Here is a 71,278-nt window from a genome sequence, read left to right on the forward strand (position 1 = left end):
CCTGACTCTCCTTCTTGGAGTCCAGGGAGAAGACCAGCTGTGGAGGACAAAGACTACCGTGAGACAACCGGATGTACTAAAACTAATGTGACCCCAAAAAAAGTACTTTAGATAAGATGCTAAGTTGTGACGGCGGTACCGAATGTGGCGTCTACCTGAGATGGGTTCCTGGGGAAGTGCTTGATGACGTCCTGGACGACCTCCGTCAGGTTGCAGCACTGCTGCCTCACGGCCAACAGGAAGCTCTGCAGCTCCTCACTCCTACGGACAAACACTGACCGGATTAAAGGGAACCCACCCGGGAGGATTAACAGGCATAAATATGCTTATTGTTTGTCTCATCCTACTAAGTGTTGTTTAGTATGCAGAATTGTTATTTCTTTAAAAATCAAAATTTACAACGCATATTTTAACACTGGGCCCCCCCATTGTTTTACTAGCGCATTGCATGTTAGGTTGATGAAGTATGGATGATGCTCATGCTAACTTTAGCTTTCTGCTATTTTAAACTTTGGCCCGGTATGATATATATAGTAATACCGCAACAATGTTCTGCTTTTGTGTGCAATTTCCAGTCCAAGGGAAACAAATGGTGTGACGCTAGTCTACACAGCCTTCCAAGGGACAAGAAAGGATTGGGGAATTTGTTTGTTGACACACACAACTTGCCAAGGATCTGCGGCGGTGTTCTCGCCGCTTTTCTCCGGTTGCATTTGATGCATTTAGCAGAGCTAAGCTGCTGAAAGACCTCACGGGTGCTGCTAGTTTTAAACAGATGCTTAAGTCAAACACTGTGCGGTTTTCTTTCACAAGCATACAAAGGCCTCTTGGGAAACCCGCTCAAAGAAGCCCCACAAGCAGGAGATGCTAGATGTTCTCTTGTGAGGATGTGAATAATCCGCTACTGCAGAAGTAGCATCTGATACAGAATACCAGGAACCGGCGCGATCACGGAAGAAGCTGACGACAAGTCACCCAGTCCGTCAGCATGGCAGTTCCTCAGTCTACAGTGATCAGCCGATGACAACAGACTCACTCTGTTAAATATATACAGCTGCCGCACACTTTGTCCGACTCTTGCCTCTTCGTATCTGTCTTCATTGTGAAGCTCATTTGAACTTCTGTCTACAGCGTTGTCCTCCTCACTCACGTCTCTCAAATGGGAAGGCTTACATAGATGATGCGTTTTTGCATCGCATGATAAAATGAACGGGACAGAGCCCAGTGCAACCTAATGACGTCACTACCCAGACAGCACTGCTATGTAAACAGTGAAAGGTGAAAAGTTTTTTTTTTTTTTTTTTTTACAATTTTGTACAAAGATATGTTGAGAGAATTTGTTACAGTTTTTGTGGAGCTGGTGAAAATATTGATTAAATGGGACATGGTTTTGGAAACCGGGGATCCCTTTCACAGCCAGGGGTAGAACCCCCCCCCAAAAGGTGTGATCAGTGCCTTAATTTAACTTCCTCTTGCCTTGAACCGTGCAGGACTGGTTTTCCCACCCTTGCATTTAAAAAAAAAAAAAAAAACATTTTGCAGCCCAGGATCGAAGATGTCTGGAGCTTACATGCCCCCCCCCCCCGAGACCATCTTATCATGCTTGACGGAGCAGGTGGCCAAGTTTTCTCCCACCACAACCCCCTCCGTCCGCTGCATCAGTCTTCCTTAAATGATTAGTTATCCATATTCATCAACCCCGCCGCCTCCACCCCACCCACGCCGGGATATTGATAGCTATTATCTTAATGGCGGGTTAGCGTTGGCGAGGGGACCGTGCAGCCAGGCCTCCTCGCACTCTGTCAGAGCGGCGAGTAAACAGTGTCAGCCACCTCCCTTATCCTCGCTGTTAGTTTGTGTAGGCGAGAGTGATGATCCCCTCCATCCGCCCCCTTCCAACCCAAGTGAATCCGAGATGGAAACAGCGGCGTGCGTTAGCGTAGGAATGCCGATGAAGGATGTGTATGTATGTGTGTGTGTGTGTGTGTGTGTGTGTGTGTGTCGCTCCCATGATGGCGGGAAAGTGCGTGTGAGAAAGAACCGCGCACACACACACTTTCCCAGGATTCAGAAACGCCAATATCTAATTGGCCTGTTGTTTCCCCCTGGTGTCCCTTTGGACCAAACTGCTAATCTGCGTTATCTTCTCTCACATATTTCATTAAATCCATGCTGCGATTACTGTTTTCTAACCCCGCAATTTGACAGAACAACATTTTTTTTTTTTTTATCTTGGACAAACAATAATATTTCAAAACAGACACCAGATCCGCCCCCGCCTCTGTAAATATTGGTCTCTTCACTTCTTTTTTTAGTGAGTATGAAACTGAAGGACACGCCACTGCTTGTTTGTGTTTCTTAATAAATCCCAACATGGGTTGAACCGAACCTGAAGTGCGGCGATGCTGAGCCAAAATGCGTGTGTCCCCCCCCCGCCCGACACAATCCACCCGTCTTGCTGGCTGACAGGCCTCTTGAACATCCCTAAGGGGGCGCCGTCCCCCTCGCCCGGCGGGCCCGGTTCTTCCCGGAGGATTCATTAAGTGCCGGGGGGGGTTAGACGGCTCTGTTTGGCCCCTCGTCGCCTCACACCTTACAAATCATTACGGCTCCGGTTAAACCATTACAGCCGGGCTACGGGGGGTGGGCCTCATAGAGCTGATGGACAACTTCCAGTTGGGGAGGTGGGGGCAGACGGGTGGGGAGGGGGGCTGACAAGTGTTTAAATATTTGCTACTACACTCGATTAAGTGTTAGCTTAGCGCGGTGTGGCTTTCAAGCCAGTTACGAGACGTTCCTGGTCTCCCGGGCGACTATGTTAATCCCCTACCCGCCATCGGTCGCTCCCAGCAGGTCCAGCTCCATGGGGTCCTGATGCATCTGCTGCATGGCATGCCGGATCTTCTCCTGATCGGCGGAATCGGTGACGCCGAGCTGAGAACGAAACTTTGTGATGCTTTGACAGCTTAGCGATGATGATGAAATTGAAGAAAATAAAAAGGAGGAAGAGCTCAAGGTGACCTGGATAAGCACCATAGTTGAATTTCTCTACAGTTTCTATTATTGTGATCTATTTTTCCTCGGCGAATCACATGAAGACAACCTCGGGCCTGCAGGAGAAGCCACACAGAGGTTTTACCTTCGCCAGGTCTTCTTCCTCCATGGACAGCAGGTCGCTCCAGGTGATGTCCTGTTCCTGCGCGGAGAAGGGGGGGAATCACTCAGCGATCACCGAATCAAAACCCGCAGGGCGGTCCGTCACCCCGTTTGCCCCGAAACAGATGTACCAGCATGAGGCCCCTGCCGCCACGCTGCCGTCAGCCTACCTGCAGCCGTCACGTATCGGACGGGGTCACACGCCGGCGCTGACCCTCGCTCTCGATTTTAATTCAAACGTCAGACAAGCCTCGGTGAAGTATGTAAACTGCACAGCTCGCTACATGTTCCCACGTATGGGGGGACGAGGGGAGGGGCGTCGACCCCGCCGCTGCCGTCGCAGCTGTGCTCCACGCATCTGGCGCGGGGTTCTATCTCCACTGCGGATCTAATGCGGAACGGGATCGCGGGCATCTGCGCCATCCATCAAAACCCTCACCTTCTGAACCCCTGCGATGTGGACGGCGGCGGCGGCGGCGGCGGCGCACGTCAGTTCCCGTGACCTGCGGCCGCACTCACCCTCAAGGTGTCAGCCAGGTGGGGGAGATCCAGGCCGTGGAGGAGGAGATCCAGACCCTCAAGCCTGGAGCTGATGAGGAAGGAAAGAGAGGGGGTCATCTGATGGGCCTGATCTTGGTGGATGGCTTACAGAGGGAAATTTTCATTTTCTACAATTAAATATGTTCTGCAGGTATTGAAACTGCAAAATAATGGATCTGATTTATTAGGAGATGCCAGATTTCAATAGTCCAATCTGTCGGTAGTGGTGCTGGGGATCTATTTATAGCAAGGGTGTCAGACATACGCCCCGCGGCCCAGAACCAGCCCGCACCTAGGTTCAATCAGGCCCGCAGAATAATTTGAAAGTGAAAAAATGCATAAAAGACAAGGATTTATTTTTTAATTATATGCAATTCAAGAATTTTCCGCTAGGGGTGAATTCTTTTGGTCAGAGTAGACAAGCCGCATCACTGAGACGGACCAATCAGCGGACGTTATCAATGCACCATCTGCCGCTTGTTACGACGTTCTTTCTATCCCGTTCTCTACCACCCCACTACTCCCTCATTAGCCAAAATGTAGTTATCGAAACAGAGAAAATAAGGTAAAGAGTGTAGAATTTTCAACGAAAAATGGACTACGTCCTATTTATTTACGGAGACGCACGGGAAACCTTTGTGCTTGGTGTGCTTGCAACAAGTTTCGGTATTTTAAAGAATATAATATTCGGCGCCACTACAAGACTCATCACACATAAAAATATGACAGCTTGCAAAGACAACTGAGAAGAGATAAGATCAATGAATTGCTGGCAGGTCTGAGGAAACAGCGGTCCACTTTCACCGATAGCCGTGAAATCAGTGAAGCAGTGATTAGCCAGCGAGCTAATTGCTAGCGAAAATGTGCAATTTAATGTTTGTCACCAGCTTCACTACAAAAAAGTATGGTGGAATTCTACTGTTCAACGCCATACATTTTCAGTATGTATTGTATGTGTATGCATGTTTCATGGATGGAGTTTACACATTTACAGGACAGGTGAATATTTTCTTCCTTACACATTTAATAGCACTCTCTTTAATTTGTAAGGTGTAGGCAGGGATTCAATTTAGATTTCAGATGCATATATGTAGATGGTTTAAAAGTTCTTTATAAGTAGAGTGCATTACGATATTTTTTCAATACCAATCACGAATGTTAAAGTTTGGTGACTTTGTACGATCAGTGGGATCAGTTGCAATGCATCCATGTGAATGATGAAAGTAAATAACACTTTTGTCTGAGGAAATATGAGGTGTTTCATGAAATGTTTTATAAAAGGATTGTTCATTAAATTCCAAGATTTTCCTCCTGTCCTTGTACTTCTTTACACCAAAACAGAGGAAAGACATTACATTACATTACATTACAGTCATTTAGCAGATGCTTTTATATAGCGACATGATATTTTGGTTATTTATTGCTGAGTATGCTATCATTTTAGTGGTCCGGCCCACTTGACATCTACCTAGGCTTTATGTGGCCCGCGATGAGAAATGAGTTTGACAACCTTGATTTGTAGCACTGGAGTTCCTTATTCTAACATCTGACCTCCACAGGGGTGGGACAGGTGGGGCGCATGTATCATCCAGTTCAGACACAACTGCAAAGTGCACCCAGCTGACATCAGCCGCTTTATGAATGAAACACACACACACAAACACGCACACACACCCGCCTTTGTAGCTGACATGAGGGACGGCCGGAGTGGTCCCGGCCCCCGGGGATGGATGTTGTGTCCCGGGGGTTGGGGTGGAGAGACAAGCTACATCACGCTGTTTCGGCCTAATTGCCCATCTCCACTCAGGTGGGGCACGCTCGCCCCACGGGAGGTTTATTATTGTTTATGTCTCGTCAAACAACGTCTCAGCCACACCTGATGCACCGTGACACACACACACACACACACACACACACACACACACACACACACACACACACACACACACACACACACACACACACACACACACACACACCTGACAGCTAAATAAAATGTCCTTCTTTGGGCTCTGTTCCTGTTTTGTTGGAACTCATCTATTGGTTGTCGACTGTGTTACGTCACCGAAGAGACTCACAAACTTCGGATAATATCAAAAATGTTTGATACTGTTGTGAGTCCCAGGCTGATCGAAAACTGCTTAGATTACCACCTTATACTGAATGACCAAGATGACGGGAGCCCCACTCCAGTAAGACTCCTAAAATTTCCTTCTGACTTTTTTTGGTGTAAGCCTGACATTACCTGACCTTAAAACCCCTAAAGTCATCAAGTATGTCAAGAAACAGGACTAGGCCATGGCAAAATGAATGGGAGGGCATAATTACAGGACAGAAAAATTATGAAAAACAAGCGCTTGTGAAGAACAAGTTCCCTTGAATGTTTAAATGGCACCGCTTTAACGAGAAATGTATTTTCTGGTAATACTGCAACAAGTCAAGGATACCCATAATATCTAATCCAATTCATCCTTTCCTTCTCACACAAAATGGTAAGTAGCCAGATAGTTCTCAATCAAATCATTGAAAAGTGATCATCTCAGCAGTGAGATGAGATGGGCGTGAGTCGAGATGGCGGGAGGTCCAAATGCCAGAGAGGGGGCTTAAAAAAAAAAAAAAATCACAAAGATTGGGGGACAGAATCTGATGTGGGGTGCAACATTTTCTTGTGATGAGGATAAATGTGGTTCACGGCCACAAAAAAAAGCTCTAAGAGGGAGCACGGTTAGAGACCCCTGATCCAGATCGATATAAGAAGAAGTCCAAACTGAAATCTCTGTTCCTGCTTATCCTTATATTACTGCTCATTATTTCTGTTCTGATTGTTTTCATTTTTGTCATGATCTATTTAGTGCCTTTCCACCGTTTGTTCTGGGGAACAAAACAAGCCAATGTTGTGATGACTGCTACTTAGCATAGAATTGTAACAGACAGAATGTTCCCCATATATTACGTGACAACAATAAAACAACGATTCGATTTTGGCTAACCTTATCTGGGAGCCAGGGGGAGGTTCGGCATCGGCGCTGAAGAACTTTGACAGCATCTCCTCCATGGAGGGGGACGGCGTGGCGGCAGCCATGTTTGCCTGCTTGTGGGACGCCAGGATCCTGGAAATCTACAGTCGGGGAGGGCTAGGATACACTGCAGGTATACTTTTACATTCTGCTATGTACCAGACACACACACACATCATGACAATTTTATCAACTATATCCTGAAGTAGATATACCTTGGGTTATTGTTAATAGATTTAAGGATACTTTTCTACTTGGCTGATATTAAAACAGTACTGTATTGAATAGCGATTACTGTATTGGTTCCAGACAGCCTGGGCTCCGTTCTTTGGGGGTACCTGTGTGAAGCCGTGGGTCCGGGCCAGATCTGCAGGACTGCTGCCCGCCTTGGTCTTTATGGACGTGTCGGCCCCAAGTTGGAGGAGCTTCAGCACGGCGTCCTTCCGGCAGTGCTGCACCGCCAGGGACAAGGCCTGACCGACGAGCGGCGGAGTCCATTAGAGACCGCGAGGGTCCCCGCGACATCACCCGTGTTGGTTGACCCCCATGTACCGTGTAGCCGTTGAGCTCCTGGGCGTCGATCTCGGCCCCGTGGCACGCCAGCAGGTTGATGACCTTGCTGTGACCTTCTCTGGCCGCCAGCATCAGGCAGGTTATGTTGGACCTGAGGGATAAGTAGAGGCAGAGGTGAGGTGAGGAAACAACGGGAGGGGGATGAAATGGTACATTGAACAGGAGGTGCTTTTGCTAAATGTATTTATCAGTCTGCAATAGCTTTAGTGATCTTTTTTTGGAATATGTAGAATTTTACTTTCAAGAACAAGAGTTTGGGATAACAATTGAGTTTTTTCAAGATTCACTGCAGGTCAAGTACTCTTTTATGATAGAGCAGAAAATAATGAAAACTAAAGTAGCCCTCAGCAGACAAATGTATTTAGGAATAACAATCATCTATTTAAAGTAACTTTAAAGTAGCTTATTTAGGTTAATTCTAACAGCACGGTTTTAGCATTCAGTTATCAGTTGTCGCCAGGGGGAGTGAGAGAACAGGTATCGCTGGGGGCGTGACAGTGGACCAGAGTGGGGGAGGAAAAGAAGAAACGAAGAGATGGAGAAGACAGAACATGAAGAGGGAAGAAGGAAGTGTGCAAAAAGGCTAGCGACCACAGGGGGGCAGCAGGCACCATTTAACAGACTAACACATACATGTTGACTACATTAATACCAAATGAAAACATGGTATTCTGGATTTCACTCTGAGGCTGCCAGGTGTTTGTTATTGTTAAAAAAATGCAGGAAATAAGAAACCAGTCTCGCTTCTGTCCCACATCCGTTATGACGGAGGGGGAGATAACGCTGTCGATCCAGAATTCTGGGAAAGTCCGGGGCTATTTATCCCCCTGACGGCTTCCTTGTTGACAGGCTGCTGTTAAAAGGTTTTTTAAGTGAAAAATGAGAGGAACCAACCAATGCATTATAAAACCTGTGAAATTTGTGAACCTGTGAATTCAAAGACCCTCTAATTCACATTTCATATAGAAATACAACCATTCACCCTTTCATCCACACGTCTGGACAACCTGGCGTCTCCAATGAACCTGCCGCATGATTTGGACTGTGAGAGGAAACCCATGCAGAGAACATGAGCACTCCCGAAGAAATTACAACAAAAAAAGCAAAAATTAAGATTCCTACTTATTTAAACGGTTACAAAGAGAGCCATTTTAAAATGAGTCTTTCAGATGAGTAGCGACTACGAGGTTGCTGTTGCAACCGGTTTCTGTGTGTGCGCTTCTGCGTTGTTGGCATGTTTTTCCAACCTGGATGACAAATGGCCCTGATGTTTGTCGAACCGGCGTGAAACTGCACCAGACCTCACACGGCACGACACATACATCTAACTTTTTTTTTAATAACCTCCAGGGAAAGTTAATGTTTCATATGAGCTCAAACAGAGTGATCAGTCACATCCTCTTTCTGATGGTCGCCTTGTTCATTAGCCCCGGCAGCAGCATTGAGTTCCCAGGCACGCCCCTCGTCCAATCAGTCGACGTGAGTCCTGGGACATGGGTGATTTCGAGACTAATCCAGCTTTTTCTTAAAGCCTTCACCCGTACTTCTTTTTCAAGTAATGTGCAGTATCTGACTTGTTTTCATATTCAATTGCCAAGAAGTCGCCTTAAAAAGTCACGGCCAATGAATCATCCTTCTTTTCCTTCGGGCTGCTCCCTTCAGGGGTCTCAACGGCGAATCAACTTCCTCCATCGAACCCTATTCTCTGTATCCTCTTTTCTCACACCAACTAACTTCATGTCCTCTTTCACTCCATCCATAAATCTTCTCTTTGGTCTTCCTGTAGACATCCTACCTCCACTTACCAATATATTTACTGTCCCTCCAGTCTGGCTTCTGTGACCTTCTCTCTGAAACATCTAAGATTTGCTGTCCCTCTGATGGACTCATCCCTGATCCTATCCATCTTGGTCACCAGCAAAGAGAACCTAAACATCTTCATTTCTGCGACCTCCAGGTCTGCCTCCCGTCTTTTCGTCAGTGTTTGGGTTCCTAGACCGTACACCGCTGTCTCGTGCAGCTTTCCTGTCATTCTGGCTGATGTCTTTCTATCTCGTATCACCCCCGACACTTTTCTCCATCCATTCCAACCTGCTTGAACCTATTTCTGTGCCTCATTTCCACACTCTCCAACATTCAGGATTGTGGATCCCAAATGCTTAAAATCCCCCACCTTTTTCATCCCCACTCCCTGTGGCCTCACCTTTCCACTCGGGCCCCTCTCATTAGCGCATATATATTCTGGCTGACCTTCATTCCTCCCCTTTGCAGAGCATACCTCCACCTCTCTGAATTTCCCTCCATCTGTTCCCTGCTCTCACCGCAAATACCATTATGAATCATTCATTAATTCAGTCATTCATTCTCTGTACCCTGCACTCAGTGTGGCGGGGATGCTGGAGGATCAAACTGGGGACCTTCTTGCTGCGAGGCGGACACGCTAACTGCTATGCCGCCGTATGAAATCCTATTAAAGACAGAATAGGAGAGGGAATCGGCGACAGGTCTGCGGATTATCCGTGAAACGTCTGCAGGAAGTAAGCTGCAAAATGATCTGCAGGGAAGAGATCAACCTGAAACCAAGGAAAAGCACCTGCTAGATATGACTGGGTGAATGTGGAGGGGGGCGCGTTGAACGTTGGACGGATGAATGTTTACTTCTACTACAAGAGAGGAAGAGGGTAGTAGGTCTTCATCACCGGTTTGATATTCAGATGTAGGAGATGAGATAGTGGTGGTGGAGGGGTTAGTTTATCCCGGTTGCACCCGCGTGAACTTCATCCCCCTTTACCTCCCCCGTCCTCCATCCTCCTGTGTCTCATTAACGTCTTTCAAATATTTGCCTGGGAAGGAATTGATCAATTTCCCACTCATATCCATGTGTGTCAAAGGGGGGGGGGTCCATCCCAAGAGAGGTGTGGAGAACACGAGAAGGAAGCTGGAGATAAGGAAACCTCCGGCAGATCTCTTAACTTCCCCTGCCTCTGGCTCTGAGCTCCAACTCGTTTTCCAGAGGTGGTTCCCTGCGGCGTCCCCATGGTGACCTGATGTTGCCGCGGCTCCTGCGGCCGAGCCCCAGGGTTCAAGAGGCCCTCCTGGCGAGCGTCACCCCATCAGTGTGACGGCTGACGTGACAAAAATATGGGTGTCATGACTTAGAATGGTTAGAAATCATCTGATTAGAAATGGAACAATTATGATTGGCGTCCCTAAGAAGACGACGCCAAGAAGCCGGGTTCTCGGATCAGAGCGGCAGGAGGGAGGGCTTAAGCTCCGGGCAGAGGGAGATGGTGAATGTTTGATGCTAGGCTGACGACACTGTTTAACTTACGCCTGTTGACTTGCTCAAACTAAAACTCCACCAGAACATCCCTGCTGGGTTCACTCTGAGCTTGTACCGCCAGCCCCCACCAAACACACACACACACACTGATTGTTTGTTTGTCCGTCTGCTTCCCGGCCATAGATGTAGATGCCAAAACAGGATGTTCCGAACAAAACAGACAAATATACACACACACGGTATGGCGTGACATGATGTCGCCACATGGCAGCCAAATGTTTGGCGGGTTCCCGCTGCCTTGTCCGGTGTGTTTTCTGTTACCTGGCCCCAGACCCCCCCTCATACACCCCTCACCTGTCTGTCATATTAGGATCAGCATTTCTGGACAGCAGGAGCTCCACGCAGCGGGCGATTTGGTCCTCGCCGGCGGACGCCATGCACCCGGCCATCAGCACTGTCCAGCCGTCTGCAGACAGAGCGCATCACATAGCTGTCAATCACGGCCGGGCGCTGTCATTAAGGGGAACCCCGCCTGGGAGGCCTAACAGGCATAAATATGTTTTACTGTTGAAAAAGCACAAAGGATATAAAAAATTAAAAAAAATGCGATTTTGCAACACGAATTTTAACCAAGGGCGCTGCAATTGTTTTACTAGGGCAATAAATGCAAGTTTGATGATATATGGAGGTTGCTTGTGTTTACATTGACTTTCCCTTGGTGTTAACTTTGGCTCAGTACAGTGTGATATATATGGTAATAACTGGGTGCTATTTCCAGTCCAAGGGAAATCAAAGGGACTGATGCTAGTCAACACAACTTTCTAAGGAACAAGAGAGGAAGGCGTGGGAAATTGCTTTTGGAAGCACACAACTAGCGAGGGATCCACAACAGTGTTCCACTTCCCTTCAGTTGCATTTGACACATTTAGCTGAGCTAAGCTGCTGAAAGAGCTCACGGGTACTGCTAGTTTGAAACGGATGCTAATGCCAAATGTTGTTCCTAGAATGAAATGTATTTTTACAAATTTATACAAACTAAGATGTATTGGAAGATTTAATAAATATTTTTATGTCGCTAGTGCAAATTCTGATCAAATATGACAATAACATCTTGGTAAACTGGGATTCAATTTTTGCAGTAAACTGGGTAACCAACATCACACCTACGTAAATATGAGAATAACCTTGACCCGACCTTAGGAATCAAGAAGGACTGTGTTTTATCAGCCATTTGGATGTGTGGCCATTGTGTGTGTGTGTGTGTGTGTGTGTGTGTGTGTGTGTGTTTGGCGTGTTTGTGGGGATGCTGGAGGGAGAATTGGCCCGATGACATCAGAGCAGTTGTCCTGTTATCTGATCCTGATAAGAGTCTGAGCCCCGTGGCCAAGCGCTCAATTCCTGTTTTGTTCCATCGATGACTTCAGTCCCAGACCTGCTGCGCGTGTGTGTGTGTGTGTGTGTGTGTGTGTGTGGTTGTCAGTCACAGTGTGAACAGCTTTTGTGTTTGTTTGCTGGATGTGTGCAGAAAAAAAATCTGGTTCCTTCACATCTGTATGTGGGTTACTGTTTCTTTGTGGCTGTGTGTGTTTGCTGGATAACTGTGTGACTGTGTATGTCTGTATATATTGAGTGTGTGTGTGTGTGTGGAAACCAGACAGGATGGTTTGCATCTGCAGAGGCCTGGAGTAAATAAACCTCTGGCCCGAGAACTGCTGAGTGGGAAAGGACGGCGGTGCGGTGGCCGTTATCAATCACTGCTGCGGCCCTTTGCTTGGACGAGCGCCACCGGGACGTGACCGGACGTCACTCCGCTTTCTAATGGTGACCATGTGGAGCCGCGCAGAGCGCGTGCGCGCACACAAACACACACGCACTGACACACTTTTGGACTCAACAACAAGGCCTGACATCAGGTATCAACGGCGTGACCGGCACGGTGGTTCCACACTAGGGCCCCGAGGACATGTGGAAGGACTACATGGGGGAGTCCTGCAGGATCCCCGGGTGAAAAGGGCTCCTTAAAATCTCTTCTCCAAGCAAACACAGTCAGCCCTGGTTTCCACAACCGCTGAAGTTCGCTCCCCAGCAAAAGACCCCTCGGCCATTCCATGGTGTCCCAGAGGTCACCAGGCTGAGTGAGACAAGAAGCCAGACCCAGAGCCCAAGGAACACAGCGGCGATCGAGCTGTGTTTCCAAAAGCAGCGATGGGCGAAACAGCCGCCTTCAAAACGTCAAAAGGGGGGAAGTGGTTCAGGGTGAATCCAGCTTCTGAGATGTGCTCCAAGGGTCATTCAGACACATCTGGTTACGCCAGAGGAGCTAAGAAGCGTCTCAGCGCCATTGCAGTTTCTGACTGGCATCGCCATCAAGCTGCAAGTGGAGCAGGACCAGGATTACAGCGGTTATTATAGAGCTGCTTAACACTCAGGGAGCTAATTGAAATTGTTTTTTACTTTTTAATATGAATGAAAGGTCAAGATCATGAGATGTCTACTGGACCTTGAAATCTTCACTAAACATTCATGAAGAAACTGTCAAGTCTAAGATGATTAGATGATCAATTCTTTGAATCTGTCAATCAAAAGGTTTACCCTCCATCTGGAGGGGGATGTTTGCGCTTTCCCACAGGATCCCAGTGTGGCCTCCAACAACAACAGTCCCTCCTCCACCCAACCTGAACCTCCAAACCAGCAGATGCCTTCAATTGCTCAGGCTTTGGGACGAGGCTGCGGAGCACATGAACCCAACACAGCTCCGGAGGATCAGAGGTGCCTTTGCCGCAATGTTTCCTCTTTGGCGTCATTGTTGTTAAGCACTGTCAGATGAGGCTTTTTGGCGGGAAATGGTAAGAAGGTGGCGGGAAACCAGCAGACTGGGACTGGATGTCCGAGGTTCCAGCCAGGCACGGAGAGATGTGACTGCCTCACTTTAGCCACAGTCTGAGCCCTTCTGATTCGAACAACCGCAACAACAAAACACTGAAATAGCCAAGAATATGTCCTTAAATCCACATTTCACACAAGGAACCCTTAAAGTATTTTTCAGGACACTGATAGACAAGACAAACCTGAAATATGCCACTGGCTGGATTCTTTTGTGAGACAAACATTTTTGAGATAATATTCTTTCACTTGCTTATTTATTTATTTTTTTGTTCGATTTGTTGGAGATATTCATTGGAGCGAGAAATGTAGGCGTCAACAGTGACTGACAGCAGCGGAGGTGGCCTTTTCAGGCTGACACAGAATCTGACCTTTGCTAAAGTTGGCGCTGGCGCCCCGGTCCAGCAGCGCCTTGGCCAGGTCGTGGTTGGCCACGCTGACGGCGCACATGAGAGGGTTCCAGCCGAAACCGAGCCTGATCTCCACATCCATACCTGCGTGCGGCAGAAAACACCAGTTTGTTTTTCACTTTGGTAGATTATCGCTTTCCAAAAATCAGCACGGCAGCTTGTGTGAATTGCCAGTCATCTTTAAATCTGTTTAAAAAAAATTCAGAACTACATGAACACCTGCACAGAATTGGCTGAAAATTAGCAAGAAATGTTCAAAAGTAGACCTTGAACCCTCCCAAGCTGGCTTTGAAAATCAGCAAGTAGTTATAAAGCATTTGGAGAAGCTAGACAGGAAACCGAATATCTAACATTAAATACTGATTGGGCAGCCTGGCCTCGGCAGGTGTTCATTGCTGAGAGTCCTTGCCATTGTCCAGCAGGCGTTCCATCGTTTTGACATCTCCTTCGTTTATGGCTCTTTTTAACTCCAACACGTCATCCTTCACATCGGGCCCAGCGGGATCCAAATCCTGCGGTGAAAAATCAAACTTGTATTTATTTTTTGAAGTGCGCGTTGTCAAGTTCTGGATCCGCAGAGCTATTGGAACTGTGACATCCTAGTGGCTTCTAATGTTAAAAGTCCAACAACTCACTCTTGTATACGATTAAAGTTTTATTATTTATCATGTGGCTCTGGAGGCAGACATTTATCAATATCTACAGAGTAGGATATAATCATGGTGTCATATTGTAGATGTATTTACAAAGTTAGGGTGCCAAGAGAGGACTGTGGTTGTATGAGGACGTGGCAGAGAAGTATGTAAGAGTGATGCCAGACATGTATTGTCGCAGTAAGACAGTGTCAGGGTGTGACATAGGAGCTGATGGTGGAGCTGGGAGTACGTATGGTGATGGAAAGGCTGACCAATGAGGTTGGACAGGAAGCACCATGGACTACAACATTTACAGATGATATTGTGATATGCAGTGAGCAGGTGTAGGAGAATCTAGAGAAACTTGTGTGAGCAGAGTGTCAGGGGTGATAAGAAAGTAAGGTGTAGAAGAAGAGGATGAGTACAGTCTTGCTCCTCAAACATGTGGGAGAAGGCAGGACGCAGCGCTGAAGGCAACAGAGATGAAGATGTGGAGGTTCTCTTTGGGAACAGGGAGGATGGACAGGATCGGGAATGAGTCCATCAAAGAGACAGCACATTTTTGACGTTCTGGAGATGAAGTCAGACCGAGATAGTCTGAACATGGATAGATGGGGGAGGGTGAAGATGCTTCGGTTAGAACTTCCAGGCTGGAGGACTAGAGGAAGACTAGAGGAGGTTTACAGAAAGAGGACAGGAAGTTAGATGGCGTGAAAGAAGAGGATGCAGAGGCTAGATGGAGGCAGGTGTTTGGGCCCTGGAGAGCGCAGCAGAAAGGAAAAGATAGGCAATTCGTGATATAAAACCCCCTGGATTTCCCCCCTGTTCATCGACCACTGAATTGAGAGCAAGTTATCCTTGACTCCAATTGCTACTATACAAAATCCCAGCTCGCCACAAAATCCATGAGTAAACCCGCACAAGTCAACATCATATCCAACAGTAAAAGAAGAAAAAAAAAAAAAAAAAAAAAAACAGCATCAACTAAGAAAATACGCTGAAAATTCTAAACAATTGCAACAGGAAGAAATTAGGAAGAAAGAAAAAGTGGAAATAGGTAGATAACTGGGGAAAATGAAAAAAATAAGGCTATGATACATTGGGTTATAACTACAAAACAAAGAACAACACCTGAGTAAATGTAAACAAGCAGATTATTGTTTTTCACATTAAAACAAAAAGAGTATTCCTCAATTTTGTGCATTATAGCGTAGTATTGCGAGTCACTTTAGTGTGTGTGTGTGTGTGTTTGTGAGCATTGCACGTTTTGGTAACACTCGAAATTCCGGCAGGGTGAAGTGAATATGCACCACTCACAAAAAACAAAAAATGCCAATTAAGGACATTTTACAATAAAGTACATCTTGGCAAATTCCAGTGAAGTATTTCCGCCTTACACCATGACGGTTTGGTTGCATTTTATGCAGAAAATTAATAAAACATAACAAAAGCTTTGCTGGATCACCTGTTTGCTAGCTAAAATAAAATTAACCTGATGCTAGCTACATTACTTCTTTACCTGGCCAACGACGGAGCAAATCAAGCTAGCATTAGCTTTAGCCGACTAACCGGCTAATGAACGCAACAGCTACAAGCTAAAACATCGGTGTTAGCATGGGTTGCGGACGTGACCTTGGTACAAGTTGGCTTCTTGTCGGTGGAAAAGCCGAGGTCCCACTCGTCGTCGCTAGCGTCCTCTTCTTCTCCAGCCGGGTAGGCGTTAAAAATGAGGTTCGCCATGTTTTCCGTCGGGAAAGTGGCGCCGCGGTCCTGCTGCTCGCCTTCGGTGAAATTAGCGCTATCCGTCCCGGAGCGGGTCCTGAAGGCAGGCTGCCGCCGGAGGACTGACGCTAAAAGTTCCGTTTTTCTACAATAAATACACAATGTCTATATTTACTTATCGAACAAACCAGTTAACACGAAAATAAATAACATTGTTTTTATACAACCGAATGCTTTGTAATGTGATGTATACTCTGTTTCTACTTTATGAAAATAAGAAAGAGCGATGAAGAGTCAGGGGTCTGGTTAATAACGACACATCCCAAATCTTTTGGGACTCATTTAAAGTATCAAAAACTATATATATATATTTCTGACAGAAACGCTAAAAATCATTGTGTATTTTATGGACCATAGTGTCCATTCATTTTATTTGGTTTTCTCTAGTTATAACTAATTGCTCATTAAAAAAAAAATCTATATCTATGTCTTGTTATTGTTTTCCGAAGCTAAGCTTTCGATGAAGGACAGTCTAACCTGGACTTCCCCACCATCACCTGTGTCTGGATCAGGACCTTCACCCAACCCCTCAGACACCTTCATGAAGTCCACCGTGATGCACCGACAATAACCCGACTTTGTACATCAACAACATCAATAGTTATTGATCACTGGAGACGCTGAGCGGAACTGACCACCCCAGCATCTCAACTTGTGGAGCGGGTCCCCGACTTTGAATCCCCTGGGGTGCAGATCTCCGTGGACCTCCACTGTTCAGCAAACACCTCGGAGAGAGCGAAGAAGGCTCAACAGCGACTCATCCGAAGATGCGATCTGAACTAGCAACTGCTGATCTTCTACTGGTTGGCATTTCTTCTTCTACTTCTTCATAGGGAGTGTACTAGTCACAGACTGTTCCGTCTCCGGCCCTCTGGCATGAGATACCACATCCCAAAAACACAGATAATGAATATAGTTGCAGATTTACTTTTTCCATATTGCTTTTTAATGTGACTGACGTGATCCGTCATATATCTATTAATTTTCTCAGCAGAGTAAGAAATGCGGCAACGCAAATATCATTGTACGTCTGCGTCATTCATTCATTCTTGGCCTCTTTCCCTCCACTTCCTCTCTCATTTTACAGATTTTTTTGTGTGTTGTAATGAACTCAGGTGTTTTAGCTGCGGCATTTCAACCGTGTCAGTCTTTGACGACACATTTCAGGAGATAATAAACTAATAAATACATTAGGAAGAAAAAAATAAACAAAAAAAGAGAAACCAGATACTCCTGGTTGCTATTGGCTGGAGGATGAAATAAATAAATAAATAGATAGATAAATGAATGAATGAATGAATGAATGAATGAATGAATGAATGAATAAGTTTTGAGGAAACTAAATTAAAAATAAAAAAACAGACGTTTTACGGTCGCTATTGGCTGGACAGGGTGCAGTTGTAGTAACCATCCAGCAGAGGTCACTGTCTCACCTGCTTCATGCTGGTGGGGAAAAAGGTGACAGCCACCCCCATTACCATTTTTAAGAAAATTAGAGTAGTCTTTAGAAAACAATCCACATTATCTACTGTTTATATCTAATTTGTTGTGTAATAATCAGGCCAATCAAAGTGGTGACCTGTGTTGCTTGTTGAGAGAACATTGCGAGAGGGTTGTCATGACGTCCAAACGCAAGAACTTCCTCATAAGCAACAAGCAAGCTAGTTTTTTTCCCTTCATGAGTCACCACAGCCAATCATCTGCCACCGAATAACTCTTCTCTCACACCAACTAACTTCATGTCTCTCACTCCAATCTCCTCTATGGTCTTCTAGACCTTCAACCTCAGCATCTGTCGACGCAGATCTTCTCTCCTCCCTCCTCTGCACACGTCCAAACCATCTCAGTCAGACTTAGGAGGACTTTGGTTCGTTGGTGGCCCTTACTGTTGCATGGCTGGGTCCGTGGCTACGTAGGGCGTATGCTAAGGCGCGGCTTCAAAACAGAATAAGCAGGAGTTAGGAGAGTTCACCAGAGGTGACCACAGGTCGCGGTCTCCTTCGGCCACCTAGGGGAGGGAATTGAACCCGCGACGCTATTTTATTTCTTATTTCTGCCCCCAGCGACCAGAAGCAGCTGACGTGGCAAGATTAGGCTTCACCTCGGGCGCTATCTGTGTTCCCCACAGGAATGTCAGCGGTTTGATCCTCCCCCGTCCTGGAACCCAGCAGACCGATAAATAATCTTCATCTCAATGTTCCAGAACTGTTTCTGCTGGGGTTTGTTTTTTTTGTTTTTTTATTTTTTTGTTTAACAGTCGGCGATAGTAGCCTGCTCTTTCATGGAAATATCATTCAAACGTGACACCCGACAGTCAGATGTCACAAAAAAAAGTGCTCTGATGTTGATAATCGCTAATCATTAGGTCCCGTCTGCGGGAGCTTATTAGAAGGAAATACAACCGATAGAATTTTCGTCAAGAAAAAATAAATACAAATTATCGTCTGAGGAAATCGATGGATGGTGGTGCAGTGGAAGAAGGTCGCTGGTTGATTCCCACTGAAGGGACGTTCTTAGTGGGTTCCATGAGTTCCCCCCACAGCCCTAAAACATGCAGGAAGTCCATTGGAGATGCTGAATTGTACTAGATATGTGAATGAAAGGGTGAATGGCTGCATTTCTATAATGTAACGTGAATGAGAGAGTGAATGTCTATATGATGTGTGAATGACAGGCCGCAAGTCTATGGCTGGTTAATAAGAGGCTTTATCGATATGAAATGTGAATAAATGAGTGAATGTGTCAATATGATGTTTGAATGAGAGGGTGAATGGTCATATTTTGAATACGATGAGTGTGTGAATATTGTTTCTTTATAAAATTTGAATGAGTGAATGTCTGTGGCATGTGAATGAGAGGATGGATGTTGTATGTCTATATAAAATGTGGATGTCTATAAATGATGGATGAATGAGAGGATGAATGTTGTCTCTATATGACGTGTGAGTGAAAGAGTGAGTGGCTATTTGTCCTTATATATGATGTGTGAGTGAAAGGGTGAATGAATTTTATTTCTATATGAAATGTGAATGATTACATGTCTCTGTATGACTAGTGAATAAGAGGGTGAATGGCCATATGTGATGTGTGAACGGGAGTGAATTTTGTGTCTATACATGAAATGTGAATGAGAGGGTGAAAGTGAATGGTTGCATGTCTCTGTTGTATGAACTCTGGAGACTGAATTAATCAATGAAAGAATGAATGAAATTCTTAGGTTTAGCTTTAAATCTGTAATGACTGACTAGTTCTCAAGGCTTGTGGATGAGTCTTCTATTCATAAGCCCAGGTATTTAAAACACATCTGAAGACAAATGACAACAGAGTCCTCCAATTCCGGGGTGACACCGATCGATCAAACAAGTTGATTATCGGTCGGAATCGATCATATTGAAAGTGGTCAAGTGATCAAGTGATCGGAATCGCGCAAGCAAGGAAGTGACGCCAGTGTGTGTGTGTGTGCGCGCGCGGGGAGTGTAAATGTCGAGACTGGTGAGGAGCAGAGAACACACACACACACACACACACACACACACACACACACACACACACACACACACACGGGGAAGGATCGAAGCTACAGGACGGTGTCACCCGCCATTTGGGTGTGTGTGTGTGTGAGAGAGTGAGAAAGAGGGGTGTGTATGTGTGTGTGTGTGATGTGAGCGGTGCGCACGGAGCCCTCAGGTGCGCAGAGAGAGCGCGAGCTGGCCGCGCGCTCAGGATGCAGAAGTCTCCGGTGGAAGATGCGAACTTCCTCTCCAAGTTCTTCTTCTGGTGAGTCTCCTCTTCTTCTACTTTTTCTTCTTGCTCTTCTTCCTCTTCTTCTTTTTCCTCTTCTTTTTCTTCTTCTTCCTCTCTTCTCTTTTTTTATTGCAATGCGTGCTTGTTCGCGCGATCACGTGGTCCGCGGCCGGCGCTGCGGAGTAAACCACATTGAATTAATGTCTTCATATAATCTACTCAACGGGGATTCGACCCTAATCGATAATTTGATCGATACGAGGTTGACTTTATCTCATTGGGTGAATTGGAGGGGGTGTTTAGACGCCATTACCCCGGGTTTAGCTTCGCTTTCGGGGTCTCAGAGGTGATCGACCACCTTCAGGGCGTTTTCTGTTCTTATTTCAACCTCACTAATCCGGGATTACAGCACAGGATTTGGGTATAAACGCTTCTAATAAGCGTTAGAAATCAATTTTTGACCCGATTTTTAAGTTAATAATTGGAAAGAAAATGAAAAATTATAGCAATCAATTAATTTTAATCATTTTTGCATTCGAATCCTCCAGCGAAAAAAATAAATTCAGCAGGAATTAAAATGGATTGTTTAACAACTTGGAGAAAAAGTTACGCACACATCAATGAAAAAGGGGGATTATTTAGTGGCGTTATTAAATAGAATGGTGTGATTTTAGAGTGAATGTGTGTGTGTGTGTGTGTGCACTTCCGACTTCGGTGATGATCGCGGCCATGTGACGTCACAGGAGGTTAAATACGTCATTCAGTGTGTAAGATGTCTAATAATTCATAAATCTGTTAATTGTGATATTCTCTCTTGTTCGTGTTCTCATTAGGGGTTATTATTACTAATTGTTAATATCTATATTATAATTTGTCCTTGTTGCTGACAATGTCTTGGTAATAATTTGTAGATATTTTTATGCTATTTTAAAGACATTTAAAAAAAATTGAAAAAAAAATGTTATTTTTTGTTGTGTGATTATTTTGATTCAATCAATTAATAAATTCAGGTCGTATTTGTTTTTTGTTTTGGGGGAAAATTATTTGGGAATTTCTTCCTATTTGTCATGTGTTCATTGACATTTTAAGAGTAACATTTTTTTTTTTTAAGTAACTGTCTGGTTGTTTTTTGGCTGCTAAACTAAGATTAAGGATGTCATCAGGATAGAGGTGATAGTTTGTCTTTTAGTTGGTCTGAGGAACATTTTCAATTTGGCATGTCCTTTCCTGATCAGTTGTCTGTGAATTGTGATTTCTGCCAATATCTGTGCAACCATGGAAATCACGACAGGGTGAACTGTTGTATGTCTCAACAAAATGCTATGAGTGGGTAAATTGTTGTATGTCTCTAACTGAGAGTGTGAATGTTTGTGTCTCTAAACAAGAGGGTGAATGTTTGTATGTCTCTTTTGAGAGGATGAATGGTCTCATCTCTAAATGAGAGGGTGTATGTTTGTGTGTCCATATTTACAATGTAAATGAGAGCGTGAATTATTGCATGTCTAAATGAGAGGGTGAAAATTTGCATCTGTAAATGAGAGGGTGAATTGTTGTATGTCTAGATATGCCGAGTGAATGAGAGGGTGACAGGTTGTATTGCTCTCTATGAGAGGGTGAAAGTTTGTATTCTCTCTGAATGAGAGGGTGAGTTGTTGTATCCCTTTATATGCCAAGTGAATGAAAGGGTGAATGGTGGCATTTCTAAATGAGAAGGTGAATGTTTGCATGTCTCTATTTACTGTGGGAATTAGAGGGTGAATGGTTGTATCTCTAAATGGCAGTATGTCTCTAATGACAGGGTGAATTATTGTATGCCTATGAATATTGATGATTAATGAATATTTTTATGATTCTAAATGAGAGGGTGAATGGTTGTCTGTCTCTATTTGCCATGTGAATGAATGGGTGAATTGTTGTATGTCTCTAAATGAGAGGGTGAATCGCTGTTGTCTGTATTCTGAGTGAGTGAGCGGCAATGAGGGTAACCTCGGTCTCTGTGTGCAGGTGGATGTCACCGCTTCTGAGGAAGGGCTTCAGGAAGAAGTTGGACCTCTCTGATGTTTATAAGGCTCCGTCCTACGACCTGGCAGGAAACCTGTCCGAGAGGCTGGAGAGGTCAGTGGTAGCAAACACGATCCCTCTCTGACGCTCACTCCCAATTCCAGTTTCATATTTGTTTTAAAAAGAACAAAATACACTTTGTCTCCTCTTCTATCTCTGTGAATTTATGAAATGTTGGTGAGAAATAACCTGGGAATTAGCAAGAAACAACCTTTAAATGAGCTCCAAAATTTTCCTGAAAACCCATAAAAATGGAGGAACAATTCTGCAAATATGCCCCAAAATTCAACCTAAAATGTTAGTGATGTTCGAAAACAACAAAAGGAAAAGCAGCTTTTTCTTTAAAAAAAAAGAAATTCATTATCTGGACTGTTATCCTGCACTATCATTCACCATGTCATTCAGCCATCATATAGACATACAACCATTCAAGCTGTCATTCAATTGTCATACAAACATACAACCATTCACACGTCAAAGTCATACAACATTCATCCTCTCATTCTACATCGTACAGACGCATGTAACCGTTCACCCTGTCATTCAAGTGTATTTCAGCTCTTACAACGGCAGCTCAAACACGTGAATGGCGTGAGTTAGAGGGGCTTAAAAGCGATGTTAGCGCTGTTTGTTGGCACACAGCGCTGGGGCCGGTGCCCGTCCTGGATCAAATGCCAAGCCCATATTTTTAAGCGTCCCACCGAGGGCCCGCTACTGTAAACACACTGGAAAGGGTACAGAGAACATGGAGGAGGAGCCATGGATCGACACCTGCAGGACTCGAAAGCGAAGACAACCCGACCTTTAGCGCAGGCCGTGACTCAGAGTGACTGATCTCTTCCCATTGTTTCCCTCCACCGAACAGAAAAGGTCTTCTGGGAATGTGAACTTTGCGTTCCATCGGAGCCCTGCGGGGTTCCTTTTCTGTCAGCCGCTCCCGGCAGAAAGGACAGAGAAAAAAAGTGTTGAGTCGAGAAGAAGGCGGCTTTCAGATCCGGGCTGATATTTCGACCGAAGGATGTTGGAGTTGTGGCCTTCAATGGTTGAGCGGGGGATTAAACGGTCATGGATTGGCTCGGAAGGGCTGGCAGGGTTTTGCTCAGGACACGGGAGGGGCCGGGAATCAAACCGATCATGAAGCAGACAATAATTCATTCCATGGGCGATGTTTACCATGGGGCCAGTTCGCTGGACGACATATAGAGACATACAACCATTCACACTCATTAATATGCAATATAGAAACATGCAACAATTCATCCTGTCATTCATGTGTCAATTGGAGACATGCAACCATTCACTCCTTCATTCACATGCCATAGAACTATTCACCTTCTCATTCAGTTGACAAATAACGACATTCAATCATTCACTCCTTCATTCATGTCATCTCAAGACACAACTATTGACCCTCTCCTTCGTTTATCTTATAGCCATTCAACTATTCTCTCCTTCATTCACGTCATACAACTATTCACCATCTAATTTACATGTCAAATAGAGACAACCATTCACCCTCTCACTCATTCACCCCTCTCAATCTGACTGATTGGATGTCTTATTGAGTGTCCTTGTGATTGACAGGTGAATGATCTGGGTTCATCCCTGCCCCTCGGGCCCAGAGCCGCAGGGTGACCATTTGACAAAATGCCCCTTTTTTTGAATGGAGTTTGGTTGGTAGGGTCACGGTTTCAAGGTTGAAGGATCACCTTCATCACCAGCGCCCTTCTTCTCCCCCCCCCTCCTCCTCGGAGACCCATCACTCAGCGGCGGGGCCTCCTGCCAGATCTCCCAGGTTCTCAGTGACCCTGGGAGGACAATGCAGCTTCTCACCGCCGCTGCCAGGGCGCTTGTGGGAAGCGGATCAGAGTGTGACGCAACCCGAAGCTCTTCTGCCTGGAAAGGGGGGGGAGAGCAATACTGATATCAAATAAATCTGCAAATGCTCTCAATCTCTTAAATGATTATTGATCACAGACTGATTGATCTTGCCCCTTCTGCAGAGAATGGGACAGGGAGGTGGTCTCCGCCAAGGACCGGCCCCGGCTGATGCGAGCTCTTGCCCGCTGCTTCCTCTGGCCTTTTGCCTTCTTCGGTGTCCTCCTTTACTTCGGGGTGAGAGCTGCCTTGTCCATACTTTGGCCGGTGTTGTTTTTAAACAAACACACAAAAAATAGTAGTTTGACAGAATAATGTAAACAAAGTTTTAATATATCCATTCCTTTTTTTTTTCAACTTTGCTTTATTTTGTAGTATGTATTTTTCACAGTTTTTTTCAATTTTATTTTTTATTTATTGTGGCTTTAATTTGTTTTTTTATTTAGTTCATCATTTGTTAATTAGATTAAATTTAATTAATTTCTCTTAACTTGACTTAATTAAGGTTTTTATTTATTTATTTTTCAAATTAACTTTGTTTTTTATTTTATATGACCAATTTTTGTTATTATTTTACGTGTTTTTTGCAATTTTATATTTTGTATCTTATTTTATTTCATTTAATTTTATTTATGTAATTATTTATTAATTAATTTTTTTAAGCTCACTTAATTGTATTTTATTTTATTGGATTTATTTAATCTTGTCTTATTTTTGTAGTTCTTGGGGTTTTTCCCCAGGAGCTTCTTATCAGTTTATTGTTATGACAAGGTGTTAATCAACAGGAAATGGCCTGCTTTTTAGAAATGAATTACATTGTTAATTGAAATTCTCAATTTCAATGTAAATGTCGCTTTTAAACAGTGTAAACAAGCACAGGGTGCTTGCATTGATAAAATATTAAAATTAATCTGTGACAAACAAAGTAAAAAATGACTGTGGGGTCACACACGCACACAAATAGTGTGGATCCAGAATGATGTAAAGATTTTATTGATTTATTTGAATTAAGTTTAATTTTTTTTTTTAATTTTACATGATGTATTTTGGGGTATTTTTATTTTATGTATTTTATTTATAGATGTAACCGTTTATTTATTAAACTTGACGTAAGTTAGCTTTATTTAAATATGATTAAATTCCATTTTATCTTATTTTATTTTTGTAGTTTTCACCCAGTTGATTCTTACTGATTTATTGTTTTGAGTCAGCATAAATTTACAGGAAGTGGCTTCCTTTTTAGAAATTTATGAGGTATTTTTGTGATTCCGCTTTTAAACAGCGTAACCATGCATAATGTTCCTGATGAAACGGAATATTAAAATGAATCTTTGATAAACAAGGTTAAAAAGCGACCGTTGGGTACATGTAGCCATGAGCCTGCAGACCTGCTAACACACACCTGCCTTTGTGTTCGTCGTCACGGCGATGCCAACCAGCAGGTCCGGCGCCACAACGCACTTCAAGAATTGCAAAGCATGTCGCACTGAGGTGTCTTCTCTGCGGGTTTGATGTGTGGTAACAGGAACTATTAGTTACTCCCCTCATCCCGATCTCATGGCAGGAGGCGTCTAAAGCGGTGCAGCCCCAGCTCCTGGGCCGGATCATCGCCTCCTTCGACCCATTCCACGCCCCGGAGAGAAGCCAGGGCTATTTCCTGGCGCTGGGCCTCTGCCTCCTCTTCACCGCCCGCTTCCTGCTGCTGCAGCCCGCCATCTTCGGCCTTCACCACCTGGGCATGCAGATACGAATCGCCCTCTTCAGCCTCATATACAAGAAGGTGCTGGAAAAATTCATATTTCTTTTGAAATGGCGTTCTTTTGCAATGGAATGAATTCAGGTTAATGCTAAAGCTAGCAGTGGCTAACCCCAACGGAGGCAAAGTAGCGCACCCATGTGCTTTAGCTTCTTGATCTTTTTTTGTTTTTCGCAATGGAATTAATTCCAGTTAATACTGAAGTTAGCGATGGCTAACCCCGACAGAGGCACACACACATACCCATGTGTTTAAGCGTCTTGATCTTCTCGATCTGTATCAATCACCTGAAGCCTCGGCAGTCATCCCCCCCGCCAAAGCGCCCTTGAACTAGTTTTTTGTACCGAAATGAATTCAATTTAATATCCAAAGCTAGTGGTGGCTAACGCCTATGTAGGTACACTACCTTAGCCATGTGTTTTAGCTTCTTCATCTGTATAGATTGGCCCAAAGCCTGACTATGGAACAGGTTGGCGGTTTGACCCCTTATCCCTTTGTGCACATTTGCAGAGGTGCCCTTGAGCAACAAAATGAATCCAGGCTAACACTAAAGGTAGCAGTGGCTAACCCCAAAACGAGGCACACTGGCGTATACATGAGTTAGCTTCTTGATCTGTAGGGATGGATCCTTAGCCTGGCTGTAGAGTGGGTTGGCGGTTCGATCCCCCTTTTGCACATGTGCCGAAGTGTCCTTGAGCGAGACACCAACTCCCCCAAGGCATGGTGACATCACTGCTTCCCGATTGGCCGCCATCCAGGTTTACGCCCGTATGTACCTACTCCTGACTGCCCTCCTCTCACCTTCAACCTCCCCCCCCCTTTTACCTGCTCCCCCCACCTCTGTTCTTCGACCTCCCCCAGACCCTGAAGCTGTCAAGCCGTGTCCTGGACAAGATCAGCACTGGTCAGCTGGTCAGCCTGATGTCAGCGCACCTCAACAAACTGGACGAGGTGAGAAACACCGCCCTCCGGTCATCTCCTCTTCCTCCCAGCCACTGATTCGTTATACAAACTGTGGTTTAAATTCTCTCTCTCAGATTACGGGAGAAAATGTAGATATTTTGCAAATTAAAGCCAAGAAATCCCTAAATTTCTCAGATGAAGGTGAAAAGAAAAATACAGTGAAAACAGTTAAAATCAATAAGAATGTATGTAATAATTGAAGGATGTAATAATAATAATAATAATAATATATATAGTCTTCTCCTGAGTGGCTGAAAAACAGTGGGCTCTGACGAAGGGTCTCACATGGACGTCGAATGTAGAGATGCTCTGCGACAATTATCACCGCCGCTGGGGTGGGGGGATGGAGGGGAGGTTGGCCAATTTCTGGTTGCCATGGGCAACCAGAGAGGGGTCGAGAATGGTTATTAAAAGTCGTAACTCTTGACACGGGGCGGATTAGGTGGTATCTCAGACGCTTCGAGCGAGAGGAGGAATGTCAAACAGACCTGAGCTGGAGACAGCAGCATTATCATCTCCCGTTGGTTTCCCACAGAGTCGCCTGTGTGGGGTCTCAATGTTTTCCAGCCCGAAATTGAGACCCGAAATTGTCCAGACCTATGAATGACAGAGTAAATGTTTGTATGTTTCCATTGGATATGTCACTGAATGAGTGAAGGGATGTATATCTCTTCATGAAAAGTGAATGAGGTGGTGAATTTTTGTTTGCCTCCAAATTTTTGTTTGTCTTCCTGGCCGCTCCAATTCCAGCATCCATCTACCAATATATTAACCTTACACTGACCTTCTCCAAAACATCTAACATGTACTGTTCCTCTGTTGGACTCATTCCTGATCCTATTCATCCTCATCCCTCCCAAAGAGAACCTCAACATCTTCATCTCTGTGACCTCTAGCTCTGCCTCCTATCTTTTTGTCATTGTCACTGTTTCTCGGCCATACAGCATCGCTGGTCTCACCACTGTCTTGTAGACCTTTCCTTTCACTCTGACTATTAGATTATTCTATTGCATATACCCCTGACACCCGTTTTGTTTACCTCTTTTCCACACTCTCCGAGAGATGTATGTTGTATGCTTTTTCTAGGTCTACAAAAACACAATGCAGCTCCCTCTGACCTCCTCCACACTTCTCTATTAGCATTCTCAAAGCAAGTACTGCATCTGTAGTACTCTTTCTAGGCATTAGCTATACTGCTACTCTCAAATGCTGACTTCTGCTCTCAGTTTAGTTTCCACTACTCTTTCCCATAACCTCATTGTATGGCTCATCAACAAAATCCCTCTATAGTTAGTGCAATTCTGCACACCCCCCTTATTATTAATGGGGGGTGTGCCGCATCAAACTTCTCCGTTCCCCAGGCATCTACTCAGGTCTCTCAGATCCTGTTGAATAATCTAGGCAGAAACAGGTATATCATCAGGACCAACTGCCTCTCTTCATCCTCTTCAATGCCTTCCTCACTTCACTTTTACTAATCACTGCTACTTCGTGGTCTACAATAGTCATCTCTTCTACCCTTGCCCCTCTTTCATTTTCCACATTCATCAGCTCTTCAAAATACTATTTCCATCTTCCCACCACTCTTCTAGCATCTGTCAATACATTTCACTCTATCTTTAATCGCTTGGACCTGGACCTACATCCTTTCCATCTCTAACTCTCTGTTTTGCCAACTTGTATTAGTCATTCGCTCCCTCTTTATTGTCCAACCAAGCATACAAGTCATGTGCTGCCTCTATCTTTACCTTATGCTTTATCTCCCTGTTTTCCTGTCTGTTCTCTTCAGTCGCCTCAGTGTCCCACTTCTTCTTTGCTACCTCTTTCTCTGTATATACTCCTGCACTTCCTCATCCCACCACCAAGTCTCCTCATCTACTTTCCTTCCAGACGACATACCAAGTGCTCTCCTACCTGTCTCCCTGATCAATTAGCTGTAGCTTGTCCAGCCATCTGGAAGCTCTCCCTGACTACCCAGCGTCTTTCTCAACTCCTCCCTGAAAACCATGCAACACTCCTCCCGTTTCAGCTTCCACTACTTTGTCCTCTGCCGTGCCTTTGTCCTCTTCCTTGTCACCAGAGTCGTCCTACAAACCACCGTCCTATGCTGTCTGGCTACACTCTAACCTACTACTGAATGACAGAGTGAAGTTTTGCTTGTCTCAAAATGACTTGTTAATAAATGTGTGAATAATTGTATTTCTCTTATTAACATACGAATGACAGTGAATGGTTTTATGTCTCTGTATGACATGAATGACAGAGTGAACTTTTGTTTTTCTATATAACATGTAAATGAGTTAGTGAATGGCTAGATATTTCTTGATAAATGAATGAGAGGGTGAATTTTTCTTAGTCTCAAAATTACGTTTTGATGAAAAAGTGAATAATTGAAAGTCTCTGTATGTAGCACTGTGATTGGTCCAGGAACCCCCGCCTCTCGCCCAATGACAGCTATGATAGATCCCGGCCCCTTCCAGCACCCCCAACCTGAGTGCTTCAGAAAATGAATGAATGAATGAATGAATTAATTAATTAATTAATAAACAAACAATATGACATGAACATCCAAGTATACATCCAAGAAAATGGTGTTATTAGATTTTAGACCGGATGTTATTGATGACTGAACTCTGATCGGATAATCAACAGTTTAAAACTTTCGGTTGATCTGCCTCCACAAGGGTCGTGGTTTCCAAACTCCCGTCTGCCGGGCAGCACATTGTCCTCACAAACGTTTTGTTTTCGCCATAACAGAGCTAACGACACAATCCTTTTCACCCCTTGTTTTTCTGTTTTTGTTTTTTTCACTCATGCAAAACCTGCCATGTGGGGTGAAAACGGGAAAATCGAGAAAAATGTAGAAAGCGCGAGGTTCTGGAGAAAAAGAATGGGCGCACACACACACACACATCAGCATTGTTCACAAATCAATTCTGCCTTTCTAAATCCCCTTTCAGATTGGATCACAGATGATTTTGATGAAAAAAAGTAATTGAAAGTTACTTTTTTCTTTGCCCTAACTATGAGTGTGTGTGTGTGTTTGTTCCTTGCCTGGCCACCATAATAAGGACCAACATCTTGTACTTGTGTGTTTGTGCTTGTGAGTCTGTGTGTATGTGTGTGTGTGTGTTTCTTGACTTGTCCCCTTCATGTGAACCGGCACCCCTTGTCTCTTGTTTAGTCCTGTGTTTTTGTGTGTTTATATGTGTGTTTCAGAGCCTGGGCCTGGCCCACTTTGTGTGGATCACCCCCCTGCAGTGTATCCTGTGTGTGGGTCTGATCTGGGAGCTGATTGAGGTGAATGGTTTCTGCGCTCTGGCAGCTCTGACCCTGCTGGGCATCATACAGGCATGGCTGTCCCAGAAGATGGAGCCCCACCGGTGAGTGTGTGTGTGTGTTTTCACACACTCATTCACACCTCCCATTCCTGCTTCACATGCTTTACACACCTTCCATCTCATTCACACATCGATCATGTAGCTGGAAAAACATTCAGTGTCGCTATGGTGCTAGCCTCGGTGTGTGTGTGTGTGTGTGTGTGTGTGTGTGTGTGTGTGTGTGGCAACAGGGCAAAGCGAGCCGGGATGATCAGCCGCCGCCTAGCGCTCACCTCCGAGATCGTGGAGAACATCCACTCAGTGAAGGCGTACGGCTGGGAGGAAGTGATGGAGACCATCATCAAGAACATCCGACAGTAAGGAGACACACACAAACACACACACACACGCATATATATAACGTTCTCCGGCACCTCATCGCACATCTTCTTCCTCAGGGACGAGATGACACTGACGAGGAAGATCGGATCCCTGCGTTACTTCTACAGCGCCTCTTACTTCTTCTCCGCCATCTTGGTCATCGTGTCGGCCATCGTGCCGCACGCACTCAGTAAGGGAATCATCCTGCGCCGCATCTTCACCACGGCGTCGTACTGCATGGTGCTGAGGATGACTCTGACCCGCCAGCTGCCCGGATCCATCCAGATGTGGTACGACACGTTGGCGTTGGTCAAGAAGATTGAGGTGCGTCAAGATGTTGGGAGAGGCCTGTTAGCTTAGCACTGAGCACAATAAATGGATGGAAATAGGCTATCAATTACCATAGACTATTATTCATTGTTCTATGCTAAATAGCACAGGGCGAGTTATGGGACATTTCCATTGGCAAAGGGTGAATTATGGGAAACATTCATGGTTTTTATGTTTAATGTGTCATTTGGTAACTTTTGGTTGGAAGTAAGCTGTCAGTTATCATAGATAGTTGTTGGTAACTTTTGGTAATTGCTAAGCTAACTGGCTGGGATTGAATTCCCTGTGGCCCTGTGGAGAAAAGAATGTCATTTGGTGACTTTTGGATGGAAGTAGGCAATCAGTTACCATGAAATATCATTCTTTGTGCTACGCTAACAGGCGAAGGGTGAATTATGGGAAATTTCCATGGTTTTTATGTTAAGTGTCAATCGGTGACTTTTGGATGGAAGTAGGCTGTCAGTTACCATCATTTATTGTGCCAAGCTAACGGGCAAAGGGTGAATTTTTGCGGCCTGTGGAGAGAACCATCCACAGAGATTATGGGTAATTTCAATTGAATTTGGCAACTGTCCTCCAGGACTTTCTGCTGAAGGAGGAGTACCGGGTGCTGGAGTACAACCTGACCACCACCGAGCTGGAGCTGGTCAACGTCTCGGCTTCCTGGGATGAGGTGGGTTCTCTCTCCCTGTGGAGAAGCTCTGGCAGGGCCGCAGGGCAACTGGGCTCAGGTCACTGAAGTATAGGGGGTTAACATAATCTCACATAATCTCACATAATCTCACATAGCTGGGTTATTTTCTGAGCCTTTTGAAGTTTCTTTGTAGCTACTTATCTATTGGCAGATTTTTTAATTTACTTTTTTTTCAGATGTTACTTGTAATTTCATTTTCTTTTTGCATTTATAATTTGTGATTTTCCTTGTATTTTTTATTTCGATTTTGAGCACCTATTGATCATCCATTGATCAGTAACTTCCTGTTATTTTTGAGAAAACTGATAGATAATTAGGTAATTTCTTGCCAAATTTTAGCAGTTTTTTTCTGGTTCATTTGGAGTAAGCAGGTCACTGTTTGCAGATTTTTATTGAAAATAAGAATAATAAGAATCAGAATAAATATAAGATAAACTTAATTGATCCACATAGGGGAATTCGCCTGTCACAGCAGGGTAACAGTTAAAATGTCAGTATAGTATAGTATCAAATTTACAAAATACCCATGCAATTTTTATTTACTTCGGGGGATTCATAAACTACAGTTTTTTGATTGATTTATTTTGCTTGATTACGTATTGATCACCAGGTAATCTGTTGGAAGTATTCCTAAATTATTATCCCTTTCATTTTAATGGTGGTAGATTTATAAATTACCCTGAATTTTTAAAAAATTATTTTTCCTCTCTATCCCCTATTGATGACCTATTGTTCCGCCAATGATCACTTATAGGTACTCCGGCGGACTTTTTTGTGCAATTACTTCATATAACTTCCTTTTAATCCCAATTTTCTTGCAGATTCAAGAGATAGGAGATGAGATAGATGAGAATTTAGAAATAAATTATACATAATAGTTATAAATATGTGATATATGATGTATAAAAACAAATTATTAATGATATATTACCCCAAATTTTTAATGTATATATTTTTCAGTTTATGCCCTGTTGTTCACCTAATACTCAGTGTCAGGTACTCTGCACAAATAATAATTTCCATGTTATTTAAATTTAATTCTTGCAGATTTATAAATTCCCGTGATTTTTTTTTTTTTGCTTTAACCCCAATTGATCACCTGTTGATCACAGAGTGACTGAGGTTATCTGAGGTCATTTGAGACAGATTTTTTGTGCAAGATATTTTACAAAATTTTCTTGAAAGTTAAACTTAATTTGATCAGATTTATGACTCATCCTCAATTTTTTTAATTTATTTTTTTCCCCTCTATCCCCTGTTGATCACCTAAAGATCAGTTTTAGGTAATTTCTGGCAATTTTCTTGTGCACATTTTTTTACACCACAGGCTTGGAGTATGCATTTAATTATTGCAAATTTACAAATTACACTGAATTTTCTTCTTTTTGCTGTCATAGAGGAAGTTAGGGCTCTCATCCCTGTGGGCACCCCGAGCATGATGGTTAATTTTTCCCCACCGTTGGCTTCTGAGCTGTAAATTCTTATCTCACCGCCACAGGTGAGGTTTTATCACTCAACACCGTGAGAACGCCGGGGTCCCGTCACTTTGCAATAATTAATCATCCGCCGGAAAACGTTTGGCTGGGAAAACTCTCTGAGATCCCGCTCATCGGCTCATTCCCAGACCCGACCCTGTCGCCTTCTCGTCTTCCCGGAATGTGCCATTTGCAGATGAATGGGAGGGGCGTCATTAGCCTTTCTTTACAGCCGGCTGCGCTGTACGTCAGCTCATTACAATGACAATTCGGCGGGCCGCAGCGTTAGAGCCACGCTGACCCGTAAAAAACAACCCTCAGCAGGGTCAATGATTAAACACAGCAAACAACCCCGTCTCCGACACTGAACGCCATCCTTCTCCTCCAAATTTATCCTGGGCCTTAGCATCATGTGAGGTCAAGTCATACTTGAGAAGTGCAAATGATCTTTTACTACTGGTGACCAGCAATGCTAACAGCTACACGCTAATAGTCGAAAGGATACAATGATAGCGTTGATATTCAAAAAAGAAATAAAGACGGCGGATGGCAAACAGAGAGCAATGAGGTCATGATCACGGATGGAGAGAAAAGGGGAGAGGTGCATCATGAGAGTGTTAGCATTACTAGCGGCTAACCTAGCGCTAACTATAAGCTCTTTCAAAAGTGAAGGTTTCAAATCCATGTATGTCCATATGATGTTGGAGAATGGTTGACCGTCTCCATGTGGCCCTGTGATCGAGCCATCACCCTCTTGCCCAATGACAGTTGGGATAGGCTCCGCCCCCTCTCTGACATTCGCAACCCTGAGTGCACGAATGCACGAGTGCACGAATGAACAAATGGAATTTATTGCAGTCGTAAAGTATTATTCATGGATTTGTTCAATTTTTATTTCTGTTTCGGACGTCAGTTGACATCTCCAAATCAATGCCAGATGAAACTACCTCTAATTGGCTGATTGGCAGCTCCGCCTGTGTCTCCCCAGGGCATTGGCGAGCTCTTTGAGAAGATCAAGCAGGAGAGCAAAGCCAACGGGCACGGCGGTGGTGGCGACCCCGGGCTCTTCTTCACGAACCTCTACGTGACGCCCGTCCTGAGGAACATCAGCCTGTACCTGGAGAAGGGGGAGATGCTGGCGGTGGCTGGGTCCACTGGCTCCGGGAAGGTCGGTCTGCCGACACAGACATGCAGTGGGGTCACGACCTCTGCGCTGAACATCTTTGACCTCCTTCCCCATGTCCTCCAGAGCTCCATGCTCATGCTTATCCTGGGGGAGCTGGTTCCGTCAGAGGGCAAGGTCCGCCACAGTGGCCGGGTCTCCTTCTCCCCTCAGACCTCCTGGATCATGCCAGGCACTGTCCGGGACAACATCCTGTTCGGCCTCACCTACGATGAATACCGCTACACCTCCGTCGTCAAGGCCTGCCAGCTGGAAGAGGTGGGTCACCTGACCAGTTGATAGCCGCTTTCGGGTTATTGTTGCAGGAACTAGCCTCCTCCAGGGGAACCTTGTTAGCGTGAGTGGTGTGACGGGCCCCTTTGAAGCAGCGACCCTCAAAAAACAATACTGCATTGGGGAACAAGATGAGGACCTCTTCGTCGGTCCATCCCTCACTGTGTCCGTCCTTTTTTGTCACAAGAAAACAACCAATCAGTGACCTACATAGTTTTCAAAAACAGCGCCCTACTCTGGAAGGACAGTGGACATGGCTTATGAGTTCCACCAATCACCTGTGAGCTCCCGTCAAACTGGAAAGAAGACTCTACCCTCAAAGTGGGAGCGTATAGTACATCCTTCCAGAAGCTGCAGAGCCAACGGTTTCTATGCTGCACAGATGATCAGACTAGTTCCTCGAAAGGTTTAAGAAGCTCCAGAGAGTTTCTCCAGCAAGAAAGGGTTGCTTTACACATTTCTTACTGGAGCAGTGTGACGTGCACCTGTTTGGGAAGTCCATTCATTAGTCCATTCCTCGCTGCTTCCATCCATCTTTGTAAGAAGAAAACATCCGACCAGTGAACAAGAGAGATTCTTAAAACATGCTACTCCTCAAGAACAACGGACATGGCGTATGAGTTCCACCAATCACCTCTGAGTTTCCGCGCAATCAAAAAGATGATCCTGTAGGTGAAGATTCGTGTTTCTATGCCACATGGAGGTATTCTGTGGTGCCACCGCTCTATGAGGGTTCAAAATCTCTGAGTCAGTTGCCTCCCAGTGAGAAGGTCCCAGGCTCGACTCTGTTCCCTTCCCTGCGTGGATTCTCCATATTTCATTACTATGAAGTTGTCTCTGGCTAATTCCTGGAAGGTCATTTATTTAGCCTATACACACATTTTCGGAGTTTCTTTTTGCTTCTGCATCAAGAAGCCTCAGGTTTCCACATTTACACCTATTATGTTACACACACACACACACACTCACACACATACACAAACACACATACTCATACGCAGGCTCTCATAAGCCTCAGTGTTGAGTGAAGAGCCCTCAGCAGAATGGTGTCCACTCTGTCGCCATGGAAACCCCCACGTTTTTTTTGTCACGGCGATGGAATATGAGCTGGCGGATCCTCTGCCGCTCAAAAACACAGAAGCGTTCTGGAGTGTCTCGACCGTTAGGCGTGTTGTTTCCACGGCGACGCAGGGTTACTGTACCACGGTATTCACCATCGCTACGACATTCATACCTCCGACGATCCCGAAGGTCATTTCATGGGTCGCTCCCTTCCGGTCCACAGGGGTCACACACACACGACCACACACACTCCTCCACATGTTTCTGACAAAAACACCACGTGTTGTCACAGCAAACAGAAGTGGCGTGTGGTGTTCGAGCAGCACACCTCAAGAAACAAAACAAAAACAAAAGCCCAGCCTCTGTCGGAGGCGTCGGTCGCCGCGGGGTGAGATTCACCACGTCACCTCGGGATGAGTGAATGAGTGAGTGAATAGTTTTCTCTCTTTCTGACGTGTGGTGAGAATTTACTTATCACCTATTAATCACCCAGTGATCAATTTTAGGTATTCCTTGCTTTTATTTTGAAAAGTCTGCTAACTTACTTGCTGGGTTCTTTTCTAGCCAGCCAGTTACCAGCAGATTTGTTTTTGGCAAATGATCCTTATAATTTTATTTTCGTTTTTGCATTTATAATTTAACCGGCATTATTTTATTTTATTTATTTTTTTGCTTTAGCAACTTTTGATCACCCATTGATCAGCTTTAGGTACTTTGCTTAATTTTGTTTCCTTCAGTAACATCCTGTTAAATCAGAGAAGACTGATGGATAAGTTCTTGCTCAATGATGCCCGGGTTCATTTCTGGGTCATTTGAAATCTATTTTTAGCCTTGTAATTTCTATTTAATTTTTTGTAGATTTATAAATTACAGTGATTTACTGACGTATTTACTTTGTTTGAACGCCTATTGATCACCCATTGATCAGTTTTTGGTATTCCTCACTTAGTATTTTGAAAAGTCTGCGGTAACTTTCTACTACTTCAGTGAAAACCGAAGGGTAATTTCTTGCGAGGTTATTTTCTGGTTCTTTTTAAGCCTATTTTTAGAAGTTACTTTTCTGGTAGATTTTTTGGTTGTTTTCTATTTTTGTTAATTTCCTTCAAATTTGTATTTCATTTTTTGGAGATTCATAATTTTCCCTAACTTTTTAATTTATTTTTATGCTTGATGGCCCATTGAGCCCCAATTGATGACCATGTAAATGAGTGAGTGAGTGAGTGAGTGAGTGAGTGAGTGAGTGATTGTATATCTGTACACCAAAATTATTTGTATCTCTCTGTTAATGAAAGAACCCCCCACAATTGTCACTGAAAAAACTTGAAAACTTGAAATTGACGAAAGTAATAATAAATGAAAATTGACCAAAAAAAAAATATCAGCCAATGAGAATTCGACATTGCTTTTTAATCTTGGCTCAACAGAATTATTAAAAAAAACAAGTAATAAAACAGGCCTGCACAGAAAAGATTGAAATTAATCTGACCATAGGGATGTTAGACAAAGGTGTGTCCTCAAATTAACATCACTGTTGCACATATTATCCAGAAGTTTAAGGTCTGCAGGACTATAGTCAAACTCCCTGGACATGGCCACGAGAGGAAAACTAATGAGAAATTGAAGAGACTCTGCATAATACCAGTGATAACCAAAGAGTCCAGAACAAACTCTAAAGAAATTAAAGGTCAACTCCAAGGTCAAGGGACATCGGTGTCATCATGCATTACTGTTTGAGCCAAAGTGGACGACCAAGGCGGACACCACTGTTGAAAGCAAATAATAAAAAAGCCAGACTGGAATTTGCCACGATGCATCGTGACAAGCCGCAAAGCGTCCGGTTGAAGGTGAAGCACAACGAGAAAAGAAAACGAAGCATACCAAGAAAAGCACAGTGTCCCCACTGGAAACATGGAGGTGGCTTGGGTATGTTCCAGGCCTGCTTTGCTCCATCTGGCACAGGGTGTCCTGAATCTGTGCAGGGTACAATGAAATTTCAAACCCATCAAGGCCGGCCTGGAACGAAATGTGCTGCCCAGGATAACGACTCAAAAAGCGCAGCTTAAAAACACCCAAGAACAAAACATTGGACTGCTCTGAAGTGGCTTTCTATGAGCCCTGATCGAAATCTGATCGAGCAACCGCGGAAAGGAGCCAAAACGTGCCGTCTGGAGAAGGCAACCTCCGAACCTGAGACAACTGGAGCAGTTTGCTGACAAGGAGTGTGCCGACACACCTGTTGACAGGTACAGAAGTCTCAGTCAGATCCAGAAATGGTGCCTCAAGAGGTTCTGCACCAAAATAAGGGTACCATCATTTTTGGTACCAGTTCCACTTTCAGAATTTTTTTTAAATAGTTCTGTTGAACAACAAATCAAAAGCAGTTATTTTCATTGGTTAATTTTTGTACACTTTTATTTATTATACATTTTGTCAGTTTCAACTTATTTCAGTGACCATTTTTCTTTTGTGAACAGAGGGCCACCAGAAATTTGGTCCACCTCTTGTACGTAAAAGAGAGGGCGAACAGTTGTAAGTCTCTGTATGTGGCCTGCTATCAGACCCTGCCTCTCGCCCAATGGCGTTGCCGCGGTGACACCCTGTCTCCGAGGCCTTCGGAGCAACGCTCCAACAAGTGATTCCTCCTGCCACCCCCCCCCACCACCAACCCTCCCAATCCCCTTTTGTCCAGTGAGACTCACAACATGTGCTTTTCTTTTGTTTTCCTGATTGTCGTTATTCTTTACAAGCTGGTCCGGACGGAGAAACTCCACCTCTTAGACTAAACCAAAACAAACCAGGAGAAGGTAGGAGGTGTCTCTCGGTGCCGTCACTCCATCTGTGTGGTCGTGCTCGCTCGTCACGAGTTGCTCGCCAAGTTCCCTTTGTGTTGTCCGATTAGCTCGGCGGGTTTTATTACCAGGTAATAAAACGGGTTGTCGTCCTGTGACGTGCTCTGTTGTGCGCATACCCACGCATGCACACACGCACACACACACACGGACACACAAACAAACAAACAAACATAACAACACACACACTTTTTTGTCCTTCGGATTCAGAGACCTCCTGACCCCCTCCATTTATTTATTAATTTATAACGTGTTTGTAATAATAGTTTAATACTTATTTTTTAAATAATCAATTTCTTTATTTATGTACAATTTCAAATTCACAATTATCTATTATCTATTTAAATGGAGTTATTGATTTATAAGCTGTTTCCAATACATAGGTTTTTATGTATTTATTCATATCCAGTCTCTAATTCATATTTATTCATTTTTCCTATTTACTTATTTATTTCTAACCCATTTTCAATTTTTATTTATTCGTTTAGTGATTTGCAAACTCTTTCTAATGCATACATGTTTAAAATCTATTTATAACCCGTTTCCAGTTAATAATATATTTATTTATCTATTTATTTATCAATCATTTCTAATTTACATCTATTGTTATTTATTTATCATTTTTTCTTTGATCCAGTTATTTATTTATTTATAATCTGTTTTCAAATCGGTTGTTTATTTGCCCATTTATTTATTCAGATCACATTTCTAATTCATATTTATTGTTTATTTATTTATAAACCTATCTAATACATATTCGTTTATTAAGTTCTATATAAATCACTTCAAATTTGTATTCATTTATTTATAACCCCTTTCCAAGACTTATTTATTTATTTGTAACCAATTTTAATTTTTTATTTTATCTAGTTATTTATTTGTGACCTCTTTCTCACGATTAAAAACTTTTTATAAACCCTTTTCATTTAATAATATATTTATTTATCAATTTCTGGCCAATATATATTAATTAATTTGTTTACAAACCGTTCCTAATACATGTAACCTGTTTCCAGTTTATATTTATTTATCGATAATCCAATTTCCGGTAAATCTTCATTATATGATTATTTGTGTGTGTTTATTTGTATTTCAAAACACAATCGGTTATTATTTGTTGACATTTATTTAATTATTAATTATTTATTGATTAAAATTCATCACTGTCGCTCTCCCTTCCTCACTAAAAAATGCACCTCTTTCCACGTGCTGGGAAGAAGCGTGGCAACAAAACAGCAAGGCGTCATCACTCTCCTCGCCGTATCCTAGCAACGCACCCCGTCACACAAACAGAAACTTTGTCCGGGAATCAGAAATGCAAGAGTTAATTCATCTGGTTATTCATATGCACTCCTGTTGGTGTGTCGTCATGGACACGCTGCCTATCAGGATCTCTCTGAAAATCCCATACGATGAACCGTGTCCTTCTCTACCTCTTCCATATTGGATGAACACATAAACCCAGGAAGCGTTCAAGAACTTGTACCTATGTGACCTTCTGACCGCCGCTCTCCCTCCACAGGACTTCGCCTTGCTGCCCGAGAAGGACAAGACGCTCCTTGTTGAAGGCGGGGTGACCCTCAGTGGAGGTCAAAGGGCACGCCTCGGCCTTGCCAGGTACTTCCTGTCGCAATCTTTCACCACGTCTTACTCTGATGGCGCCGGCCTTCTGACAGATCTTAAGCGTCTTTGAGGAGAACTAAAAATAGGACACGAGGTCGCCCGTCCGACTGAGGAGGCACTTTGAGTGGTAACAGTGACACAGTTGAGCTAGCGGGGTTAGCTTAGCATGCTACATTAGGAGATGTGACAAGTGTATTGTATTTTGAGCAGGCACGTTGAGTGCTTACAGTAACACAGCTGAGCTAGCAGGGTTAGCGTAGCATGCTACATTAGGAGAATGGGCGGCGGTTTGTTATGTTTTAAAAAATATTTTTTATTCTATATAAATATGTATAACCTTAATTGGTTGTTGTAATGAGAGTGATTGTCTCTATGTCAAGTGAGTGTGAGTGGTTGTATGTCTCTATACTGTGTGTGTGAAATAATGAGTGAATGGTTATTTGTCTCTATATGACATGACAATGAATGAGTGAATTGTTTTGTTTCTATATGACATGTGAATTAATAAGTGAATGTTAGATGAATCTATGACATGAATGAATGATTTGTTTGTCTGTATATAATATGTGAATGAATGAATGAATGGTTGTAAGTAACTTTGGACACGGGAATGAATGAGTGAATAGTTATGTCATTGTATGTGGTGATCGGCCAATGACAGCTGCAGAGTGCAGGTATGGATTATCAATGAATGAAAAAGTTCTATGTTGTGGAGCATTTGAAAATGTTCACCCGACGCAGACACATCGTCGCTCTGCCAATCAGTGTCACAAAGAAGGATGCCGGTCATTCTGTACCAATCACAAATATCAGTGTGTGTGTGTGTTTTGGGCCCCAGGTGATTCAGTGCTTCCTCCAGCAGCATCACCAGCTTCGCTCGTTCCGGACGCGCTCGGAGCCGATCTCATGTTCCCCTGAATTATTTATGTTTAAAATGTCCTGCCTCAATTTGCCGCCTCCCGCAGGCTCTTCCTGGATTCAGTAGTCATGGTGACAAATCACCGGCATTGATTCACCCCGTCCACCAACTTTCCGGTTCCATCTTTTTTTTTTTTTTTCGAATTAAGACTCATCCCCACCGTGAACTTTATCACTTCTCGCCCCCCTTCAGGGCGGTCTACAAGGATGCCGACCTCTACCTGCTGGACGCGCCTTTCACCCACCTGGATATCGTGACGGAGAAGGAGATCTTTGAGAAGTAGGTGGCACAATGGTGCCTTTCGTGGATGGTGGTGGGTGGTGAGGTCCAAGGTCACCCTGTCTGCGCCCGAATATTTGCCTCATCTCCCTGCTAACACTAACGTCTCTCCTGTCTCCACACAGATGCGTCTGCAAACTGATGGCCTCCAAGACACGCATCGTGGTCACCAGCAAGCTGGAGCACCTGAAGCGCGCCGACAAGATCCTACTCCTGCACAACGGCGACTGCTACTTCTACGGCACCTTCTCTGAGCTTCAGGCCCAGCGGCCGGACTTCAGCTCCCTCCTCCTGGGTATGGAGGCATACGACAAGATCACAGCAGAGCGTCGCAGCTCCATCCTCACGGAAACCCTTCACAGGGTTTCCGTCGACGAAACTGCCGGGTACCGCGGCCCGGAGCCCGTCCGCCAGTCCTTCCGTCAGCCGCCGCCCATTAGCACCCCCGTACCCCAGAGCCACTCCGGAGGTGAAAGCTACCCGGAAAAACGCAAGCAGTCCCTTATCCTCAACCCACTAGCCGCTGCACGCAAGTTCTCCTTCATCGGGAACTCCCAGCAGACGGCAAACGCCACGCAGACCACCTCTATGGAGGATGGTGTCCTCGAGCTCTCGGAGAGGAAGTTCTCAGTGGTACCCGAGGACGACCAGGTGGAGGAGGTTCTACCCCGGGGGAACCTGTACCATCACGGGCTGCAGAGGCTGAATGGGCAGCGGCGCCAGTCGGTCTTGGCCTTCATCACCAATGCCCAGGGCCAAGAGCGGCGCGAGCAGATGCAGTCGTCCTTCAGGAAGAAGCTGTCCATCACGCCGCAGTGCGACTTGGCGTCCGAACTGGACATCTACGCCCGGCGACTGTCCAAGGACAGCGTGTATGACATCAGTGAGGAGGTGGACGAAGAAGACATGGAGGTACGGCCTTTCTACAGATGTACCAAAACAGTCACTCTGCCCTCTTGTGGTAGGAAAGCTAACTGCAACGAGTGCTTTCACTCACTTATGTACGCAACTGGGTCTGGGAGGCTGGAACCAATCGCTGCTGACACCTGGGCAAGAGGTGGGGCTTCACCTGGACCGGTCAGCTGTCAGTCATACTTATGTCACACCTACGGACGGTTTAGAGTCTTGAATGAACCATTCTGGGATAGTTCTCTCCATGTTCTCATGCCTGGGTTCTCTCCACGTTCTGAAAACTGTCATTGGTTCATTGAAAGGGTGAGAGGGCGAATGGCTTGATGTCTGTGATTGACAGCCGACCCACAAGCTAGGAGCGTAGATACTAAGTGAAAGGGACTAATGAATGAATAATCGGGGACACATGACGTGAGCTGTGAGGTTTCCAGATACAAGTCACTGGTAGTACTGGTTGTACAGTAGAGCCTCGGCTTAAGAACAATCGGCCTACAAACATTTTTTGATCAAATTTAACCTGTGAACAAGCCTTGGCGTACGAACACACAAACAATCTCACGGGCTTCTCGTGTTGTGGCATTGTAAAGTTGCGGGAGTTGCGCGTGGTATTCTTTGCTGTTTACATCGTTCATTGTTGCGTTCTATTGTAAACCAATTTTTTTGAGCTTTTTTTTAGGTAAGTTAGCCCTCTTTATGTCTCTCGAAAAAGCTAAAAGTGGTAGTTAAGAGTTAAGAATTGCAGATCTGAAGAAGAAAATAGTCGCTAAACATGAGAGCGGTGTTTGCTCAGTCAACCGTCTGTACAATCCTGAAGAACAAAGATGCGCTAAAGGCGACTGATGTGGCTAAATGGGTGACTACGTTAAAGGCTTGACACCAGATCAATGGGATTTACATTGATTTCAACAGGATTGATTCAGTCTGTAAACATTTCAGTTTGCGATCAGAGTCAAAGAGCAAATTACATTTGTTAGCCGAGGTTCTCCCCGTATGCTGTCGTCAGTGACAGGTTATCATGGAGTCATTGGTTTTCAAACATCGATACCCGTCCGTCTAATCCCAACTTATCGGTATCTTCATCTTCAGCAATGCTTTGCAGACGAGCACGACAACGTCTTTGAAACGACCTCATGGAGCACATACCTTCGCTATGTCACCACCAGCAGGAGCCTTGTCTACGTCCTCATCTTCATCATGCTGGTCTTCGCCATCGAGGTCACACGGACTCCGTTCTTTGATCTTTGAGCTCTGGGGTCTGCAGCACAATTTGAAGTAACCTTTATTTTTCTCTCCTCATTCCTCCGATAGGTTGCGGGTTCTGTCATCGGCATCTTCCTCATCACAGAGTGAGTCCTGAATCTCACCTTCTTCCCGAAGTTTGTCAGCTCAGATGTCACCTGCATGCACCTCCAAATAACGACTCCTTGGAAAGACCCCGGTTCATTGAGGCAGCTACTGCTTCTACCAGCTAGGTCTAGAAAGAGAGACAGAAGGAGAGTGAGATAGAAAGCAGGATTGTGATGGAGACAGGAGGGTATGAGGTTTGGAAGGGAAAGGTGCAAATGCCTATAACCTCTTAGCAGTGCTAACAGTCACATGCTAATAGCTGAAATACTAAGTGGTGGTATCTCTATGTTACGTGTGGTTAACAGGGTGAATAGTTGTATGCCTTAATGTTAATGAGTGAGTGAATGGTTTTGTCTTCATACAATGTATGAATAAGAAGGTGAATAGTTTTGCCCTCCATATTGTCTATGTCGTCTTCCTTTTTGATTGTGGCGGTAAATGCACACATCATAGCACACCATCAATGCAGAACTAAAAGGTTACCTCGAGGAAGCTAGCTTCTGAAGAGAATCCCAAGCTGGACACTTCTGAGAACATCTCCGTCCAAAAATGTCCCTTGTATGTCATCTGTACTTTTTGTTTTCTGTGATCAGCACCATTTGGAGGGATGGCGCCAACCCTTCATCTCCGAACTACATCGATGAGCAGCACTCCAACGCCTCGTCGCCTCCTGTCCACCTGGCCGTCATCGTCACCCCAACCAGCGCCTACTATGTCATCTACATCTATGTGGCCACATCGGAGAGTGTGCTGGCCCTGGGGTTCTTCAGAGGCCTCCCGCTGGTCCACACCCTGCTGACTGTCTCGAAGAGGCTCCACGAGCAGATGCTGAGCTCTGTGCTCCGGGCACCGATGGCCCTCCTCAACACCATGAAGACAGGTCCGACTTTTGGCTCTCCCAGAATGCTCTCATCACTCGGTCCCCTCCAGAAAAAGTCTTCACCCCGGACTCTTGCTTGTATTCCACCAGGAAGAATCATGAACCGCTTCACCAAAGACATGGCCACCATCGACGACATGCTGCCCCTCGTGCTGTTCGACCTCATTCAGGTGATTTGAGATAAACTGTGACTGTTTTCTCACAGGTCCGTCGTCTGACCGACAGGTCAATAAAAGACCACTCGAGGTCATGTCACAAAGCCCCCGGTGGTTGTTTTGTAAATGGAGCTCCTCGGGGATGTTTCATGTTTGCCTTACAAACACAGGGTGGCTGTGGCTCAGCTTTGAGGGAGGGGTGACCCTCCAACATCCATTTCTGTTCATGACGCATGAATGAGCGGGGGAATACTTGTATGTCTTTTTGATGGATGAATGAAAGGGTGAAGACTTGTATGTCTCTGTGATGTATGAATATTGTATGTCTTTATGATATGAGAATGAGAAGGTGAATGGCTAGATGTCTCTATATGAGGCCCTGTGCTCCATCCAGGGTGAGCCCAACCTCTCGCCCAATGACAGCTAGGCTACACTCCAGCCCCTTTGCAGCCCTGAGTGCAGGACAACCGGTACGGATGATGACAGTTTGGGGGCGATTGTTGCTCAGCTGGAAGACCGGGCCATCCCTCCAATCAGAGAGTTAGCGGCTCAATCCCCGGCTGTATGACAAAGCATCATTTAAGGCACCCCTTAGGCGCACCTGATTGCCCCGGGGAATTTGTGTGAATGAGTGACCGCAATCTAGTGCTATATAAACCAAGGCCATTTCCGAGAGGTGCATGCCATGGGGGCGCTGTGCATAGCTATTGCCTGAATCACTGCTGATACTGTGCGAGGTGGTGGTGGGGCAAACATGGACGATTCCAGGGCGGGTATTTGAACCAGTCCGCAGTCAGTGGAGCAAGAGCTGTGTCCTGAAAATATTTCCTGTTTTTCCTCGGCGGCATGTGTGTGCGCGCCGTGAAAAGTGCAAGTATTATGTTTCCTCAACAAATACCGGCCAGGGCCAGAGGTCTGCTGTGGGTCTGGCTCCGGTTCAAGTTTTTGAAAGAAAACCCGATGTTTGATCCCCCGAAAACCCAAACTTCCAGTAACTTGCCGAGATGGACCAGTGGCACCTGAAGATGTATGCTAACCAAAATGGTCACATCTCAAATGGGGACAAGGGGCTAATTTCACTTCTAGATAATGATACTGAACTATTGACAGGCTTGTTGAGTCCACAGGATGTAGATTTACATGAGTGGTGGAGGGTACTTTGGGGCACATCTTATTCCCCGCAGGCTCCCGAAGGGCATGCAACATGTTGCACACAACGTGTACAACTCAGAGTTTTGACACGCTTATACGATGGCCTTCCTCTCCACAGCTCACCTTGATCGTCACGGGAGCCATCTTCACCGTGTCCATCATGCGGCCGTACATCTTCATTGCGGCCATCCCCCTGGCCGTCATCTTCGTCATCCTCAGGAAGTACTTCCTGCGAACCGGGCAGCAACTCAAGCTACTGGAAGCAGAAGGTAGTTTTTTTTTCAAATACATATTCTTATTGTTCTTTCAATCATGATAATGCAGAGGAATTTAAATACTCATTCAGTGTCGGACTCAGTTTTCCCGCTTCCTGCTCATGTTAGGACGTCTCTGTGTGGACCTGTGATTGACAGGTGACCCCTCCAGGTCAGACCCCACCTCTTGCACAGTCTCTGCTTGGATTAGCTCCAGCCTCCTGGAACCTGTTAGCAGTGCAAGAGGTGTAGAAAACAGAAGGAAATACAGGATTGAAATTCCCTCTCTATTGCAAAAATAAAAATGGACATTTTAAATATAAAACATTTCCTCCAGAAGGTCTGGAGACCTTTTGGAGGCACCGGGTTCCAGGAGCCGTTTCCGTGAATCCGGTTGGATCCGGGCAGGAAAAGTAGCACCCGGGAGGCGAATATTAAACTGTAGGAAAAGCCAATAGAGGGGACAGGAAGTCGGCGAACAGACGCGGCGGTCATCACAGGCTTGGGGGGGTACAGGGGCGAGGGGTCGAGCAGAGGAAAGGGCTGCACGAGGGGGAGGGGGCCGGGACAGACAGGACGCGAGACGAAGGAATAATGGATTTACGTTTTACAGAAGGGTTAGCGTTTCACGTATAGTCTGGACAAAATGGTTGATACTCTGCGGTCAGCGACGGTGAGCTAAGCTAACGCCCTCATCATCCTGCAGGGTCAGTCACCAGAGGGTGCCGTTGATAACTCACTTATCGTGACATATCTGGCTTGTCATCTGAGTGCCGACATTTGTGACAGGCCCTGAATGCTTCATGCCAGCCCTGCAAATCAAGCCGGAGAGAATATAAACCATATCGCAAAACAATCTTGTCATAATCCAATAATCCCACACACACGTGGCTATTATTTATTCCTGATTCAAGAGTCAAGGGGTTTGTCATACGTACAGTGTGGAAACATTCCCCTGCACGATGAAATTCTTACTTTGCCGTCCACAGTGAATTTGGATTGATGTGTCAATTTAATAATCTAATCTGCAGTGTGTGTGATTTGCCCCCCTGCCCCGGCTGCCAGCCAGGCCTTAATCCTGTGTAACCCTGCGATGAAAGCTGCGTCATTTCCGGAGCCGGTGCGAGCCGAGGCGGCGGGGTCGTCCAGTCGGGGTCGAGCCGGGTTGGGATTTCCTCCGTCCCCATCCTGGTGTCGCCCTCCGTCGCTCAGAAACACGGAGGAAAAACCCGGAGTCGACACCCGCAACACATTGAGAACGCTTGGGGACGGAAATATTTTCGTCGATATTATTCGGGCTCGCGTTTCAGGGCAAGATTTACAGGAGCCAGGAAAACATGGAGGTCAAAACAACAGACCTGTTATGAATCGACAGATTGGACCTTCTGTGCTTTTACTTCTAATCTACCTGATTAATTGTAGCGATTTAACTTCAGCTTCTAGAGAAAAAAATGACGGTGGAAACACAGAGACGTCTCGCCGTCACTTGATCGGGTCAGTTTTGTAATACCGTTGAACACCGGGAGAGGCTATTGAGAACATTTAGAAACGGATAAAAGAAAATATTTTCTTTGAGAAACATCTCACAGAAAAGATCTTAAATTGATTCTTTTAACTCTTACTTTTTGCTATGCAATGCCTCTCCACTTTAGAAGCAAGTTTATAAAGACAACACACAGAGGCACCAATAGAAGAGACAAGAAATATGTCACAACATGTGGTTAATGCTGTATCCTTGTTTCCTCCAGCCCGCAGCCCCATCTTCTCCCACCTCATCATCTCGCTGAAGGGCCTGTGGACCATCCGTGCCTTCGGCCGTCAGACCTACTTCGAGATGCTCTTCCACAAGGCCCTCAACACACACACCGCCACCTGGTTCCACTACCTGGCCACGCTGCGCTGGTTTCTCTTCCGCTGCGACATGATCTTCGTCCTCTTCTTCACCGCTGCCGCGTTCATCGCCGTGGGGACCAATCGTGAGTGGAAAGCGACAAAGAAATTTCGAATCAGGCAGATTAAATACATATCTGGAATTAGGTTGTGCGTGTTTAAAAAGTCCTATTTTTTACTTGCTGTCCGTGAGAACACAACAGCAGGCAACACACACACCATCAGGTGTGTGTTCATGTCCAGAGTCTGTTCTGTTAATGACGACATTTCACGGCCCATTTGTTTCCAATGGAGCTGCTTCGCCTGACATCACACTGATTACGCTGGACCTTCTGTGTGTGCACGTGCACGGTGGCGTCCACAGAGGAAAAACCCGGGGAGATCGGCATCATCGTGGCACTGGCCATGCTCATCCTGGGGACGTTCCAGTGGGCAGTGATCACCAGCATCACGGTGGACGGGCTGGTGAGTGGTGCAGAAATACACACCTGCTGCTGATATAAGACGTCCCAAAACAAGTTCAGCTTGTGTGTTTATGACGCAGTGGTGACAAATAAAACCCTCGTTCCATCGGTCGTTGGCACCGTAGACGGCTTTTATTATGAAAATCCCGCTCAGTTACTGTTTTTAAATCATAACTTCAAATAAAATATCTGCCTCCTCCATCTAACCCTCGTCTTGGACCAACATCCAGTCTCGTTGCCGCTGACATCTACCTCTCTAGATCCTCATTTTTATTCCAAATACACCAATTACACGGAAGAAATGATTGTTTAAACATTTCGAAAGTTCTCTCAGACGGCCCTTATAGGGTAGCACTCCAGGAGCGTCTCTGCTCAGGTTTATAGAAACGAGCAGGTGACGTCAGAGGAACCAGACGTTCGATAAAACATCTCTTCTAATCTGAGAAGAATCGTGACTGATAGGCAAGATGTGTGCGCGATAAGGCAAACTGATCGTCCTCTTCCAGCCACCGCTCCGTTTGTTCTCCCAAAGCTTATCAAACCCCTGAGAGCTGGATTGAGACGGGCACAGGGATGAAAGCAAACCCTTGAACAACCTTAAAGTCTATTTTTTGGAGAGTTTCATGTATTTAAGAATTTCCAGAAGTAAAGCAATTTGATCTAGTAGCTACAACAGTCATACACCCAAATTGAATTTCGCACTGGTGTCCTGTGATGCATCATCTAAGCGCCTTCTGTCGGAAAACATCAACTTCCTACGATATTGGTGGCACCCTGCTATACATTGCTAAATCCGATCGTCACAAACTTCTAACCAAAAGAGCTCCTTGGCAAGGAGGTTGAGCCCAATCGCACAACAAGGGACTGGTTCGTAACAAAGTCTGAGGAGGACAAGAAGTCATAAAGCATGACTCGGCAATTAATACGAGTAACAGGACACGGTGGAACATGACTTAGCAATTAATATTTGTAACATAACTTGATAGAATTGAACGACCAATCAATACTAGCAAGAACAAAACTGACCGGAACAAGACATGGCAAGCAACATTCAGAGCATGAGATGGTGGAAGATGACTTACAGATCAATACTAGAAACAAAACTTTATAGGAGTAAGACAAGGCAATCAAAACTCAGAGCAGGACATGGCATTCAATATTACAACTATGGCTTGACAGGAGCATGACATGGCAATAAATATCAGGAAGATTACTTGACAATAGCATGACATGGCAAGAACTACTCTACAGACCTGACTTGGACAGGAACAATGCATCCAAAGTAGCACCAGCCTTGGACAAGGGGATAGAAATCAGGAGTCCAGAGCAGCAGTGGACCGTCAAGGAAGGATCAGCAGTGAGGGCTTTGCATCACACCTGTACCCTCGATTGGGGTACAGGTGGACTCAATCAAGGGTCAGAGGAAGAGCAACAGGTGCAAACAACCAACGGGATAATCACCGTGACACCAATTCCACCTTCCTCCCATTCTGCCTTCCCAGGTCTCCTCTGACGTTGTCAAACTTAACAGCAACATAACTGAAGAGCGACCTCCACCTTTCCCAAATCTCGTGGCTACTCCGGCAATGTTGACGGTAGCTCCGCACCTCTGTCTGACTCTACTCCATTGTTTTTTGGGTCCCTCCAAAACACCATTACACAAACTCCTCCGGAGTCCTGCAGCTGGGATCATAACCCCCTCAACTGGAGCCTCCAAATGGGGAACAAAACTGAGGTTCTCCATGTGTGAAACCTCCAGGTTCCCATCTCCATCCTTCGGTCCACTCAGGTTGTCATCCTGAGTTGTACGTTGTCTTTCCAGAGGCAAAGCAATTCTTTTTTTTGGTCTCCCCAACAAACCTGTCCCCAAATTCCCCCAGAGTTCAGCAGCTGGGGTCATAACTGGGACGCCCCCAAATGAGAATTTGGGGGCGTCCCAAATGGGGAACATTTCCTTCAGCTGCTCCACCGTTCTCCCATAGAGTCCACCAATCACCTCAAGATGTTGCTCCTCACTGATATATCCAACAAACCATGCATGTTCCATACTGTCAATCCTATCTGCTCTGGGGTCTTTCTTTCACCACTCAAGTTGTCATGTGCACTTCCCCATCTTAGTATTATGGGACGCAGTGCAGCTGCGGTAACCTTGGTTTAGGAAAGGGCACCCATAAACGAAAATGTTGTTACTCGCCGCAGTGCCAGCAGGAGGCACTCATGCCTCTTCATGTGTCTCCGGGCCCAGATGCGTTCAGTGGACCGGGTGTTCAAGTTCATCGACCTGCCATCGGAGGAGGTGATGCCGGGGGGGAAGCACGGCGGCAAGGGAGGCGCCGGCACGGTCATCGACAACCCCCACGCCCACGACTGCTGGCCCAACCGGGGCCAGATGGACGTGCGCGGCCTGACCGTCAAGTACACCCAGGGCGGGCGGGCCGTCCTCAGCGACGTGTCCTTCTCTGTGGACGGAGGGCAGAGCGTAAGTTCTTAACCTGACGGTGGTCTCCATGGTAACCATCAGGTCACAGCTAGCGGTTGCTAGGGGTGTCTGTTAGCACGATGAAGCTAGCGAACATCGATGTCGGTGTGTGTGTGTGTGTGTTTAGGTGGGTCTCCTGGGTCGCACGGGTTCCGGTAAAAGCACCCTGCTGTCAGCGCTCCTCCGCCTGGCCTCCACTGATGGAGAGATCTCTGTGGACGGCGTCTCCTGGAGCTCCGTGTCCCTTCACACCTGGAGGAAGGCCTTCGGGGTGGTGCCACAGGTGCGATGCCGCCCTACACACACACACACACACACACACACACACAAACACACACACACACAAAGATATGTGAATGGAAAACATGTTTCGGTACCATTGGTCAGTAAGAGGCAAGAGGAGCATTGAAATGTTTCATTAAACTTGATATTCATTCATTCATTCATCATCAAATCTCGCTTATCCTGACGTTCAGCCTCTCATTCACACGTCACAGAGACACCGGAACATTCACTCGTTCAATCGCACGTCATAAATCGTTGTTTATCCGTGCTAATTCAGCCTTTTTGAATTTGTAAATTCTTCCCCGTCTTGAACAGAGAGTCTTTATCTTGACGGGGACGTTCCGGATGAACCTGGACCCATACGGTCGCTACGGCGACGACGAGCTGTGGAGGGTCGCTGAGGAGGTGGGTCACGTGACGGCGGCGTTTTTAACAAACAGCCTGGCAGATCTCTGCTTACATGCGAGCGACCTTCTGCCTCCATCAAACTAGCATAGCAACAGAGCGGGTTTGAGGGCTCAGGGTGGCCGGCGGCGCCGGTCACTGAGCCGAGGAGAGGAGGGAGCTGCATTATAGGATGTTTGAAAGATGGTCATGAAGGTTCTGAGGTGTTCTTCACCGCCTCCTCTGCCTCCTCAGGTGGGGCTGAAGTCGGTGATCGAGCAGTTCCCCGACAAGCTGGACTTCCAGCTGGAGGACGGAGGAAACGTGCTGAGCAACGGACACAAGCAGCTGGTGTGTCTGGCCCGGTCCATCCTGAGCAAGGCTCGCATCCTGCTGCTGGACGAGCCCTCCGCCTACCTGGACCCCATGTCAGTGACACACATGTGTCTGTGTGTGTGTGTGTGTGTGTGTGTGTGTGTGTGTGCGTTTGTCACGTACTAAATGTAGCTTACAACAGGAAGAAAAAGAAGACAATGCTAAGCTATGGCGGCCATGACGATGATGATGTTGAGAGTAATGATTGTGTGTGTGTGTGTGTGTGTGTGTGTGTGCGCAGAACGCTGCAGGTCCTGAGGAAGACGCTGAAACAGTCGTTCTCCAACTGCACCGTCATCCTGTCGGAGCACCGTGTGGAGCCGCTGCTGGAGTGTCAGGCCTTCCTGGTCAGTTCAGAACACAACTGTGTGTGTGTGTGTGTGTGTGTGTGTGTGTGTGTGTGTGTGTGTGTGTGTGTTTAAAAGCTCACGTCAGACCACAAAGGTCTCGTGACCCCGCGAAGACCCACAAGCTGGGAAGACGGTTGGATGTGATTCCCTGTGATTGACAGGCGTCCACCTGGGCTAAGCTCCGCCTCCTTACCGCCTTTGTCTTATCCGTCCATATTTTCCATGGCGCCCAGATGATCGAGGGGAGCTCCATGAAGACCTACGACTCCATCCACAAGCTGCTGAACGAGACCAGCAACCTTCGGCAGGCCATGAGCCCGTCGGACCGGCTCCGCCTCGGCCCGGCCCTGCACCGCCTCAACTCCAGCAAGAGGGCGGCGCCGTCGGCCGCCAAGATCTCCTCGCTGCCCGAGGAGGCCGAGGACGACGTGCTGGACACCCGGCTGTGACCGAGCACACACACACACACACACACACACACACACACACACATTAATGTGAATGAGTTTAATGTTTCATGGGCTCACTGAGGGGAAATCATCTGGAGAACGACAAAACTAGTTCCTTTTCAAGCGGTCGCTTTTCTTATTTATATATAATTTATGTAATATAAACACATTATATTAAAAAAAATCTGCCATTGTGGCCAAACTTTTTTTTTTGTTGTTTTTCTCGTAGTTTTTTTTGTTTTTAGTGACATTTTAAATCCAAGGATGGAGTTTTGTTTTTTTTTTTTTTTTTCAAATGCGACAAAGGGCCCGATGATTCAGACCTTCAGAGCCTGAAAAAAAAAAAAAAAAAAATTCTGATCAGGTCAATGTTCCAAAAGTGCCTTCCGTGCTTTTATTTTGAAAAGGCATCGGCTGTTGACCCTCCGCTGTGTTTCCAGCGGCGCAGGGATACTTTCTAAGCCCTCGGAGTACAGCGTAGAAAGCTGTTGGGGGCGCTAGCGAGTCCGAGGTGTATTGAAACATCAATATCAAAAGCCCAAATCATCCACCAAATCCATATATTTGTATTTTTGCACATTTTCTGACTGAAAGCGACACACATAAAAATAGACGAGCTAAAAATCATTGCTATTTTTAATATAATCCAAGCGTCTTGGTTTCACATGGGACTACTTTTTCTCAGAATTAGCTTGGAGCTTTTCACGCTAATTCATCTGTTTTATCCAAAGTGTTGTACGGAGACGTCTCTGTGCTCGGCCGTGAGTCGGAGACTTGTTGTCTGCGCATTAGATTAGCAAGGGAAATGTAAGTTTATGGTAACGGTTCGCCTTCAACAGTCATGAAACACTTTTCTCTTGATTCATTCATGGCCACAACATGATAAAGCATATAACTTGCTCAACTAAAACCTGACGTGACGCTGCGGCCTCGCCGTTGCGGTCCCCTCAGGATCACCGTTGTCTTTTCCAACTCGCGTCTTTTTTCCCATTTTTGTGCGTGAGTGCTAAAGGCTAACTCTTACCATAGCCCCGCGTCTCCCTGTGCTAAGCTATGGCAAGGATGCGCTTTTAAAAATGAAATTGACGAATAGTGGCGACGTCTGTGCACTTTAGCCGCCCCGGAGGTACTGGACCCTTGAAGGCCCCGGCCTGGTCTAGATCTTGACGACAAACAGATTTTTCTTTTTACGTGATCTGTCGTTCCCTCTGTCCGAAACTGGAATTGGTTTCCGCTCCTCTTCTTCTGTGGTGGTGGGACGGGAGGCTGAGCGAAATGTAAAAACTAAAAGGTACCTTCTGAGAATCCTGGATGTCCTGACTTTTCATTGGCGGGGTTTTTTTTAATTCCCCGCGTCATGTCTGTGTTCAATCTGCCATATTTACAGTAAAACTTACAAAACATCCATGGTGCTGTGTTGTTCTTCGGGTTCTTCTTCTCCTTGTCCTCTCCTGAAACCCAAATCCATGTGGAAACCAGGAACGGCTCTGCGGTGACTGGACACGGGACGGTCATGTTGCTGCCGGGCGCCATCTTGGATTTGCCATTGGATTAAATCAAAATTCAACATTTTGATTTAATATGAAAATTGTTTCTTTCATCATTATTTTTTTTTTTTGAGTTTTCTCAAAAAAATGTATTTTTAGTTTTATACAGCTTTAATTTTAAATGTATCTCTTAATCTTGATTAGTTTAACCTCTTTATTCCTGTCATACAGCTTTCCAAATGTTATTGTGAATTAGTTTAATGTTAATCAGAAAATGTATTACATTTGATTTTATCTCTAAGTGTTTTTTTTATCATTTTCAAACTTTTTTCTCACTCATAAAACTTTTTTCACTAAACGTTTTTTTTCTTCAAATTGCTGAATAGATTTTTGGGTTGATTTTGGCATTTAATCTCAAATTCAGGATAATCCAGAGTGATCCAGGTGCACCCCCTTTAAAAGACTTTCCTAACAGGATTAATTTGTAAATTTGTTACCATAATCCCAGATTAGCCTCAACAAATAAAAACAAAAATGATAAATCACAACAACATGAGGGATAATCTAACTGTATTAATCTCAGTTTTCATGTTGTGATGGTGACTGATATCATGGTTAATCCGAGATTTCAATGACATTATGATATTAATATGAAAATAATTCAACATTAGTTGTTTGTGATTGATTTATTATATAGTCAGGAAGATAGAATAAATCAAAAATCAGTGAAAAATAAAATAAATACTCAAATACCATCTCAATTGCTACAGTGACGGGGCTTGGCTGTGAGGGTGCGGGTCCACGGCTGAGGGCCGGAGACCAGGATCATGTGGTCTTTGGTCCAGAGGATCTGAGGAGGAAGACTTGGCGATGACGCTCACACAAAATCCACGTCGATTTTGTCTTGCCCATCTGTTTCCATGGAAACGCATACCTAGCCCACAAGTTTCTCTGTAAAATTTAAGTGACTTTAAGTGATTTGGGAATTCAGAAGGTTGATTTCAAAGACGCTTCTATCAGAATTTTGAAAATTTATATTGACATAATTTCTTGCAGAATTTTGTGACATATTTATGATAAGTATTAACGAGTTAATATTTACTGTAATATTTATTGTCATTTTGGCTGAGAATCAAAAATACTATCTTTGTTATTATGCGATATCTATTTAGTGAAAGTATAAATTACTTCCTTGACAGATATTTCCAGGTACCCCTGGCTGAATTTGATGTATTTTTGGAGGTGCTTTTTAATACATATATATATATATATATGTATATATATAAGATTTGTATTTCATTACATGCTTAATTTTACTTTTGTTGTAAATATTCAATATTGGATGTCGTACTCAACGTATTTAGGTAATTAAGAATTATTTGTTTCCCTCATAGGTCAGTAACTCAGCCGTCCCACAGCGCCGCCCAGTGTGGTCGCAGTTATTTCTCCTATTAGTGTGTAATGAAGCGGGGACGCCCTCTAGTGGACACTCTGGGAACTGCAAGGAAGTGCAGCTCTTTTTGGTACCAACCTCAGTGTTTCAGTGTGTGTGTGTGTGTGTGTGTGTGTGTGCGTGTGTGTGTGTGGGTGGGTGGGTGGGTGTGGGTGTGCCTTCCTGATCTCTGGCTAAGACTTGCCGGATCGAATGGTGTGAAGTTCTCGGATCAGGTCGGTCTCGCCGTCGGAGAAAAGAGACAGACCTGCGGCTTCCCTGGGAACACACACACACACACACACACACAAAATAAATATAACTGTCTGGTTTTTTTATGCAAATAAAGTGCTTTTTGAATGAATGATCAATTTTAATTTAGAATATTGATAACAACAAGAAGAATAAGTTGAAACACTTAATACATATAGTTTTTTGGGGTAGTTTGTGGTAAAATTGCAGTTTAGTCATGAAGTAACTTTTGAAAATGTATTAAAAATGTATTTATTTAATGCCTTTTTAATAAAAATGTATGCAAGTCAGAATGTCTAAAAATATATTAAAATACTTACGGTATTAAATTCTTATTTTTTTTAAAACCAGAAATATCACCACCTTCAACAATACTGTTACTAATAATATTTCCCTTCCAGGGTGACGTTCTCTCCTCTGGCCAGCAGGGGGTGCTGTCGCTGCTGTAAATTCCCCTGTCCCTCCATCTGGCCCCTCCCTCCTCCTCTAACTTTCTCAGCTTCTCTAAGTGTGTGTGTGTGTGGTGTGTGTGTGTACCCGTTGGAGGTCGTTGTACAGCTGCGGCAGTGAGAACAGAGACTTCCATCAGGTGAGGGGAGCTCTTTCAAGTCATGATTCTAATTATGTTTATAAATTGATGTTTACAAACTGGTAAGAGATTATTAACTTTCACAGCATTTACGAACTGACATGTTTCATAAAGTGGTAAAGAATTAGTTCTAAGGTGTCGCACACGGAGCAGAGATATGAGCTGCAGTCAACAAAACCTCAAGAGACACCATGGTAAAATGTTTAACAGGAATGAAAAGAAAGGCAGTGAGGGACAGAGACGGATTTTATATATATATATATATATATATGCAATTTGGATTTCACACCATTGTCCTGGGATGCATGCCTCTATCAGCCACTTATGCCGTAAAACCCCTCGACTTTGGGCGATATGCTGATGAGACCCTGCTCTACATCACAAACTTCCAACCAAAAGAACTACTTGGAAAGGAGGGTTAACGTTTGGAACGTAACAAAGGAAAATCTCCACAAGGAGAGCAAAAAGTCATAAAGCATGATTTGACAATCAATACAGGGAGCAGGACATGGCAATTAATGAGGAAGGTGGCAATCAATACGTGGAACGCAACCTGATAGGAGTGTATGACCAAATCAATACGAGCAACATGACCTGACCGGAGCGAGACTTGGCAATTTATATTTGGAGAAGGATAAGGTGGAGCACAGCAATCAATAAGAACATGGCAATCAATACTAGAAGCATGACCAGAGCAAGACACGGCCCAAGTAATACTGGGGGTGTGACAATCAATCCGAGGAGCACGAGATGGCGGAACATGAAATGGCAAATCAATATTAGGAAGAGGACATGGCGGAGCGTGTTAATCAGTACTTGGAACATGAAATGGTGGAGCATGACAAGGCAATCAATACAAGGAACATGGGAAATCAATGCTAGGAGCAGGACATGGTGGAACATGATGTGGCAACCACTATTAGGAATATCACATGGCAATATATTGTTGGAAGAAGACATGAAGCAACAAGACATGGTTATCAATACAACGTATATAACTTGACAGAAACATGACGACGTGGCAATCAACATTAAGATGGCTTAGCAAGACAGCGTTCCAAGACAACTCTTAGAACACTAATCAATACAAGGAGCAGGATGCAGCAACCAGTCCAAGAAACACAGCAATCAATACTAGTGAGATGACCTGATAGGAGCCAGACATGCCAATCAATATTTGGTGCATGAGATGGTGGAACATGACTTGGAAATCAATACTAGGAACAAAACTTTATAGGTGTATGACAAGGTATTCAGTACTTGGAGCATGAAAAATCAATCTAAACATGACAATCAATATTAGGAATATGACTTGACAGGAACATGACATGATAATCAGTACGAGGAAGATGATGTGACAGTGGCATGACATGGTGGAGCAGGACAAGGCAAGAAATACTCCACAGACCTGCATCCAAAGCAACATGGACAAGGGGATTGAAAGCAGCAGTGGACCGTCAGGGAAGGATCAGCACTGAAGGCTTTGCATCACACCTGTATCCTTGATTGGGGTACAGGTGGACTCAATCAAGGGTCAGAGGAAGAGCAACAGGTGCAGACAACCAAGGGGATAATCACCATGACACCAATTCCACCTTCCTCCCATTCTGCCTTCCCAGCAACTTAACAGCAACATAACGGAAGAGCTTCCCAAAAGTGCGACCTCCACCTTTCCCAAATCTTGTGGCTACTCCGGCATTGTTGACGGCAGCTCCAAACCTCTGTCTGACCCAGGTGTCATCCTGGCTTGTACATCTGTCTTCTCAGTACCTTATTAAAATATCTATTTTTATCTACAATTTCTTTAGGCTCCAACCCTTCCTTACCCCACATGCTGCACCCGTTCACCTCCCTAGCCTTATCACTACAACTCCATTGTTTTTTGGCAAAAAAACAAATAACCCTTCCACCAACTCCTCCAGAGTTCTGCAGCTGGGATCATAACTGCCCCCAAACTGACAGCTAGGTCTTCCCCCGAGATGGAAAACATGACTGAAGTTCTCCCCACATGCCCCACAACTCTCATGTCTACAATGTTGACGGCACCTTCACCCTTCAGTCCACTCAGGGGGAAACTCCTTTTTTTTTTTTGGTCTCCCCAACAAACTCCCCCAGAGTTCTGTAGTCGGGATCAGAACTGGGACCCCCCAAACTGAGAATTCGGGCCTCCCAAATGGGGAACATTTCCTTCAGCAGCTCCACCGCTCTCCCATAGAATCCAGCAATCACCTCAAGATGTTGCTCCTCAATGATAAATGCTCCATACTGCCAATCCCTTCTGATCTCGGGTCTTCTTTCACCACTCAAGTTGTCATCTCCTCTCTGCCTCTCTTAGTATCCATGGTAACCATCTTGTCACGGCTCCGTGAAGGCCTACAACTCCATCCACAAGCATCTGAACGAGACGAGCAGTGTATTTCTCTTACTTTTTCTTTTCCAGTGACATTTTCAATATGAGTGATGGAATTTTTTTTTTTTTCCAAATGTGACGAAGGGGGCCATGATTCAGTTTTTCAAGCCTTAAAAAAAAACAAAAACAAAACAAAACTGACCAGGTCAGTTTTAAAAGTGCCTACTGTGCTTTTATTTTGAAAAGGCATCAGCTGATGACCTTCTGCTGTGTTTCCAGTGGCGCAAAGATATGTATCTCAGCTCTTGGAGTTCAGTAGAAAACTCTTCTGAGAATCCCGGACGTCCTGACTTTTCGTTGGCGTCATTTTTTTCCTGCGTGATGTTTGTCACTCTATGTCGTGTCTGTGTTCAATCTGCCATATTTACAGTAAAGTTGGTGCCATGGTGGTCTTCGGGTTCTTCTCCTTCTCCTCTGCTGAAACCCAAATCCATCTGGAAACCAGGAATGGCTCCGCGTGACCGGACAGTGCCGTCCAGCGGGGAACATGGATGTTTATGCTTCAAGGACGAGGGGTTTAAAAAACCTGCACTTGCATCTGCAGAAGGTCGATTCGTACATTTGTATCTATTAGACTGTCAGATATGGATCTATCATCTTTCCACAATCCAAACACATGCACAGTGGGTCAATTTAAGGTCAATCTCCATGGAAACGCAGCAGTCTCGGTGAAATTAATTCGTCACCATTTTCTGAGGCCCCCAAGTCAGTTTGCAGATGATGTGTTGCTGTGAACAGGAAGTGCTTCGGTGAGGGGAAAACTACTTCCTGTTGAGTGTGACAACTTCCTGTTCCCACGCTGTCCCGTCTCCAATTTGTTTGTTTGAACTCACATTCATAAATATATATATATGTGTGTGTGTATATATATGTATATATGAACATAGTAAACAGAAAAGAAACCCCTTGAAATGAAAACAAACACAGTGATTGATTGACAGGCGAGAGGGGGGCGGGGCTCCAGACGGGCGTGTAGTTTTAAAATATTTATTATGGCTTGCAGTCGACGGACGTCCTCTAAGGTAGTTATTTATTGCCACACGAACGCCGTCACTTTGAAACAAACTTTTACAAACAATATGTACACCTTGTTTTTGTATTTTAATTTTGTTTTTTTCCCAGACATTTTTTTACATTTTATCTATTTTTAAATTTTTTTAACGCCGTCACTGTACAAAGCGTGGTAGCACATACACCGATCTATAGAGCATCTCCACGTACTGCTTCTTATTTACAAATAATATTTGGTAAAACCCTGATTAACTATCAACAGTATTTCTTTAAACCAACCTTTTTTTAAGATAAAACACTTGAATATCTCAAAATACTTATTAGCAAAAAAAAAAAAAAAAAAAAAAAAAATTAACTTGTGTGTTTTATTTATTTTCCATGCTGGCATGATGGTAGTTTCAAATGAATGAATGAAGTTCGACTCTTGCGAAAATGAAGTCGTTGCTGAATGAGGAAAAAGTATCAAGTTAAAACAAATATATCCTCTGATTAAATAATTTCTGTGTAAAAGGATGAATATCTTTGAAACAGGACTTTAATTAATAATCGATTAATACGATATCACATCCATGACATCTTTACATCTCCAAATTGATTCATCCTTTCGTCAATCACATTTCAATAAAAAATAAATCTAATATCCAAATAATGTCCTAGTACTTTCTAAATAAATTATAACTCCTATTTGGATTTTTTTGTTTAATACCTCATGAAATTAAAAACGTTCATCGATATACCGTTATACTTTGTGGCCTCCAAACTCACCGCCGGCCTTTACAACCCAGCCCCCCCCAAAATACACTTAAAAAGGTACTAAGTACTCTCCTTGGTACTCTCGCAGATATTCCTCTGTGACTTTGCAGTACTGCGGGTACTGCACTTCCATGGTGGGGGGTGGGATACTTTAATATTCTGAATACTTCTCTGGCGTGGGTCTACACATTGGAAGTAACTCTTTTTCCTTCAACCCCCCCCACACACACCCCAGGTACCCCCAGGTACTTCAAAAGTACTTCAAATACTCCTAGAGAGAATAAAATTATGGTCCCCAAGTACACAACTGTAGTACAGCGTAACAAGTACGGATAACAAGTACAAATACCGCAAGTCAAAGGTCATCAAGTACCTAGTCTGTACAAGGTGGAGGGGGAGGGTGGGGGGTCACAGCCAGGTCAAAGGTCGGAGGGGGGGGCGGGGTCTACTTGTTGTTGTTGTGTTCGTGCGCGTCTCTGTGGAGGATCCACACGTCTTCGTGCGATTGGCCATTGTTGTTCATGTTGCCGCCAGGCGCCATCTTGGATTTGCCGCCGGCCCTGCCGCTGCGGCGGCGGCCGGGCGGCGTCTGGTTTCGGCCGCCGCCACCATTGTTGTTGTTGTTATCGTGGTGGTTGCTGCTGCCGGAGGTGACGGAGGCCCGTGAAGGCGGATGCTGCTGCTGCTGCTGCTGCTGCTGCTGCTGCTGCTGCCCCCTGCTGCTCGGGACAGGGAGCTGCGATTTAGTGCGAGGAGCCAGGCGAGCCCCGGGGAGGGCCGAGCCTCGGGACGCCTGTCGGAGGGGCGCCTGCGAGGGGGCGGAGAGCCGGGATGAGGGCTCAATCTCAAATTCAACAGTTTGATTCAATCTGTCATTTTTTTCTGTCATCATTTAAAAACTTTTTTCAAGTGTTCTAAGTGTAATTGTTTTTAGTTTTATACATTCTTAATTTTCACATTTTTTTCTTTTAATCTTTATCAGTTTTATCTCTTTATTCGGGTGATATAGATTTCCAAATGTTTTCACGAATTAGTTTGAGATCAGTAATAAAATTAAACCTTTTATTTTGTCTCAAAATTATTTCTTTCAACATTTTCAAATCTTTTTTAGCTCATTAACCTTTTTTCTTCAAATTGATGAATAGATTTTTGGAAGGTGATTTTTCGCTTTTAATCTCAAATTCATGATAGTCCAGAGTAATCCAGAGAAACCCGCTTTTAATATCAGATAGAATTTTCCTCACATGATTAACATGTAAATCTGTGATTGTCCTAGATTAGCCTCAACAAATAATAAAAAACAAAAAAAAAGATAAATCACAATAAAAACTGTATTAATCTTCACTTTCATATTGTGATGGTGATTGACACATTTTGTTTACAAAGATTACAATGACATCATAATATTAATATAATAATTATTCAGCATTAATTAGTTAGTTAATTCTGATTGATTAATTACATAATCAAGAAGATAAAATAAAACAAGATCAACGAAAAATAAGGAAATGCTTGGATACCGTCTGCGCTCGCTGCTGAGCTGCCGCCTCACGCTCGGCGCCGCCAAGGGGCGGGGCTTGGCCGTGAGGGGGCGGGGCCACAGCAGAGGGGCCAGAGAACAGGATCATGTCATCTTTGGTCCGGGAGATCTGAGGAGGAGGAGATGGCTATGACTGGCGCACAAAATCCACGGTGTTTTTTGTCCCGCCCGCCTGTTTCCATGGAAACGCACACCCTGCCACCAACTTTCTCCATAAAATTGAAGCGTGTAACTTTAAGTGACTCATGAATTCAAACAAGGTTGATTCAAAGATGCTCTTTGCAGAATTTTGAGTATGTAAAATAAATTCTTTATATTGACAAATGATCTTGCAGAATTTTGCAACAGATGTCAGATCATAAGTATTAGTGAGTTTATATTTACTGTAAGATTTATTGTAACTTTAGTTCAGAATCAAAAGTACTATCTTTGTTATATTTCTTTATGAAGTATAAATTACTTTCTTGATTGATTTCTCAGGTACCCCTGGCTGAATATGATGTATTTTTGGAGGTACTTTCTTTACATATAATCTGCATTATATATATATATATATATATATATGTATGTATATAAGATTTGCATTTTATTACATACTTAATTTTATATTTGAAGTAAATATTCTAAATTGGAGATACTACTCAGTGTATTCAGGTACTTGAAGTATTTCCCTCATAGATCAGTAACCCCATCCCTGTTTGATCACAGTAAATTTCTCCTGTCCGAATTAAAATAAATCTGGGGTGCCTTCTGGTAGACAATCTGGAAACTGCAGGGGAGTAAAGCTTTGTTTAAGTAACGACCTCAGCGCTTCAGTGTGTGTGTGTGTGTGTGTGTGTGTGTGTGAGTGAGTGTGTGTGTGGGGGGGGGGCTACCTTCCTGATGTCTGGCTCAGACTTGCTGGAGCACATGGTCTGAAGTTCTCGGATCAGGTCAGTCTCATCGTCAGAGAAAAGAGACAGACCTGCGGCTTCCCTGGGAACACACACACACACACACACACACACACACACACACAAAATAAATATAACTGTCTGTTTTTTTATGCAAATAAAGTGCTTTTTGAATGAATGAATGAATAATGAAATTCTCGCTTCACCAGGTGATTCATGATTGATTTGATTTTCCACGAGAAAATATTCCATGAGAAAATCAACAAAAAAAAAAAAAAAACAAAGTTGAAACTTTTTTTTTTTTTTAAATACGGTAATAAATGAAACTGTTTTGTTTTTTCAAAATCATTGGACATAATTGGATTCATCTATATTACATATAAAAAAGACCGTGTTTTGTCCACCCACCTGTGGATGTTGCCGTTGGCAACGAGGCTGACGTCAGAGCCGGACAGCGAACCTGGAACCAGAGATCAATGTCTCAGACGGACACCGTTTCCCTCAATGTCAGAGGGGGCTCGGTCACGGGGCGGCCGACCTCACCTTCCCTGAAGGAGCCGCTGCCGCCGCAGCTCCAGCTGGAGGCGGAGCTTCCCTTCTGGCGGGGGCTGGTGTTGGAGCGCCTCAGCTTGGCGCCGTCGCGGCCCTTCCTCCCCCCTCCGCTCCCCCTGCAGGAGCCCAGGGGCGTCAGGGGGAAGCCCCCGCCCCACAGCTGGATTTCTGAAGAATTACAATAATTATTAAAAAAGAAAAAAATTACAATTAATTCCATAGTTAATTAATCGTACAGTTAACTAATCAATACATTTCAAAATCCAAACTAATTTGCTCAAGTTTCAAGTTATTTTTAACAACATTTTAACAGGAAATTAGTGTGGAAAAGTGTAAATTAAACATATTTAAAAGATATTTCAACATATATCAATAATTTATATGAAATGATTTCGTCAAACACCGCACGGTGGGCAGTGGTTGGCGCTTCGGCCTCGCAGCACAAAGGACCCCTGCTTCCATCCCTACAAGGGGATCTTTCTGTGTGGAGTTTGCATGTTGTGCTTGTGTCTGCGTGGGTTTCCTCCCACAGTCAAAAAACATTTAGGAGGTTAATTGGAAAAAAATTGGGCAAAAAAAACAATCCTCTGGTCCAATGACAGCTGGGATAGACTCCAGCATCTTCAGCAAACCTTAGTGCAGGATGAGCGGCAGAAGATGGATGGATGGATACATATTTCATCATACATGTGAAAAAAGTCCCATATATGATATGAACGATTTGGAATTTATGGAAAAAAAAACACCCAGAAAAATTAACATTACCAGCAATGAAACTGCTCAACAATAAAATAGATATCTTTTTGATATTCTGCAAAATATACCCCAAAAATTAAAAATCTAACTGAATAAAAGCTGAAATAAAAAATGCTCAATAATTAAATCTAGTGAGATGTTCAGCAAAATTTCCAAAGAAATTAAAAATCTAAAAATCAACAATGAACAAAACTTTTAATTCAAAACACTCTTCAATTAAATGAAGTTGATAATAGTTTTGATAATATCGAGGTCACTTCCTGTATTCTTACCGTGGCGGGGCAGCGGGCATCCCAGCAGCACTGCCTTGTTCACCAGGATGCTGAGGGCGGCCTTCATCACCGCCTGTTGCCCGGCACTCAGCCCGCAGTTGCTAAGAGACGGTCGCTGCGACGACGGCGAGGAGGAGGAGGAGGAGGAAGAGGAGCGCTTAGCTGTCACCCGGGCAACGATGGCTTCCTCCACGCGGGGGACGACCACCGCGTTCCAGAGCCGAGCGAGCCACCTGGGGAGCAGAGGGTTAGCGATGGCTGCCGCCGGGATGGCGAGGACGGCGGCGGCTGCTGACGCTTCAGTCACCTGACCACGGCCTGGGTGCTGGGCGGGGCCACGGGGCAGGACAGGAAGTGTCGGGGCCCCAGCAGGGCCTCGTGGGTCCCCAGGCGGGACAGGCAGGCGTTCAGCTGCTTCCACACCTGTTCCACCCACGACAGCGAGCGCTCCATCGGGCCTTGTGCCGACCAGCTGTTCAGCGCCCCCTGCTGGAGGACAGGGCCGTTGACAACATTGTAGATTTTAGCTTAAAACAGTCCTTTAAATATCATTTTCAGTTAAGAATGCTCTCTATTAATTGTAATTTTTACTGGACATTTTTTTCATTTTTATTTATCTTCTACTTTAATATTCTCATGCATTTTGTGCTGTTTTATTGGTGATTTTGAATTTTGTTTTTTGGTAAATTTTTCATGGATTTTGTCGAACTTGATAACAAACGTTTTGGATTTTTAAAATCTATGAAAACATTAAAGAGGCTATTTATTAACTTATTTTGCAAAGTGATTGCAATGTGATTTGGCCAATTTCTCATGTTCCTAATTTTTTTAATTTATGAAAAATAAGCTGGCTTTTTTTCAACCGAGTCAAACAACAGGATTTTAAACAATGTTTTAATATGTATAAATAAATTGCATTTTTATTATCAACATTTCAATAAAGACAGATAATCACACAGACATTAAAATGTAAGTTATTTAAAAATAATTTGTGTTAAATCTCATTGTTCAAAAATACAATTCTCACATTTTGATAGGATCAAGATTTTTTAAGCTTGTTTCGTTTTTACATTTTCTACATTTTGAGGGATTTCAAGCTAATTTTGTTCCTTTAGATGGAGAGGGTTGATTTGCTGTGGCGACCCCTAAAGGGAAAAGCCGAAAGGAGAAGAAAATGAGGAAGAAGTTAAAAGAAATAAAATGAAAATGGAAGTTGGAAAAAAGGGGGCGGAGCCCTTCAGGTTCAAAAGTTTATCTGATTGGTTGACAGTAACTCACACACACTCACACTCACACACACAAACCTTGTGTAGTAGTTTCCTGCGGAGGTGGCGTCCTAGCAGGCCGTGCAGCGGCTCCTGGTCCCAGCGCAGCGTCACCCAGCGGAAGTGCTGCTGGAGGCGGAGCTCCGAGCCCTGGAGGCGGGGCTTAGAGAGCGTGGCGATCAGGAAGTTCCCCTGACAGAAGTGGTGCGGACCTGGGGGGGCGGCAGGTGCGGGATCATTTTAAGATATTCATCCATTCATTCATGATTCACTCATCCATTCATTATTCATACATAGCTCCATCCATCCGTTTCTTGTAGAAATGTATTCACTTTTAATGTTTTTTTTTGTTAAATATATATACATATATATTTTAATACCTTTTCTCATCAGTGTTGATTTACAAAAACAATTTTCAATTTTGAATCAAATCAAATTTAATTATTTTTCTAAAACTTTTTGCATTTTAATCAAAGTTTTACATAAAAATTTTCAGAAATTTTGAATTTCTTTACCTCAAAGTCTATCAGATATTACAATTTTTCTTATTGGATTTTACAAACAAATATTCCAGATTTCTTTTTAACTCTTCCAGGATGTTATTCAAAATATTTCAAATTTTATTTTTGATTTTTCAAACTTTTTCTCAATTTCCTGATAAAAATAACACTAAAATTCCTCAAATTGATTTTTATTTTCCTGATATTGTTTTCTGATTTAGTTGAATTGTTTTGTGGGGTCTGTACCCGAGCTGAGGAGGAGGGGGGCTGCTGCCCCCCGGTTGTCCAGACTGTGACACAGGTCTCCCAGCAGCCCTGTCAGGGACGTGGCCTTCTCCAGCCCCTCCAGTAGAACCACCACGCAGCGTTTTTCCTGCCCCCCCGGCCCCCCCGAAGGCACCAGGAAGCCTGCAAAGGGGGGCAAGGAAGGGGTCACCAGACAGGAAGACATCACCTCCTGGCTTCTCCAGAAGAAAAGTCAGTTGTGAGGATGTAAGTGGCGCCCCCCGGTGGTCGTAGCCGGAAACACACGTTATGCGCTTTTGATTCGGCAGTTCCCATGACGACGACTCGGGGGGAAAAAAAAATTAAGTGACAGGTCTGTCAAGATATTTGGACGATCTGCACGTGTGTTAGTGTGTGTGTGTGTGTGTGTGTGTCTCACCGCAGCTGATGAAGGCCTCCAGCAGCTGCTCCTTGGTCAGGCCCTCGTCCACCTCCACCCTCACCACGTCACAGACGAGCCCCTCCGCCTCCTGCTTGGACTGGCGGTGACAAGAGATGGGCGCCGGTTGCCATGGAAACTGTGTAAGGGCTGTTTTTTTGCTTAGTTTTTTTAAATTCCTTTTTCTTCTTCTTCTTCTATCTGTCAACATCACGTCGGGAGAGACTAGACAGAATCTCTGGAGGGCATTTTCCTGCTTCCACCTGCTGCTAATATGCTAGCATGCTAAAACTTCAGGACTAAGACTTAAGTCTTCTTTCTCAATATTTTGTATGCATTCATTCATAAAAAAACAAACAATTTCTCGTTGTTTGCTAGTTCATTGTATATTGTCACATATTTCATAACCTCTCCCTTTCAGTCTGTCCTCTTTGTAGTCCTCGGCAGGTGTTTTAGATCATTTCTGAAATTGCTGTTTATGTTTCTTTAAACATAACACAATTCCTTCCAGATTTATTTTGACTTGCAGGGACTTCCTTTTATTTAATGTAAGTCATTTATATTTAATTTAAGTCATTAATATTTAATTTGTATTAACTAACTATTTCAATTCACTTGTGATTGGCCCGCGCATCTCTAGGCAGTTCATTTCAACTGAAGTGCATTATTTAATGATTTATTTATTCTCCTAAACTTTAAGGGGCTGTCTGTTTATGAATGTGTAATAACCATTTGGAGGACATCATGTCAGAGGCGGCACGTGTCCCGTTCCCTCCTCCCACCTTGACGAAGCGAGCGATGACGGCGGCGACCTGCTCTTGACAGCCGCCCTCCAGCCCGTGGAAGATCAGGTTCCCGTACTGCTCCACCTGCCAACCGGGAGGTACAGTGTGATCGACGTTCCATGGACATGTCACCACCGTGATGTTAATGCTATTTAAATGTTATTGACTTGTCTTTAACGTAGATCATCAACAATTGCAACTGTTTCTGCCTGGGTCACTTTCTTAATAATGTATAACCATTCTCCCAACAGCAGGAAAGTGTATTTTTTATTTAATAGTTTTCTTCTTTTCTTCTTAATTCCATGACTTGTTTTAATAATAATATATAATAATAACAAAAAGAATAAGTTTCAATACTTGATAAATATAGTTTTCGGGGTATTTTGTGGCAAAAAACAGTTTAGTGATGAATTATCTTCATTTGATATTTATGAAATATTTAAATTAAATATTCATTAATTTTTTTTGCCTTTTTTATCACATATATATGTGAATAGGAATGTCTAAAATCATATTAATCTTATCCTTCAAGTGTTTTTGAGAAAGACACTGAACTCCTGAACTGCTCCCCTGGCACTGGTGTACGGTAGCCTGCTGCTCATGGTTCATCAATGATGTATTAACTGCAGAGAACGAATTTCCCCACGAGGGATTAATAATGGATAAATTATTATTATTATTATTATTATTATGTTTTCCTTCCAGGATGAAGTTATCCCTGCTGGCCAGCAGGAGGCGCTGTTACTGCTGCAAATTCACCTCTCCTTCAATCTGACCCCACCCTCCGGCTATCACTGTTTCTTACTCATCTATCAGTGTGAGTGTGTGTGTGTGTGTGTGTGAGTGTGTGTGTACCAGGCGGACGTAGTTGTGCAGCAGTGGCAGCGGGAAGAGAGACTCCCACGCCAACTCGTCGAGGCTGGACTCGGACAAACCTGCAGAGGTGAGACGGAGGGTTTTTGAGTCACCTTCAAGTCATGATTTCACCGCCGACTCAGTGACTCATCAGGAAACTGACAGAGTCGGATCAAGTCCATTGATCGAGTTTGATCGAGTCTTACCTCGCAGGCGGACAGTGATTCTCTGGCTGTGCGGTTTCCTTAGCAGATCCCAGGGGGAGACGGGCAGATCCTGACCCGGAGAACACTCAGTGTCTCCTGAGGACACACACACACACACACACACACACACACACAATCAAAAAACAATTTCTGATTCAATCAATTAATACCAAATTTAAAGTTCAATCAATATTCGATCACCTAAACATTCAATGATAGTCTCACTAGAGATTTTTTGTTAGATTATGAGGTGATTTTTCACAATAATGGCAAAAATAAAACATTATATTTCAGGGTATTTTAAGAGGAAGAAGAAATGCACAACTGAAGAAGAAAAACACGATAACACAACAGCAGTGAAATTTGACAACTGCATTTAACCCAGAATGTTCGATTCCAAGGACGGCCGCTCCAACCCGCTCAGCCACGTCGCCCTAAGGGGGATTTTAAGGTTTTGAGGTGATTTAAGGGATTTTCAAGGTGACTTTCAAAATAAATGTATTTTAGTTTTTTGGCATTTTCAAAAGGATTCTTGAAGACGATTGTTAGGGAATTTCAAGGTGACCTAAGAGATTATCAAGGGAATTTAAAACAGATTTTTCAGGTGATTCCTGGCTCTTTTGGATTCCTTGCCGGTCACTGCTTTTTTTTTGAAACTTCACATGCGATTTTAAGGGAAAGCTGTTGATTTTAAGGCCACATCCTCGGTTTACTGATCGATACTGTGCAGGCGATCAGGCGTCCGCAGGTGAAAATATTGCTCATGATTGCTATTAAAAAATAAGTGTGAAAGACGAGAGGACAAAAACCGAGGGGGGAAGAGTGCAACCAAGCCACACTAAAGAGTGTGAGTGTGAGTGTGTGTGTGTGTGTGTGTGTGTGTGTTTGATCCTGACAGTGTCTCCAAAATGGGCCTATTTCTCTGCTCCCCTGAACCCAACCCCCCCAAATCTTCTCCTGCCACCACCTCATGTATTATGCGTCGGGGCTTTGGTGCCTTCTTTCATCATCCCGCACACACACACACCCACATACACACACAAGCGCACCCATACACACACACACACACACAGGCGAGACAGTGAGCATGTTGGGACACAGCAAGGGAGAAATGGAATTATAGGCCTTGAAGACGTTTATCTGCTTTTTACCAGTCTGGATACACACACACACACACACACACACACTGTAACTTTAACTCCGCGTCAGTCTTGACAGTTGAAAAGCAAACACACACCGGGGATACTTGATCAGCAGAAATTCAGGAGCAGCGACATGCACACACACATCACGTTCCAGCCATTAATAATTCAGCTGCAAAGCGTGTGTGTTGTGCTGTACAGTTTGTGCGTGTCATCTTGTTCAAAGAGTTGACAGGAATTACTAGTGATAAAGAAACACACACACACACTTGCGCTTCCCTCCGGTTTGCAACAGGAAAGGGTTCAGAGATGGCGGCCAAATTGGCGAGCCTCGGATGGACTCACCGAGGAGGATGGAGGCGACGCTCGCGGCGCCGAGGCCCAGCGGGGGGCGACGCGACGCATCCCCGTCCGAGCTGGTGTCCCCGCAGACGAGGCGGAGGTAGGAGGCGAAGGCGTGGAGGATGGCGGCGCTCAGCTGAGGCCACCTCGTCGCCCGGTCCACCGACACCCGGCCCAGAACCGTCGTGCCGCCGCCGTCGCCCCAGGGCTCGTCCTCGGGGGTCTCCAGGGGGCACATGGAACCGCCGGCGCCGGAGGACTGCAGGCGGACCGGGACCCGGTACTGGTCTGGGGACAGAAAGACGGGAGAACCTCCTTCAGAACTGGACTTTTGCCCCCCCCACCCCTTTACACTGGATTCAGAGGTGGGCTGATTTGAAAAACCATTTAAATGTAAATAATACAAAGATTCTAACACTGATAATTATTTTGAGAGATTTTCTAAATGTCTCAATGGAAAAATGCTTTTCTATGCTTTTGATTTTGATAGAATTTATAACTGCATTAATTCAATACAGTCTAATGATGTATGCATTCAGCTTTCACTTATCATTTCATGTGAGTAATTTATTATTTCATATTATGTATTTATCATTTTACATTCTGTTTATTATTCTATAATATTTATTAATCATTCATGTTACTGTATATTTTTCATTTGTTATCTTGTATAATTTTTCATGATCTCATTCAATATTTTATGAATTATTCCTTAATTCATTTAATGCATTTATCATTTTCTATTCTATGTATTATTCTGTATTATTGATTATTTCATGACATATATTGATTATTCATTTATCACGGTATGTGTTGCATTTTTATCCATTACTTTCGATATTTTATACTATGATCTTATTCTTCATTTTTTTACGAGTCATTATTTACTTATCTGACATTTTTCCACTTATGATAAAACATTGTTTTTTATTATTCTATTTTATCTTATTTATTTAGCTGTACTTTTTCCAGCTACGTTGCGCTTAGCACTACTGTCACTTTAAAAACAAATCAAAAGAAAATTGCACACTTACCATAACTACCTCAGCATAACTCGTCGTTGTTTCCTGTGACAAATAGTCAATTTTTTGTACTTTTGCACAGTTGGTCTTCCAGTTCCGCTATTT

General features: G+C 44.3%; 3 protein-coding genes across 5 annotated transcripts in view; 1 reads left to right on the plus strand and 2 right to left on the minus strand.

The window, feature by feature from the left end:
• Window positions 1-16,238, minus strand: part of asz1 (ankyrin repeat, SAM and basic leucine zipper domain containing 1) — an 18,297-nt gene extending 2,059 nt beyond the window's left edge. Inside the window, exons 1-12 of the mRNA XM_086148921.1 lie at window positions 16,130-16,238; window positions 14,272-14,374; window positions 13,824-13,946; window positions 10,924-11,035; window positions 7,266-7,377; window positions 7,052-7,186; window positions 6,687-6,814; window positions 3,676-3,745; window positions 3,140-3,196; window positions 2,831-2,934; window positions 156-261; window positions 1-37 (exon numbers count right to left, since the gene is read on the minus strand). The exon at window positions 1-37 is cut by the window's left edge and continues 77 nt beyond it. Of these exons, the coding sequence (XP_086005047.1) occupies window positions 1-37; window positions 156-261; window positions 2,831-2,934; window positions 3,140-3,196; window positions 3,676-3,745; window positions 6,687-6,814; window positions 7,052-7,186; window positions 7,266-7,377; window positions 10,924-11,035; window positions 13,824-13,946; window positions 14,272-14,374; window positions 16,130-16,237 (1,195 nt within the window). The 5' untranslated portion in view covers window position 16,238. The remainder of the gene's footprint in view (window positions 38-155; window positions 262-2,830; window positions 2,935-3,139; window positions 3,197-3,675; window positions 3,746-6,686; window positions 6,815-7,051; window positions 7,187-7,265; window positions 7,378-10,923; window positions 11,036-13,823; window positions 13,947-14,271; window positions 14,375-16,129) is intronic.
• A 3,680-nt stretch (window positions 16,239-19,918) lies between these two features.
• Window positions 19,919-52,610, plus strand: cftr (CF transmembrane conductance regulator). Of its 2 annotated transcripts, none has more exons than XR_015106359.1 (27): window positions 19,919-20,056; window positions 22,028-22,138; window positions 24,088-24,199; window positions 25,527-25,742; window positions 26,580-26,669; window positions 29,901-30,064; window positions 30,253-30,378; window positions 30,460-30,706; window positions 31,293-31,385; window positions 33,870-34,049; window positions 34,131-34,322; window positions 39,771-39,865; window positions 40,983-41,069; window positions 41,195-41,981; window positions 43,068-43,196; window positions 43,290-43,327; window positions 43,922-44,208; window positions 44,299-44,378; window positions 45,634-45,784; window positions 47,518-47,745; window positions 48,024-48,124; window positions 50,369-50,602; window positions 50,730-50,885; window positions 51,203-51,292; window positions 51,527-51,699; window positions 51,898-51,993; window positions 52,230-52,254. XR_015106359.1 is itself a non-coding variant. In XM_086149284.1 (27 exons), the coding sequence occupies exons 1-27, from the start codon at window positions 20,004-20,006 to the stop codon at window positions 52,443-52,445; spliced, it is 4,542 nt and encodes a 1,513-aa protein (XP_086005410.1). In that variant the 5' UTR covers window positions 19,919-20,003; the 3' UTR covers window positions 52,446-52,610. The 2 variants fall into 2 exon arrangements, 1 of the variants encoding a protein (XP_086005410.1); XM_086149284.1 differs by having other exon boundaries at window positions 51,888-51,993; window positions 52,230-52,610.
• A 7,089-nt stretch (window positions 52,611-59,699) lies between these two features.
• cttnbp2 (cortactin binding protein 2) overlaps window positions 59,700-71,278 on the minus strand; it is a 52,223-nt gene continuing 40,644 nt past the window's right edge. The window contains exons 10-23 of one of the 2 annotated variants that reach the window (XM_086149286.1): window positions 70,155-70,439; window positions 68,668-68,763; window positions 68,462-68,541; window positions 67,604-67,690; window positions 66,822-66,921; window positions 66,404-66,565; window positions 65,697-65,869; window positions 64,700-64,878; window positions 64,393-64,625; window positions 63,356-63,532; window positions 63,221-63,272; window positions 62,795-62,894; window positions 61,900-62,028; window positions 59,700-61,187 (exon numbers count right to left, since the gene is read on the minus strand). In XM_086149286.1, the coding sequence (XP_086005412.1) occupies window positions 60,825-61,187; window positions 61,900-62,028; window positions 62,795-62,894; window positions 63,221-63,272; window positions 63,356-63,532; window positions 64,393-64,625; window positions 64,700-64,878; window positions 65,697-65,869; window positions 66,404-66,565; window positions 66,822-66,921; window positions 67,604-67,690; window positions 68,462-68,541; window positions 68,668-68,763; window positions 70,155-70,439 (2,216 nt within the window). In that variant the 3' untranslated portion in view covers window positions 59,700-60,824. Of the gene's footprint in view, window positions 61,188-61,899; window positions 62,029-62,794; window positions 62,895-63,220; window positions 63,273-63,355; window positions 63,533-64,392; window positions 64,626-64,699; window positions 64,882-65,696; window positions 65,870-66,403; window positions 66,566-66,821; window positions 66,922-67,603; window positions 67,691-68,461; window positions 68,542-68,667; window positions 68,764-70,154; window positions 70,440-71,278 lie in introns of both variants that reach the window. The other variant, XM_086149285.1, reaches the window with a different exon arrangement.

This window comes from Fistularia commersonii, chromosome 7, assembly GCF_037954325.1.
Source record: "Fistularia commersonii isolate RoL2024-O1a breed Wild chromosome 7, RoL_Fcom_v1.0, whole genome shotgun sequence".
Classification (NCBI taxonomy): domain Eukaryota; kingdom Metazoa; phylum Chordata; class Actinopteri; order Syngnathiformes; family Fistulariidae; genus Fistularia; species Fistularia commersonii.

Coding starts and splice junctions, on each gene's coding strand:
- cftr (XM_086149284.1), top strand. CDS start 20,004: ATGCAGAAGTCTCCGGTGGAAGATGCGAACTTCCTCTCCAAGTTCTTC. Junction 31,386..33,869: donor TCTCGGCTTCCTGGGATGAG/GTGGGTTCTCTC, acceptor GTGTCTCCCCAG/GGCATTGGCGAGCTCTTTGA. Junction 48,125..50,368: donor GCATCACGGTGGACGGGCTG/GTGAGTGGTGCA, acceptor CTCCGGGCCCAG/ATGCGTTCAGTGGACCGGGT.